The sequence below is a fragment of the Pinus tabuliformis genome, chromosome 5_2, assembly GCF_031772625.1.
Source record: "Pinus tabuliformis cultivar Carrire ecotype Pingquan chromosome 5_2, CPIR1, whole genome shotgun sequence".
Taxonomy (NCBI): domain Eukaryota; kingdom Viridiplantae; phylum Streptophyta; class Pinopsida; order Pinales; family Pinaceae; genus Pinus; species Pinus tabuliformis.
Genome location: NC_142306.1, coordinates 682,516,058 through 682,588,146, shown reverse-complemented (window position 1 = coordinate 682,588,146; position 72,089 = coordinate 682,516,058).

The window sequence follows — 72,089 nt, the reverse complement described above, 5'->3', positions numbered from 1 at the left end:
AACAAACTTTTTCTCAAAAGAGATTTTTTATATTTTGTAAATAAAACACTCAAAACTAATGAAAATGACTAACTTTGAGAGCTACAAATTATAAAAACCTATTTGAAGTCAAAGCCTACTAAAAGTCTTTTTTAAGGATGTTTTACTCAGCTAGATGCAAGCTAAGGACTAATTCATGCAGAATCACAAATCAGTCAAGAACAACGAATTTCGTTTTCTTTTTTAAAATGAAAATCCAAACTCTCAAACACAAGCTTTTCGAAGTTTTGAAATGAGAAAATACAAAGCGGATTCCTCAACAAGGGGAGATTTCATACATGGTCAGACTCATAAGAAGGCTGGTAGACACTAAGGTGATCTGAAGTCCCTATAGCCTCTAAGATCAGAGCCACTACAAAACCAAAATGAAAAACAAACCCAACAAGCAAAACTCCTAGGAATTTCACCTAAAACCCTAACACTAACGAAATCAATCCAAGGAAAGTTTTTGACAGAGTACACGCAGGTCTGGGCAATGGCTAAAACCTATAAACAAATTCTAAACTGATAAAAAAGAGGAAAATTTAAAATTTCTCAAAATTTTGACAGGGTACGCAGGCAGCCTGTTTACACAGGTGCGGTCACGCTCTGTGCACAAAGCAAAAGCGCGTACATGTACGCACTATGCTTAACTCAGAGGGTGCGTACTTCTCCCAAAACTATGAAAAATAAAAACTAACTCAAAATCAACTAAATCACCCAATCCCACAATCATCAAGCCAAAAACAGAAACAAAAAATACAGTTTCTCAGGTCAAAGTATAAAGAAGGAAAACAATCAAGTCCCCAGTGGAGTTGCCATTTTTTCACACGGAATAAGTCGATCTTGCGGACAAGATAGACCTTCCTAGAATCTAAAGAAGACCTAATGACAAACAAACCAACCAAACACTATCTTTCTCTAAATATGCTTTGATAAACAATAGCAAACAAGTGTTTTTAGGGCCTACCTTAGGTCCAACGCAAGCTTGTGGATGCCCTCACTCATTCGATCCAAATGAGCTCCTTTTCGCGAATCTGCAAACACAAACAAGGCAAACAAATTAAATAGCACCTGAAAAGCCAATTGCATAAAACATATTTAACATGAAAGTCAAGGGGTCCATGAAACAAATAACATAAGATACTTGTTGAGAAAAATGAGTTTGATTGTATTAATTCAGAAGAAGAAGAACCTTACAACCTTTGCCTTGACGTTGTACAAGCTCCTCCCAGGGTCCAGCAAGAAGTCTCCTCTACTTTGACAAGTTTCACTCACTCCCCAATGAAACCAAAAAGGTATGTGATCTCTCCTCTTTAGGCTTAACTAGGAAGTCTTGATTTCACCAGCATTTACCCTCAAAAATGTTCAGCTTCTAACCTCCCTAGCAACCAGCCCAATGCCTGTATTTATAGTGCAATGGAGGGAGGTTACTAGGTCCTCCTTCAAAGGGATAACTCCTCTCATCAAGGGATTAGCTCCTTCTCTTTTGGGATGCATGAACCACCTCAGAGCGAACAATCCACGTCAAAATTCCTTCTAGAAACCTCTAGAATTAACCCAAAGTGAGTTTTTTAAGATAAAACTTGCGCCTTTTGACTTTCATAGGGGTCCGCACCTACACCGTTAGGGACAGAGCGGGTAGGTACGCAATTTTTGTACACAGAAGGTGCGGGACCGCAGGTGACCATGAGAGAAAGTGCGGAACCAGAGTTACATTGATTTTTAATGTCTTTCTCTCATTTCCAAAGCTTGATTTGAAGAGCTGAGGTCTGAGACTTGCTTAGGAGGACAGTACAAGTAATTATAGACCCATACTGACTGCAAATAATCATGATGATGATATTTTTGTGTAACACTAGGAGATGAAGCGCCAAAACTATGGACCCCGTTTAGGTAATTGGTACATCAACTTCTTGGGGTTGTAATTTTGACGTGCGATCTTTGTTTGACATGCACAATACCTCGTTAGAAAGATCTATTTGAGGAATACAACTTTCGACTACAACATGAGTCTAAGACTCATGTTCTCATGTTTTCCAAAAAAAAAATTGTTTAGGGCCTCAAAACGGCTCCGAAAGTTCAGGACCCTAAAAACTACAAAAAATAGTAAATTGTGCTACAATTAATGAAACTGAAAAACTTAAAGAAACAGTGGTGGGGGTCCAAGTGGAATAAGTGGGTGGCCACCAATATCCACCTGGATCATTCCTAAGACAAATATTTGGAATAGGTAGGAAGAGATATAGGTTCCTTTTGAGTTTGGGGTTGTTCTGACAAGATTATATAAGAACATTATTTCCAAGTTTAGGACCATTGAGAGTTGGTTGGAAGATTTTAATTGCAATATCAAGTAAGGGTGTTCCTTATCCCATACTGTTTTTGGTATATACATGTGTTTGGAAGAAGCAGGCTGTGTTGGCACCACTGTTATAGGTATAGTCATCATTCTTCTTCTTTATGCTGGTAAGAAGTCCTTACAATCTTGCAAAGAAACATAGAATCCTCCAAGATTTTTGTTCCAAGATGGGTAAGATTGTTAAGCTTGACACAATGAAAATCATGATAAGTAAATCCAAAAATATCACATACGATACTTTCATATATGACAACAACAACTTGTAAGTAATTCCTTCATACAAATATCTTGAAATCAATATCCGTCATAGCCTCTAATGGAATCATAGCATTGAGAAAAGGATAATTGAAGGATGGAAAGCTTATAGGCAAAAAGTACTCTTTGAGGCTCTCATTACCCATGTTATTTTACATGAATGTAAGTTTTGGGGATGCAATATCTCTAGAGAGTGATGGAGGAAGATAGAATAGATAGAAAAGTAGTTTATTAACTATAATTACAAGGTTAAAGGAAATACACACTATAATATCCTCCTCATCGAAGTGAGTCATTTCCGCATTGTAAGCCTACCTATGATTGGGTATCTTATGTATAAGAAGAGGTTGCAACATAGAAAACAAAGATATACTTTTGACTTTTGAGATTTAGGTTGATCACTTCCTTATAATATCTTAGTTTTCATTTTCCCTCTAACTCTTTATCACCCTAAAATTTATCCTTAAATTTTTATGTAATAATATTTTTAATATTATCATATTGCAAAATGATCTCCCCCTTTATCCCCCAATCGGATATAACCTCTCCACTCTAACCTCTGCCTCAGTAGTGTTAATTTTGGCTCGTGCAGTTAGGGAAGTATTTTTCCAATAGAGAGTTGTAGAGGCCTCGACATTTCTTCCAAACCTCAATCAGGGCTATGTGTGGTGACCATGATCACAACTAAAGCTTGCACCAGAGCATGCCATCTTAAATGATAAGGCATGAAGATAGGGAAGTTGGCGACAACAATTGAGAAGGGTGTGCCACTGAACAACCAGGGTCACACAAAAGACCAAAGGTAACAAACAAAGATAGTGAAAGGGGAGAAGGAATGATGGGTTGAGTGGGAGAGTAACTAAGGAAAGAAAACAAAGATGTGCAGAGAAATGGGGATGCACTAACTTTGCAACCAGAGAAGGCTCCACAAAAAAGACATAAACCAAAATCAGATGCGTTGTGTAAGGCAAGAGTAGTAAACTTACTCATCACAAAAAGAAATTTGAGTGGCAAGTCAAAGATCTAGGGCTCTTATAACTGGCGAGCTCGATGGCCCTATTCATTGCTATCATGTTTGAATCATGAAAGAATGTTGCTCTGCAATAATGGCTCGTAACATAAGGAAACAATAACCAAATTGGCTCAAACACAAACTAGAAACCATCATCACTTTTCACTGTATGTAAGCTACAAAGATGTCATGGAAGCACCAAGTGTTTAATCATCGTTAAGAGAGACCAAGTTAGACTCCCCTCATCACGCATTCTGTCTGGAACATTCTTCCTTCGCCTCCAGTTATTATGCTCAATGCTTGGCCTCATTCACCAACCTTCCTTCAACTCTACAACTATTAACTCCCCTGTGCCTCCTACACATTTCCTCGCTTCCAATTTCACCACCATGATTCGAGAGCAGGGGAGAGTTCACTACAGTGGTCGCGGAAGGGGAAAAGGTCGTCTACCTACTAATATTGTTGCCAACGATGACATAACTCTATATGACAAGTACATTCTAGCTCCCATTCAACATCAAGTTAACGAAATGGAATCCCGAGAGATAAGCCAAGGAAGGAATGCGCAATGGGTGCTCTATAATCTCCTGACCTTCCATATTCTTACCAGGGAGCGTGATCGAGCCAATGCTGCCAATTGGATAGCCAAATTTTTTTCTTATTCTAGCCACATCCTCTCCTCCCTCTATCGCCTCTCTCGTGACCTTAACATTGCATATCCGCCAAACATACCTTCCTTTCCATCCCTCGGTCCTTCCACCTCTACCTCTGTTCCTTTGAGCTCCTCGTCACCTTCCACCGTCTATGTGCATGAAGGTTGCTCGTCACCGACCCGTAGATCATAGGACACCTTGTCTCATCCTGCAGGTGCCCAATATATTGCCTTTATGCTCTCCAATCCTCGCCTAAGTTAGTATGGATGCTTCATCTTCGTAAAACAACCTGTACATGGTCCTCTCGACACTGGAGACACTATCACAGCCGACCCTTCCAGTGATGAATGAGCTTTGCGACAACAGGTCAACGCCCCTCCTAGTCCATGTGGCACTAATTAAGCACACTAAGGTTCTATTCTGCATGGATTACTTTGATGTTTGTTTTCACAAGGATGATGGTTGAATGACAATTATTTTTCCAATTCTATTTTTCTCAAGCGATGTAATAGTTTCAAATGGTGTATATTTGAATGGTTATTTTGGTTTCCCCACTCAAGGGTAGATAACCTCCTTTTATGGCACCTAATGGGTGATGGTCCCCCAATTTTTCTCCATGTACTTTATATATTTTCACCTATTAATATAAGGTTATCTATTTGCAAAAAATAAAAATAAAAATAAAAAAATCCTTTAATAATGAATAAAATGCCCTGTTAAAATAACATTTTAAAACTCTAGACAGATAAAAATCTAATAGATTATAATAATATTATGGTCAAATATGAAATGCTACATATTTAAACATGAGTTTAACGATATAAATATATATAGGCGTAGTCTAACTTATAGACGAAATGACCCTTTTCACGACATTTTTTCTGGTTAATTTTAATCAAAATCCAATAGAGATTTAAAAAAATTGAGTTTAAGTTGTTTAGTTTGCATAATTCGAGTGCTCAATGGGTTTATGAGATCCCCTTGTTTGTGGGACAAGGGAAATCAATTTATGCATTCAAAAATGTATTTTAAACAACAACAAATCTTGAAATTGTATTACCGAATTTTGGTGAATTCCAGTGAAAAGAACTATTTTGTCTATTATTATTATCCAATTTTAAGGTCATGGCCAAGCCAAACACCAAATTATTGTATGGAGATCCCCTTGTTTGTGGGACAAGGTAAATCCATTTATGCATTCAAAAATGTATTTTAAACAACAAGAAATCTTGAAATTGTATTACCGAATTTTGGTGAATTTCGATGAAAAAAACTATTTTGTCTATTATTATTATCCAATTTTAAGGTCACGACCAAGCCAAACACCAAATTGGTGTATGAGACCCCCTTGTTTGTGGGACAAGGGAAATCCATTTATGCATTCAAAAATGTATTTTAAACAACAAAAAAAATGTTGAAATTGTATTACCGAATTTTGGTGAATTCCGGTGAAAAAAACTATTTTGTCTATTATTATTATCCAATTTTAAGGTCTCGACCAAGCCAAACACCAAATTGATGTATGAGACCCCCTTGTTTGTGGGACAAGGGAAATCCATTTATGCATTCAAAAATGTATTTTAAATAACAAAAAATCTTGAAATTGTATTACCAAATTTTGGTGAATTCCGGTTAAAAAACTATTTTGTCTATTATTATTATCCAATTTTAACGTCACGGCAAAGCCAGACACCAACTCGGTATATGCGACTCCCTTGTTTGTGGGATAAGGGACCCACCTCTTGAGACTCCCTTGTTTGTGGGACAAGGGACCCACACAATGATTTTGACTCCTAAAAAATCTTGAAATTGTATTACCGAATTTTGGTGAATTCCGATGAAAAGAACTATTTTGTCTATTATTATTATCCAAATTTAAGGTCACGGCGAAGCCAAACACTAAATTGGTGTATGAAACCCCCTTGTTTGTGGGACAAGGGAAATCCATTTATGCATTCAAAAATGTATTTTAAACAACAAAAAATCTTGAAATTGTATTACCGAATTTTGGCGAATTCCGGTGAAAAAACTATTTTGTCTATTATTATTATCCAATTTTAAGGTCACGGCCAAGCCAAACACCAAATTGGTGTATGAGACCCCCTTGTTTGTGGGACAAGGGAAATCCATTTATGCATTCAAAAATGTATTTTAAACAACAAAAAATCTTGAAATTGTATTATCGAATTTTGGTGAATTCCGTTGAAAAAAACTATTTTGTCTATTATTATTATCCAATTTTAATCTCACGGCCAAGCCAGACACCAACTTGGTATATGCGACTCCCTTGTTTGTGGGATAAGGGACCCACCTCTTGAGACTCCCTTGTTTGTGGGACAAGGGACCCGCACAACGATTTTGACTCCTAAGCCAAGGAAGGCATCATACTCTACCCCCTCTAGTTTTGAATATATGACCTCTTAAGAGGAAACACGTGCTCTTAACCATTGAGCCCACTCAAACTATAAATTAGACTACACCTCTATATATATATATATATATAAATTAAATAAATCTCAAAATCATTATCAAATTATATATATATATATATATATATATATATATATATATATATATATATATATATATATATATATATATATATATATATATATATTGCATGAAACTGCTTGCTTTGTTCGGTGGGCAGGAGAATAATGATAGCCGGGCGTAACCATAACTCTAGCTCCCGCGTAAAGTTTATCCACTTTGTTTGTGAAGCTTATTCACTTCAGCAAACGAACCAACAGCAGCCATGATATACCATTTTTTTTTAATTTCAGTGAATGAACTTGATTTTACCCAATTAATTAAATAAAGTATAATCCATTGTTGAATTGAGGCTTGATCCATAACAATTATAAGAAGAATTTCAGCGTAAATCACATGTAGAAAATCTTTGTCGACGCGTTTTGAACCAACTAGTGTGGTTCATCGTCAGGACAAGTTGAGGAGTCAAAGCATGGCTGCATAATAAATAGGGAGTGCAGATCTTCCCAATGGCTAGGTTGACTAGGTTGACCATCAACGACTATCTAAAAAATGGCTAGATAATATTATAATGTTAAACAGTCAAACAGTAATAAAAATAATATTATAGTTATAGTAATTAAATTTCTTTAATCAATTAAATATATTATAATATATTATATATTCGAATGTAATTCCATTTTATTTTATTCATATATTATTCTTTGGTTATTAATATATTTAATTCATTTTTAATTTATTTATTTAAGTCACAAGGGATAAGTAAAGGGGGGTTTAGAAAAATCTTTCATTGGTTATTAAATTAATTTATTTAATTCCCTAGGGATGAGAATGTTATTCTATTTTAATTTTATTATATATTATTCTATGGTTATTAAATTAACTTATTTAATTAATTATTTATATCACTAGGGATAAGTAAAGGGGTTTTCTAATAATATTGATTTAATGGAATTAATAAACTATTATTGAATATTGGTTAAATTTTTATTTATTTATTTATATAATTTTATTTTATGTTATTTTATTTAGTTATTTATTTATTTATTTATTTTTTGGTAAAGGTAAAAGCTTAATAAAAAATACCAAAAAAGCCATCTAATAGTACAAGCCAGGAAAAATAAATAGAATGAGCGACCAATTTTTAAGAACAAGAAGGTCAAGAACAGGACCATTAGTAAAACACTGAGCCAAAGGAGAAACCCTAGGAGGAAGGAAAAGACAAGGCTCAAACGAGAAGGATCCGGGAAATTCAGGGGAAACCGCGAAAGCTCGAAAAGGTTAAAAAAAGAGGGGCGGGGGGGAGGGAAAAAGGAAGGCAAGACTAAGAAGAAAGGACAGGGATCCGGTAGCGACTGATCTTCTAGCCATCATCTCTATTGAGATTGATAGGCCTTTTTTCAATTTCAATAGCTTCCCTGAATTTACAGTGATGGAACAACGCAACCTTGGCAATAACCTTGGCCTCCTCTATACAAACCTGATGCGTGGTCTTTTCTGCATGCTTTGCTAACATTGAGGACTTGGTTCTCCCATGTCTTAGGTCAGCTGCATGTTCGTTGATCATTTGATGGATGGAGCGCCTTGTTTCGCCGATATAGGGGGTCCCACAAGAACAAGGGATCAAGTAGACACCCTTCATGTCTTTAGGGTCAATGGGATCTTTCACCGATCGGAGGGATTTACGAATGGTGTTGAGGGGCCTAAAGGTTGAGGGAATATTATACTTCTTAAGGATACGAGAAATCTTGTCCATGGTTCCCTGGACATAGGGAAGATGGATACCTAGAAGGCGTTCTTTAGGTTCTTTTTTTATTAACGAATTTTTAGAGGCTTTAAGGAGAGCTTTTTGACCTAGGCGCCTACTATAGCCATTCTCCACAAAGACATTAACGAGATGGGATTTCTCCTTATCGAAGCTCTCACTATCAGAAATTCTAAGGGCACGAGTAGCGAGGGTGTTAAGAACACCCAACTTTTGAGCAAGAAAATGATGGGAATCGGCATGAAGATACTGCTCAGTCTGCATTTTCTTTCGGAACATTGAGTGGGAGAGTGAACTGTCCTTATTTTTAGATATAAGAATATCTAGGAAAGGGAGGCAACCATTGACCTCTTTTTCCATGGTGAACTTAATGGCAGAGGACTGACAGTTGAGGAAATTGAAGAAGAGATCCAACTCCTCTTGGCCATGGGACCAGATGACATTAGTTTCATCTACATACCTTTTCCAAAGCTTGGGTAGGAGACGGGCCGAAGCTAAAGCTTTGGCTTCGAAATCTTCCATAAAAAGATTTGCAACAATAGGGGATAGGGGTGAGCCCATGGCCACACCACAGGTCTGTTCAAAGAACTCACCCTCGAAATAGAAAAAGGTGGAAGTGAGGCATATCTCAACCAAATGCGCGATATCGGGATCTGTTAGGCGATAGATCACTTCCAAGGCCTCCTTTATAGGGATACAAGTAGAAAGGGAGACCACATCAAAGCTGACGAGAATGTCTTCAGGGTTAAGTTTAATGTCCTAAAGCTCTTTAATGAAGGTAGAGTCTTTCACGAAGGACTCTGTATGACCAACTAGGGGCTTAAGCTTAAGGGCAAGGAACTTAGCTAGAAGGTAGGTCGAACCCCCAATGGTGTTGACAATAGGCCTTTGAGGGGCCACTTCTTTGTGAATCTTTGGCAACCCATAGATCCTAGGAATAATGGGATTGCTCTCAATGAGTTTATGGCAAAGGGAACTCAAAGAACTACTGGACTTGATGGTGAGAGCCACTGCCCTAGAAATTTTCTTTAGAGGGTTCTTGGGCAGTGGCTCTGTGAGTTCTAGGGCGGTGGCCAAGGACCCTCTAAAGAAAATGTCTAGGGCAGTGGCTCTCACCATCAATTCCAATAGCTCTATGAGTTCCCTTTGCCATAAACTCATTGAGAGCAGTCCCATTACTCCTAGGATCTATGGGTTGCCAAAGATTCACAAAGAAGGGGCCCCTCTAAGGCCTATCGTCAACACCATTGGTGGTCCGACCTACCTTCTAGCTAAGTTCCTTGCCCTTAAGCTTAAGCCCCTAGTTGGCTGCACAGAGTCCTTCGTGAAAGACTCTGCATCCTTCATTAAAGAGCTTAAGGACATTAAACTTAACCCTGAAGACATTCTCGTCAGCTTTGATGTGGTCTCCCTTTATACTTGTATCCCTATAAAGGAGGCCTTGGAAGTGATCTATCGCCTAACAGATCCCGATACCGCGCATCTGGTTGAGATATGCCTCACTTCCACTTTTTTCTGTTTCGAGGGTGAGTTCTTTGAACAGACCTGTGGTGTGGCCATGGGCTCACCCCTATCCCCTATTGTTGCAAATCTTTTTATGGAATATTTCGAAGCCAAAGCTTTAGCCTCGGCCCGTTTCCTACCCAAGATTTGGAAAAGGTATGTAGATGACACTAATGTCATCTGATCCCATGGCCAAGAGGAGTTGGATCTCTTCTTCAATCACCTCAACTGTCAGTCCTCTGCCATTAAGTTCACCATGGAAAAAGAGGTCAATGGTTGCCTCCCTTTCCTGGATATTCCTATATCTAAAAATAAGGACGGTTCACTCTCCCACTGAGTGTTCCGAAAGAAAACCCATACTGAGCAGTATCTTCATGTTGATTCCCATCATTTCCCTGCTCAAAAGTTGGGTGTTGTTAACACCCTCGCTACTCGTGCCCTTAGGATTTCTGATAGTGAGAGTTTCGATAAGGAGAAATCCCATCTCCTTAATGTCTTTGTGGAGAATGGCTATAGTAGGCGCCTAGGTCAAAAAGCTTTCCTTAAAGCCTCTAAAAATTCGTTAATTAAAAAAGAACCTAAAGAACGCCTGCTAGGTGTCCATCTTCCCTATGTCCAGGGAACCACAGACAAGATTGCTCGTATCCTTAAGAAGTATAATATTCTCTCAACCTTTAGGCCCCTCAACACCATTCGTAAATCCCTCCGATCGGTGAAAGATCCCATTGACCCTAAAGACATGAAGGGTGTCTACTTGATCCCTTATTCTTGTGGGACCCCCTATATCGGGGAAACATGGCGCTCCATCCATCAAAGGATCAACGAACATGCAGCTGACCTAAGACATGGGAGAACCAAGTCTTCAGCGTTAGCAAAGCATGCAGAAAATACCAAGCATCGGGTTTGTATATAGGAGACCAAGGTTATTGCCAAGGTTGCGCTGTTCCATCACCGTAAATTCAGGGAAGCTATTGAAATTGAAAGAAGGCCTATCAATCTCAATAGAGATGACGGCTGGAAGATCAGTAGCTGCTGGATCCTTGCCCTTTCTTCTTAGTCTTGCCTTCCTTTCCCCACACCCCCCCCCCTATTTTTTTAACCTTTTTGAGCTTTCGAGGTTTCCCCTAAATTTCCCGGATCCTTCTCGTTTGAGCCTTGTCTTTTCCTTCCTCCTAGGGTTTCTCCTTTGGCTCAGTGTTTTACTAATGGTCTTGTTCTTGACCTTCTTGTTCTTAAAAATTGGTCGCTCATTCTATTTATTTTTCCTGGCTTGTACTATTAGATGGCTTTTTTGGTATTTTTTATTAAGATTTTACCTTTACCAAAAAAAATAAAACTAAATAAATAAATGAATAAATAACTAACTAAATAAAATAAAATAAAATAAAATTATATAAATAAATAAATAAATAAAAATTTAACCAATATTCAATAACAGTTTATTAATTCCATTAAACCAATATTATTAGAAAACCGCTTTACTTTTCCCTAGTGATATAAATAATTAATTAAATAAGTTAATTTAATAACCATAGAATAATATATAATAAAATTAAAATAGAATAACATTCTCGTCCCTAGGGAATTAAATAAATTAATTTAATAACCAATGAAAGATTTTTCTAAACCCCCTTTACTTATCCCTTGTGACTTAAATGAATAAATTAAAAATGAATTAAATATATTAATAACCAAAGAATAATATATGAATAAAATAAAATGGAATTACATTCGAATATATAATATATTATAATATATATAATTGATTAAAGAAATTTAATTACTATAATTATAATATTATTTTTATTACTGTTTGACTGTTTAACATTATAATATTATCTAGCCATTTTTTAGATAGTCGTTGATGGTAAATCTAGTCAACCTAGCCGTTGGGAAGATCTGCTCTCCCTATTTATTATGCAACCATGATCTGACTCCTCAACTTGTCCTGACGATGAACCACACTAGTTGGTTCGAAACGCGTAGACAGATTTTCTACATGTGATTTACGCCGAAATTCTTCTTATAAAAGTATAATCCATTAATAAACTCATGATTTTTTTTAATTACAGACCTAGATTGGATTCCCATCTAATTCAACAACTTCTCCCGCTCAGTTCGAAAAATTGCTATGTGAAAATAATAATAATTAATGACTAAGGTAACATATAATTATATTAACACATTATTATATTATTATAGGTGTGTATGTGATTTTATAGGGGAGTAGTTTTTAGGTGTGATGTTTTAGATTTATAATATATTTTTGGTTGGAATGCAATAAATTTATGGTCAAATCTTGATTTGTATTGTTTAAATTAGTTTTTCGACTGTATATATGAATTAAACACTCCCAAAAACTTTGAGACACTTCCATTATAAAGAGTTCACAAGTCAGACTTGTGATTTCAATAAATCTTTGTTAGATTCTAAATAAATTAATAAAAAAATACACCAAAAAACTTTTCAAAAAATCACACTTAAAAACTACTCTCTTTATAACCATCAAAATTCATAAATACAATTTAACTCCTCGCAAATATTAATTAAATAATAAATATGCAGCACTTCACTTCCTTTTCTTGTGACAAAGTCAAATGGCATCTTTAACCTAACTAGCCTTAACTCTAGTTAGTAACTGAAATCATTTTATTTCTGGCGTGATACGAGCCGTGAATGGCGGATCTGTCGCAAAAATAAAATATTCGTTAATCTGCACGTGGAAAAGAGCAGTGGTCGTTGAATCTGACAGAACAGAGTTGATGATGACAGGGACGGCGGCGGCGGGCCCACCTGTCAGAGCGGTTAGAACTCTCTGTGATAACTGCCCTTTTGTCTATCCGGCGTAAGAGGCGTGATTACCGGACTCCCGCGGATTTTATTCAAATATCAAAAATTAATTGGCCCGCTCTTTTTTTTGGGAAGTATTCACCCACGTAACTTCTTAACCGAGCCACGTGTCAAAGATAAAAATTGTGTTATGAGTTAAGCTTTTATTTTGGTGATAATATTTGGTAGGGTAGTTTGTTCTCCTATCTAATATTGAGATTAAAAGATATGATAAAGTTCTATGAAAATGTTACTGTCATGAAGGGTGGTTGGAAAAAAATTGTTGTAATTAATATGAAGTTAGTTTATTTTTTATTTTTTTTGCTATATATATTGGTGGTTTCGAGAGTTGTTTGGATAAAATAAATTGTTGCAGCCTAATTCTAGTTGGCATAGTCATCATCCTTCTTGTTTACACTAATGGTATTGTCCTTATAACAAGGAGTCACTATGATCTCAACAATCAACTAACTATTCTCTAGGATGTTTGCTCAAGTAAAAGTATAAGTGTTAATATGGACAAAACAAAGGTTATGATAATTGAATCCAAAAAGATCCCTTAGGCTAGTTAAATGCACGATAATACAAGTTTGGAGGAAATAACTTCCTACAAATATTTCAAAGTCAATCTTCATCACAAGCTTAACTAGAAATATAGCACTGAGAAGAGGATAAATAGAGAATGGCGCACTTATTAGGGACTTGAAAACAATGGTAAATCAATAGACCTTTGGATATGGGATAAAAAGAAACTCCTTTTTGTAACTCTTGTGAGTCATATTATTTTATGTGGTTGTGAAGTTTGGGGGAGAAAGATAAAGAAATTTTAAAAAGGTCTAATAACTTATAATCTAAAAAATAATGACACTATCCACTATCTTATCCTCATAAAAGTGATATTTCCCCCATCCAAAGCATGACTATGACTATGACTAGGTACATAATGTGCAAGAACAACTTTGTAAGATTGCTTCAAGCTCTAATCAAAATTATCCATCTCAAGTGGAGTTGGCATAAAGATGCCAAATCTTGGCTAAATTATTGGAGAATTAAGGAAGAGATCACTTTGTAAAATAACAATAATGTTAAAAATATTATTATATCAAAATTTAAAGAGAAAATGTGTTGTAATAAAGAATTAGAGGATACAATACTTAAATTACTATAAATAGGTTATCAACCTTAACATGGAACGACAAAACTATCTATATGTTTTGATCATCATAAAAAAGAAAAATCAACGCGCTAAAATAAGAACAAATGGAACTAGACAACATCTCTGGAATCCTGACTGCTCATCTACTCACTTTCAATAAGAGATGCCATATAAAGGAGCTTCAAAAGAAAAAACTAAAAATTCTGGAGCAGAAGGAAGCTTTTTGGAGATCAAAGAGTAGGGCTATCTGGCTTTAGGAGGGGGACAAGAACACAAAATTCTTCCACAAGTCTGCGAACTCCAGACGTGAAAAAAACTCTATATGGAGAATAAGTGATGGAAAAGGGGGCTTCCTATACTCTCAACAGGACATCTCAAACAAGGCTGTGAGATATTTTGAAAATCAGTACAAGAGAGCCGGGGATTGCAGGATTCAGAACATTATATGGGGCATTGATTTATTCCCTCAAATGTTTGATGATGAACTAAATGAACGCCTTTTTCCAGCCAGTAACTGAGAAAGAACTATTAGAAACAATGAAATCTTTCAAGAGGGATAAGTGTCCAGGCCCTGATGGCTAGACGATTGAATTCTTCATCCACTTTTTTGATCTTATCAAATTTGATTTTCTAAGGATGGTAGAAGGATCCAAAATATCAGGTAGCATACATCATATAACTTCCTCCACTCATATAGCTCTCATTCCAAAAAAAGGGGAAGCAGAATCCTTTCAAGATTTTAGTTCGATATCCCTCTGTAACATTTCTTTCAAAATCATTTCAAAAATTATTGCGGAAAGAATTAAAGGAACTCTATCAAGGTTCTTAACAAAGGATCAACACGGTTTTTTAAAGGGAAGAAATATACTGGACGCAGTTGCAAACACACAAGAAAGTCTGTTTGCCATGCATACTAAAAAAAGTGAAGCTGTTATTTTCAAAATCGACCTCCACAAGGCATACGATTGCCTGGATTGGGGTTTCATTAGGTGCTTACTCGCAAAGATTGGATTGAGAGCCAATATGATAAACTGGATCATGGCATGTGTTGAGAAGGTGAACTATGCTATCATTATAAATGGGATTCCATCTTCTTACTTTCTAGCTGCCAGAGGTCTTCGCCAAGGTTGCCCCCTGTCTCCTCTTTTGTTTATCTTGGCAATGAATTCTCTAAGCCTCCACATCAATAAGGCAGTGAGTGAAAACAGGTGTCGCCCATTGAAAATATGCAGAAACAACTACATCTCTCATAACTTATTTGTAGATGATATTCTTATTTTTGGAATGTTGTGCAAACTCACCTGGTTAAGCTTATATGACATCCTAAAAAACTTTCAAAAGGCCACAGGACTGCAAATAAACAAATCAAAGTCAGTGATCTTCCATAATGATGTCAATTTGGAAACAGTAGAATGCTTATCCTCACTGTTTGGGATAGAGGTGCAGTCCATCAAGCATGGAATAAAATACTTAGGTTTCCAGTTAAAAGCGAAGGGATATTCTAAAATGGACTGGCAATGGATACTAGATAGGTACTATAAAAAGATATCAGTATGGGAATACAAATGCCTATCATTGGCAGGAAGAGTGATCTTGGCTCAATCAGTTCTAACACAACTTGCAGTATATTGGGCTCATTTATTTTTTCTTCCTGCAAGTATCATTCAAAAAATGAATAAGTTAACTGCGAATTTTATATAGGGTGGCCAATCAGAAAAAAGAAAATTTCATATATCCAAATTATCTGATATCTCTTTACCAAAGAACCTTGGTGGATGGGGCCTTCTGGACTTGCGGACTTTCGGAAGGGCACTCTTATGTAAGTCATTGTGGAGAGGGATTTATGGAGAGGGTCCATGGAGCAACACAATTAAAAGAAATATATGGGCAGTAAGGATATCTCACACTGGTACAGGATGGGAAGGATTGGTTCCACATATGGGTCAGCAATATGGTTGAGTTTTCGCAAGATAGAAGGTTTTCTGAAGAATTTAGCATGGTGCTTCCAGTCTGGTAGCAAGATCCTCATCGGAATAGATCATTTTTTAAGCAAACAGGAGGAAATCATTGTGCCTAAAGCACTGCTAAATTTTTTCCATAGGAAAGGTTCTCTCTATTGAGACAAACTGATTTCAGATTGGCAGGGCCCGTCCCCTCTATGGAAAGAGGCAGACAATATGGAGATGCCAGATACTTTAGCCCAAAAGTGGAGAAACATCAGAGATTGCCTAAGGAACTGTGGCATATACCGCTCTTCGGAAACTGATTTTCTTATTTGGAAGGATTCAAAAGGTATTAACCTGGTTCGTGTAAAGGACATTTATCAAAATATGATTGGTTTAAAGTGTGCTACTCCCAGTCCTATATTCCCAACAGTTTTTTGGAAATCTGGATGTCCTTCCAAAATGATTTACTTTTCATGGTTGGCCTTTCACAACAAAAATTTATCATGGGAAAACTTGAAAAAGAGGAGATGGCATGGACCAAGTATCTGTTTAATATGCAAATCTGCTGGGGAAAGTAACTGTCACATGTTTTTAAATTGTTAGAGAACTCAGCAATTATGGCAAACTCTGGAAAATCTTTATGAAATCCCACATATTTCTCATGCTTCTACAAAAGAAGCTTTTTTTTGGTGGAGCGGGCAGAAGGAATCCTGGAGGCCGATAGTTATTATCACTCTCTAGAGCATATGGAGATGGAGAAACAATGTTATCTTCAATGACAGGAAAGAGCCTTTCATGGAAATTTTACCTAATATCGTAGCTCTCTATGAATTTTTACCGGAAAAGACTCACAAGCAAAAAAAGGATGATCTTAAAGAGCATGCACAGGCTCACACAATGTTTCCAAGAGCGTATTTCAACGGAGCTGCGTAGAATGGTTCCTGTGGTTGTGGAGTACAGATCATAGTGAATGAAAATGTACAATATCTCATATATTGGAATGGGGGAATGAGATCCAATAGCAAAGCTGAGGCGATGGCTCTTGCAGGCCTTCTAAATTTTTGTTTTTTCCTTAGCATTCAGGTTGTCTCAATTTTCGGAGATTCCAAAGTCATGGTGGATTATGTATCAGGAAAAAATAATATCTACAAGCCTCACCTTGTAGGCTGGATGGACAGAATCAGGTTTTTTTGGTAGAGGATGGAAGGATGCACCATTCACCATATCAATAGATCATAGAACCAGCAAGCAGACATTTTATCAAAGGAGGGTCTTCTATCGGAACCAGGTTTTTGGTATATGAAGGTAAAGTCTGAAGGGGAAATTTTCTCTATCCAGGTATTTTCCCTTTCGGTTTCTTAACTTCAAAATTTTGCTGAAACTCAGGTATGCATTGTCTTTTTGTTCCCTTCTTTGTCTCTTTTCCCTTCCAAATATTTTGTCCATGTATGGTTGAAGTATAAATTAAATCTTCTATATAGTGCTTCTTCCCCTCTGAAAATCTAAATTCTCCTATTTTTCTCTCTATGAGCATTGTAAATTTTTTTATTTCTGTATCTTGCTGACAGCGTTTTGGACTGTCTTTTTTTCCTTCAAAATCTTATCTTTCTGCTGGGATTATGCTTCCCATCTCTTCTAGATACTTCTGGCACAGACCTATAAATTGGCCATATGCAGATTTACATGTCAATGTACTGATTTGTTTCATTATATATCTTATATAATACAATTATGCTTTTTTCGCCCTGGGAAAAATTCTCGTGAACTTCATAGTGAAACATGACATTGGACAATCCCTAAAAATTCATGGATTAAAAGAATGTGTCATCTTCCTAAAGCTAAGAGGGTTGTTTATGAAAATAATTTTTTTCTTAAAATATTTTGTATACACTCACATTAAATAACATTTTCAAAATATTTGTTACATGATTGACCTTCCCAACTTTTAAACTCAAAATTATGGTGACTTGGGAGCACTTACATTTTCTACTTTTCTTCTTAGGCATATTTTTTTGGTTAATCATGTTCGAGATCTGACATTGATTTCTTAAAATGGTAAGTTTGAGTTATATAATTTGTGCAATCCTACTGTTTACCATTTATACATTCAAAAACACATTTTAAATAATGAAAATTTACAATCTCATGTTTCAATTAAATAACATTTTCAAAATATTTTTTACATGATTTACCTTTCCAATTTTTAAACTCAAAATTATGGTGACTTGGGAGCACTTACATTTTCTACTTTTCTTCTTAGGCATATTTTTTTGGTTGATCATGTTCGTTGATTTCTTAAAATGGTAAGTTTGAGTTATATAATTTATGTAATCATGACTGTTTACCATTTATACATTCAAAAACACATTTTTCTCATGTTTCAAAAAAAATTCTGATGATTTGGTACATTACCATCATCGCTATTTTTCTTTAGTTATTTTTAACAAGGTTATTTTTTTTGGGTAAAAATATAAATCTAGGTTGTTTGTGTGAAAGGTATGCTTATCCTCATTGATATCATGAGATTCGTTAGGGTTGTGCCATCATGTTTCATGCGTAGTCTAACGAGGAGTTGCTCAGAAAGTTACGGAAATTCTAGTCATATTTAGAAAAAATCTGGTAAGCATTTTTGTACATTCAAGTTATAGTCGTTAAACTTCAAAATTTTAGGTGTCCTAGACATTTTTGATGGTGCTGAATCCATTTCCACCATCAAAAATACAATTCAAACACTGCCTCTACAATATTTTTTGAATTTTTTTTGTTCGGATTCCGACCACTTTTAACCGTCCGGGCAATTCCTCCACCTCATTAAATGACTCCCATGTTTCATGAGATTATGGTAGTGATTATGGCAGTTTGAGAAAAGACTAGAAGGGGGGGCACACTTAAATTATTGGGATACTCACAACCTATATTTAATTCATATTACCAACGTAATAAAGGTAATGGATTGATGTAATTTTTCCAACTTTATAAGTGATTTTGACAGATTCTAAAGTTCAAGTTGAGAATAAATATAACTTTATGTTAATAAATGATTTTGACAACTTTTCAATTCAATTTATTTGAGAATAAATATACATTTATATTAGGGCGAGCGACTACTTTCCATCAATATCATTCACGGGACTGCACGCGACTAGACTTGTGAACCATGTGGTCATCATATGCACCCCCTCCCTATCAATCAATGAAAGAATGGAAGTGTGACTTCATTGATTCCTTTTAATTAATGATATTTATAATGAATGATTTTGTAATGTTTATTGCGCTTTTATATGGTTTTATTTTTTATTTTTTAAATTGATTATAGAAGTTGTTTCGAGTAAAATTTCATAAATAATTTTTTTATCAGTTAAACTTTAAGCTGTTTTAAGTAAAATTTCATAAATCATTTTTTTTATTATTGAAATTTTAACTTTCAACATAGTTTTATTAAATTAAAATCAATTTTATTTAGAAAAACTAAGTGATAAAATAATCCTATCTTAGGTAAAATCAATAATTTTTTTATAAAATCAAAACAAAGTTATTGGAAAAACACATCACCATCTAAAGATTATTAACAAAAACTTTTTATGTAAAATCAATAAAATTTCTATAAATTGGAAAACACTACATAAGTTTTACAAAGATTATTACCAGAAATTTCACAATTTTTAAAATGCAGATTATTACCAAAAAAAATTCACACCTTTGAAACATTTTAAAGAGGAAAGGAAAGTAAGCCACAAATATTAAAAGGAAAAGGTAAAGGAAAGTGAGTAGGGAATATGGAAAAACAATGCTAGATTATTTTAAGAGATTATTTTTTTGTAAAATTATAATTAATATTTATTTTTTAATCAGTGCCCACGGGCTTTGGATTGATGATGAATGGGTGCGCTGTTAAGGCACTCCTTGCGATAGGTCACCGGTTCAAATCCCCCGTGGGTACTTAGGTTAGTCTTAACTAGAAAAAAAAAAAAAATTATTTATTTTTTAATCGCAAAGAATTATGAGTGTATAATAATTTAATTTAATATTAAAAATATTTATTTATATTTACATTAACATTAAATAATTTTATATAATGTTTATTTAGATTTACAAATTGGTTTAAGTCAACTTATATACATGAAAAGACTTTATTAAAAACTTTATGGTTGCAAACAGAGACTTACATGTTTATTGATGAACATAGATGTAATATAATGATGAAAAGGATAGTAAACTCCACTCTATGTTGTAGGTCGTTTGATTAGATGGTAACCTCGTAAACATAATGGACATTGGAGAGAGGCACCTATGATAATAGTCACTAGAATAATGTTCCAAAATGATAAACAATCTTATGCATTAAGCTTGTCGAGAATGATAATGGGATTAGAGGAGTCAATAGTATGTGGTCAAAGCAACAATCATTGTGAATTCACGGTGGATAGCAATAAAACCATGGTGTGTTGCAAATCCATATTAGTTTTTGAGATTCATAAATTGAGAAGAGTAGAGAGATTGGTGTTAAACAAAAGGGGAAAAACTCAATAGAGTAAGGGAAAGAGGCAAAAGGGAGGGGGTCCTCAATATGAAAATATAATATTTTTAAGGCAAAGGTCATTGTAACATCTTACCAAACTTACCACTTAAAGTCTATGAGAAGAGAGGTGGAATCTATGTAAAATAAGGTTTAAGTTGCAATGAAGAGCCATTGTAAACTCTATGGTGGATGAGTAAATTGGGAAAATTATTTCTAACATTGGTTACTCCAAGGGTGGGGAATCAAAATACATCAAAACCTCGAATCTTTCCTAGCATGTTAAGGAACTTATAACATGTGGTATTGGAAGTAAAGAAGGAAGGGGTAATATTATTTCTACAAAAACTAGATCAACTAGACAATAAATATGATGCTCTTATAAATAAACATCTAAGGTTATAATCTCGAGGGTTAGCTCAATTAGTCACTAAAACACCTCATTGATGGGAGGTCACGAGGTCAATTCTCCTCAACGCCCTCGTGGTTAGGCCCTACTAATAAGCTGACGAGACGTGATCCATTTGGGTGGATCTTCCTAGATATTTAATCGAAAAAAAAACCTAATCAGTATGAAGCAACAGCAAACTAATCAACATTTTGGAGTCTTTCAACCCCCAAAATTGTAGAGCCTCAACTGCATTTAATTTTATGAAGTTAATGTTATCACCCCAAGAAACTCTCCTAGGTTGTATCTCAAAGATGCTCGAGAACATTACAAACTCAACAAAAAGAATGCTGGAAATAGGTGGATGAATGGAAGGAATGATGCATATTCAAGCCAGATAACCACTTCTACTGTGCTTAACCCCAAACATGGGTGAACACCCCCAGACTACAAGGCTTTAGACCACCAATTACTCACAGTTTGAGGATTAAGTGAACATGGAGAAAACTGACCACACCAGCAGATACACAAGACCATGTGATGGCCGATTGCAACCAGTAAAGAGGTCTACAAATCTATTTCCTAATGCACAGACATGATGACAGCTCTCTGGCATTAAAATAACAGAAACCTGCATACACATTCAATGATACATACTATATTCTAACACACAGGTGGGATGACAGCCCCTCTAATGCTAAACATCAAGAGCACATGAAAAATGCATAATCGGCACAGCCTGGAACAAAGAAGAAGTGGAAAGTGAGCAATTAACAACAAAAGAAGCTTGCATTAGCTGAAAATGAATACCAGACGCTGCAGGTATCACAATAGTCTCTAGAAGTTGAACCTTACATCAAAATAACATTCATCAACCCTCATTACATCTGTGTTCTGGGTATATATAGAGTTTGATTACAAAATTGCTGTACTGTTCTATGCGTGGAGGGGTCATAATTGGCCACCAGCCACATTAACTATCTAAAATGGGCCTCTGCTACGATCTGCTGCTTTAATGAATGAATTTGACATTCTCTGCTGTTCAGCGGTCCTTCTCTGAGCAGGTGGAATGTTGTATGAATGAAAGCTCCATAACTGCTGAATGAATTCAACTGCTCGAGGCATGTCCTTTCCTTATTAGGCCATACTGTCCCTTGAATGCAGTCATTGAAGAGAAAATGTGCCAAACATTGATAGATTGCCATTTTTGTCCTTCGAGAGCATGGTATAGGCTGTGGGCGTAGGCAACATGGAGGAAGATCCACCGTTGGATAGCGTGGATTGACGGCGGAGAGCACTTTGCAATGGCTATCGAGAGGAAGCGGGAACAACAAATGCTAGCCGTTGGATGAAATAGACAGACGACTGAGATCATTTGATAGGAAGAATTGGGAGATGGACGATCAGGATAGATGAGGGCCGTCGGATCTTATACAGGCAGATTCGACGGTGATAGGGAGCAGAAGATGCGCGGGAGATAACACGCGGGGATGGCAGTTTTGGGGGTGGGCGATATTCCCCGCACCGCTTTAGAGCTTGCGGCGGTTTCCGTATAAACCCACGCGATCCCACTCAAGGCGCGACATGTGGCTTCCACGACGGGCGGGAAACCGCTTTGCCCGCGCGCGAACGAGTGGGCAACTCGCGCGATTGGATGATCAGATGGCGAGGAAAACAAACGATGTTTAACGCGCAGGAAAAAGACTATGGTGGCGGGAAAAAGCATACGGTCAGGTGATTTTGGTTATATGACGATTCAAAATTAGTGCTTGGGGGCCGAAAGAACATGGAATTTCACAACAATTTAGAGGTGAAATATAGGAAAACAAATGCAACGGGGGTTATGGGAGTACACAAACATGGAGGAACAAGAGAAGAACAATTGAGGCACATCCTTTTTTGAGAGAAAACGACCTGATCGGGCCTGTATTTGATCTTCAACTGTTGAAAGTGATATCAGAGCTAACACTAGCTCCTTCTGGGGATGAGATCCTCCTTGTGAGGTCTCAAGAACCTGCAGATCAATGCCTTCCTGATGAAAAGCAAATAAACAAAATTCCTAGTGTTCCATTGGGCATGGAGTCTACTGAACCTACACTAAGACTGATAAAACAACACATTTACAATTTTAAGGCCCAAAAGACCTTAAACAACATAAACTTTCAAAAACCACCCATTAACTGGGCCATCAAAAACTGCCTCTCCTCCCATGCTTTTCAGTATGAAGGTGTTGTTCCCTTGGATCTGAGAAATGATAAAAGGCCTTGTCCAAAAAGCATCAAACTTCCCATGATTGCCTTTCTTTTCCTTTAGTGCATCCCACTTCAAAACCAAGTCTCCAACCTAAAAATTATCGGTCTTTGTCCTTCTGTCAAAAGCATCCTTGATCTTTTTCTGATGTGCTGCAGCCCTTTCAATCAGCTGTTCTCTAATTTGATGTACCTCTGCTAAATTAGTGATCCTGTTTGCCATGTCTTCTTCCTCATTCTGCTCTTCTTGAAGGAACTTTGCCACAGTGAGAGTTAACTAAATTGGGAATACAACCTCAGTGCCATATACCAGCTTGAAAGGAAAATTCCTTGTGGATCTCTTAATGGTCACTCTGTTAGCCCACAGTGCATACTTGAGCTTAGAATCCCAATTCTTTTTATTGTCTTCCAGCAGCTTCTTAATTATCCTTATCAGGCTTTTATTTGAAGATTCTACTAGACCATTGCCTTGGGAATAATATGAGGTGGAATGAACCAGTTTAATACCCATTGAATCACACATTTCCACCAATTCTTTTGCCCTGAAGGCTGCTGCATTGTCTGTGACTAATTTATGTGGACAACCAAATCTGGTAAAGATATTCTCTATCAAAAAATTCATGACCACCTTATGATCAGCCTTCCTAGTAAGGATTGCTTCAATCCACTTAGTAAAATAATTAGTGGCTACTAATATCCATCTGTGCTGGCCACTGGAATGTGGATTGATCTCTCCAATGAAATCCAAGCCCCACTGCTGAAAAGGTCCTTTTGCATGTATTGGTTTTAAGGGTAGGGACTTCAATTGCTGTTTTCCTTCAAATCTTTGGCACCTGTCACAAGATTTAACAAATGAAAATACATTAGAAAATAAAGTGGGCCAATAGTACCCATCTCTGAGGATCTTATGGGCTGTAGTCTTCCAATAATGGTGCCCTCCACACATGTTGGAATGAAGCTGCTGCATGAATTCTATTGACTGTTCTTTATTCAGACACCTCAACAACAATCCAGATGGATCCCTCCAATAGAGCAGATTTTTATTAATGCAATATTTAGCTGCTCTAAGCTTGATAGTTCTGGCTTGATTTTGAGTAAGTCCTGAAGGGATTTCTAGCTTCAAAAAGAAATTAATTATTGTAGAATACCAATCACAAGAAGCTAGATTTTTTGCCATCGACTGCTTTCTCTCTGGTTCAGATGCTTCCTCCTTTTCATCTGTTTGACCACTTTCTGCAATTGTGCATAGGAAATCAATATCCAATGATCTACAATTTTCTTCAGCCAATAACTTGGCAAGACCCTGACCTCTGACCAGCTTGGTGGGCTTTAATTCTATATTAAATTCAATCATCTTTGCATTCCATTTAGCCCTTCTTCCATCAGCATCAGGTTGTGTTAAGACATCTTTTATTGCAGCAGAGGGTACAAATGTAATTATCTTGGAATGCAAGATATAAACTCTGAAAGCTTTCAAGGATTTGATAAGAGCATATGCTTGTGTTTTCAATAATGTCATACCTCATTTCAGGATCCCTTAAGTTTTTGCTGAAAAATGCCACCGGGTGCTTTGAACCTTCTTCATCTGCTTGCAATAAAACTGCTGCAATGGTGTCTTCAGAGGCAAATGAGAATACATGGAACTCCTTGCTGTAATCTGGGCTGCTTAGAGTGGGAGCTTCCATAATAGCTTTCTTAATGGACTCAAATGATTTTCTTGCGGCATCAGTCCATCTGACCTCTGGCCCTTTCTTCAACATGGAGGTAACATGCTTCACCAATTCTACAAAATTTGGTATAAACCTCCTCACAAAATTTATTTTGCCCAGAAAGGACTGGATATCTTTCTTTGATCTCGGGACAGACAAAGTTTATATTGATCTGACTCTTTCTGGGTCAATTCAGACACCTGCAACAGAAACAATATGTCCTAACAACTTGCCTTCTTCTAAAGAAAATTGTGATTTTTTAGGATTGATTGAAATCCCAAACCTTCTGCACTTTAGGAACACTTTTTTCAAATGCTGCAAATGGTTTTGGTGGCTGCTGGAGTATACTGTTATGTCACCAAGGTGATAAGGACAAATTTATCCTTGTCTCCCACAAATTCTATATCCATAGCTATCTGAAAGGTAGCTCCAGCATTCATCAGCCCAAAAGGCATCTTGGCATACATAAAAGTGCCCCAAGGAGTGGTGAATGCAGTCTTCTCTTGTTCATTTGGATGCATAGCAATCTGATTAAAGCCTGAAAATCCATCCAGGAAAGACATCACTTTGGCTCCTGAGACCTACTGCAGCAAATGCTCCATCTTGGGTAAGGGATAATTGTCTTTCTTAGAGCATTTATTTAAGTTTCTGAAATCAACACACAGTCTGACTTCTCCACTTTTCTTCCTCACCACTACTAGGTTGACTACCCACATGGAATATCTAAGAGGGACTAAAATCTTGGCAGCCAACAAATTTTTAATTTCTTTTTCAATCAGAGAAAGATGTATAGGATTTATCGGTCTCAACTTCTGTTTGAAAGGGATAATATCTTTTTCCAGAGGGATTTTATGCTGGATTATCTTTTTATCATACGTTTTCAGATCACTATACTCCCATGCAAACACATCAGCAAATTGCTTCATTAATTTGCAGTATTCAACACTTAGGTCAGCAGATAGATGAGAGGACAAATTTATGTATCTAGGCTGACCCGGACTCCCTATATCATGCTTACAAACTGCAGATTGGTCTTCTTTCTGGGCAGCCTTGTAAGGCACATCGTTTTGGTCAAACAATCTTTCTAGAGGAATCAAACCCTTGGGAATATGATTGCTGGGAAGCTGGACAATGCTATCTTTGCCAATTTTATTTCTAAGCTGGGATTGAGGACTTTCTTGCAAGGCTTCATTCTCTTGGTCAATTTTCATTTCAGAAAACTCATCAATGACTTGCAGAAACCTATTTATCTCATCATCATCATCAAAGACTTTCTAATGCTGGACATTGTTAGGCAAGGAGGGTCTATATTTCATTTGGACTTCATAAACTAGTCTGGGAGGCATGGGAGGGATAAACAGACTAGCAGACACAGCAAGGGAATCAACAAGCTGATTTTTGGCTCTAGGGATATATGAAATACATAAATAATCAAAAGAATCTCTAATTCTCCATGCCTCATCTCTGTACGCTTTCAACCTTGGGTGCTTTGCCTGAAATGTTTTATTTACTTGTTGAATAATCTAATCAGCATCTCCAAACACCTTTATGTTCTTGATTCCTTTGTCTTTTGCTACATTAAGGCTCAATAACAGAGCCTCATACTCTGCTATATTGTTTGTGACTGGAAAAGCCAGTTTAAAAGATAGCTGTGTGCTTTCTTGTTCTGGAGATATCAACACCACCCCTGCTCCTGTAGTCTCTCTGGAACATGCCCCATCAAAGAGAATCTCCCAAACCCGACTTCCTTGCTCTTCTTTTGCCTGAACTGTTTGTTTCCTGATCTGTATTGCGGCCTTCTGAGATTATTCTATTTGGAGGATACATGCTCCAAAATCAGTGTCCATAGCATATATGGGATGATTAGTAGGATTCTTCTCATCACTGATGATATATGCCAATTGTGCTTCTCTGTACAATCTCCTGCTTTCTCCTCCAAAGATTGGGACAGTGACATAAGATAGATCATTTTGTAAAGTCCCACCTAGTCTCTTAATCCATCCTCTGGATAGCAGCATGCCAAACTTGGGAGGGACATCTGCTACCACAATATCCATCATCATACTCTTCATAGGTAGCTGAGTTAGGGTAATGGATAGATCTTTAATCAATCCTAGGCATTTCACTCTCCTTGAATCAAAAGAGAATAAATCATGATATGGTCTAGTGATATCAAGGCCCAACTCTTCCATGACAGCTTAAGGCATCAAATTGTGGCTGGCCTCTATGTCTAGCAGGAAATTGTGGAGGATTTTGTCATGAATGGTCAAGGAGACATAAAATGATGGAGAATTATTATCAGCAGGTTCAATCATAGGGCTAAGTACAACAACAGGTTTATCATCTTGCAAATTGACAGAGTCAGTGGAGGTTCGTGTGGTTTCCAGCTCAAGAGCTTCAAGGATAGGCTTTCTAAGCACTTCACTCTTTACCAACTCTACCAGAGGCACAAATATTTTAAATTTCTGAACTTCTGACTCTAAGCTAAAAGAGGAAGGTAACTTATCAGTACCTCTTACCTCTTGAACTGGAGATTTGAGGATGATTGGATCATCTGTTGATCTTCTCTGCTTGCTATTTTGTGACTCTGTTTGGACAGCAACTCTTTGGGCAGGATTCTCCTTGAAAATTTTTGCATTTGACCTCAGATTGTGTCTTTGCTATTCACCAGTCTGAAAAATAGCCTCTCTGTCCCACTCCTGACTGACTTGTTTTTGTAGCAAAGATTCTTCATATGCAGCCAATGTCAAAAAGGCAGCACTGCCTTTATCTTCCATGCAGTGGATTTCATCCTCATCTTCAAACTGTTCCTCCTCCATGACTATATTTTGCAAGGGAGCTTTAACTTTCTGTTCTTCATTTGGTTCCTTTCCCCTTTGAATGATTTGTAATTGCTCATTTGCTTTTCTGAATGGATTTGGATTTCTTGGAGAAAATGTGTTTTGCTGCCTTGTCTTTCTTGAACTCTGCTCAACCTTCAGCTTAGATATCTCAGCTGCCAATGACTCTATCATCTTAGTCATTTTGTCTAATTTGGGTTCTGAAGATGAAGCAGAGGAATTAGAAGCCTGACCTCTCTGCCTTCTTCTATCAGTATGAATTTTTAGCTTTTCTGCAGCCATAATATTAGACTCTACTTCTAGGGCTGCATCCTGCATGTCTGCCAGAGTAGCACATCTTCCTTCTCTCAATAATAAGCAGAAATCAGAGTCAAAAGCATTGGCATAAGTGAGTTTGGTAGAGGTGGGGGTAGGATTTACCTCAGCTGGTATCTTACTATACATACGGTTAAATATTTTGTTAAAATCAGGAAATGATTCCCCATTTTCCCTCTTCAAGTTACCAAACTCAGTATGATAATATAACAGATCTTTTTTATCTCCCCAGTGCTTCAAAAATGCATCATCTACGACTTCAATATCAGAAATAGATCTAGGGGATAGTTCTCTGAACCACTTTCTAGCCTCTCCATCAAGGCTCTGGACAAAAACTTTCATCCACGCATCATTTTCACTTATATCTAAGTTATCAACATAACCATAAAAAGCTTCAAGGCGTTCTTCTGTTGTTACTCCTTCTGTGCCAGTGAAATTGGGCATATATTTATGATATTCTCCTGCAGGCATGGCATTTAAAGGAACTGGCAAGACTAGAGGTCCATACCTGGCAGCTACAAGTCTTTCTATCTTCGTAGGCGCTTGCTGGCCTGCGATGATTGGGGTATGTGGAAGGACACTGGCAGATTGAGCAGTATGAAACAATGAAATGGATGACAGAGACAACGGGACGTTCTGGACTGTATGGGAAACTTTCTTTGGACTGAGATTCAAAGGGGAACTAGATGGACAAGGGGTTGTATTAATCTCTGAAGGAATTACTTTATTAACAGTGCTGGGATCTAAATCTTCAAACTGTATATCTTCAGCTATAACTTTATATTTCATAGATACATGAGATTTATTAGGCTTACCTGATCCTGATGCCCCTTTCGGTGATGTTTTCTTCAGTTTAATAATCCTCTCAGGGTCAGGCACTGGTTCAGCTGGTGATTTTTGAGGTTTTCTTCGAGTATGTCTCACAAACTAAGCCAGAACTTCAATGTGGAGTCGCCAAAGGTTTGTCTTCCTCCAGTGAAGTCACCAGATAGATGATTACAACTAGAAATGTGCCCAGACCTTGTCTATCATCAAAATCTGGAACTGTGTCATTCTCCCAGGGAAGCTGAGCCTCAATCTCCTCTCCCCGGCAACGGTGCCAATTAATGTTATCACCCCAAGAAACTCTCCTAGGTTGTATCTCAGAGATGCTCGGGAACATTACAAACTCAACAAAAATGTTGGAAATAGGTGGATGAATGGAAGGAATGATGCATATTCAAGCCAGATAACCACTTCTATTGTGCTTAACCCCAGACATGGGTTAACACCCCCAGACTACAAGGCTTTAGACCACCAATTACTCATAGTTTGAGAATTAAGTGAACATGGAGAAAATTGACCACACCAGTAGATACACAAGACCATGTGATGGCCAGTTGCAACCAGTAAAGAGGTCTGCAAATCTATTTCCTAATGCACAGACAGGATGATAGCTCTCTGGCATTAAAATAATAGAAACCTACATACACATTCAATGATACATACTAGATTCTAACACAGAGGTGGGATGAAAGCCCCTCTAATGCTAAACATCAAGAGCACGTGAAAAATTCATAACAGGCATAGCCTGCAACAAAGAAGAAGTGGAAAGTGAGCAATTAACAGCAAGAGAAGCTTGCATTAGCTAAAAATGAAGACCAGACACTGCAGGTATCACAATAGTCACAGTCTCCAGAAGTTGAACCTTACATCAAAATAACATTCACCAAACCTCATTACATCTGTGTTCTGGGTATATATAGAGTTTGATTACAAAATTGCTCTACTGTTCTATGCGTGGAGGGGTCATAATTGGCCACCAACCACATTACCTATCTAAAATGGGCCTCTGCTACGATCTGCTGCTTTAATGAATGAATTTGACATTCTCTGCTGTTCAGCGGTCCTTCTCTGAGCAGGTGGAATGTTGTATGAATGAAAGCTCCATAACTGCTGAATGAATTCAATTGCTTGAGGCATGTCCTTTCCTTCTTAGGCCATACTGTCCCTTGAATGTGGTCGTTGAAGAGTAAATGTGCCAAACACTGATAGATTTCCATTTATGTCCTTCGGGAGCATGGTACAGGCTGTGGGCGTAGGCAGCATGGAGGAAGATCCACCATTGGATAACATGGATCGACGATAGAGAGTGCTTTGCAATGGCTATCGAGAGGAAGCGGGAACAACAAATGCTAGCTGTTGGATGAAACAGACGGACGACTGAGATGATTTGATAGGAGGAATCGGGAGATGGACGATCGGGATAGACGAGGGCCATCGGATCTTATACGGGTAGATCTGACGGTGATCAGGAGCAGAAGATGCGCGGGAGATAACACCCGGGGACAACGGTTTTGGGGGCGGGTGGTATTCCCCACACCGCTTTAGAGCTTGCGGCAGTTTCCGTATAAACCCGCGCAATCCCACTCAAGGCGCGACACGTGGCTTCCGCGATGGGCAGGAAACCACTTTCCCCGCGTGCTAACAAGTGGGCAACTCGTGCAATTGGGAGGAGTGACTACTGTCCGATCACGCGACGGACAGTCGGATGGTGGGGAAAACAAATGATGTTTAATGTACGGGAAAAAGACTGTGGTGGCGGGAAAAAGCATACGGTCAAGTGATTTTGGTTATATGATGATTCAAAATTAGCGCTCGGGGGCCGAAAGAACATGGAATTTCATAGCAATTTAGAGGTGAAATATAGGAAAACAAATGTAGCGAGGGCTATGGGAGTACACAAATATGGAGGAACAAGAGAAGAACAACTGAGGCACATCCTTTTTTGAGAGAAAACGGCTTGATCAGGCCTATATTTGATCTTCAACTGTTGAAAGTGATAGCAGAGCTAACAGTTAAGATTCCTCTTAAGAACATCTAGGCAAATTAGATTCTATGTGTCTACAATGCAAAAGAGGTCATATACATACACTTTGGAAAGAGATAAATTATGAGACAACCTTCATACACGTTCGAATGATCTAATACAATTATAGACAACATGTTTTCTATGCAAGATTAATGGTTGTTAGAATTGGTTAAATTCAGACCGTACCTTCAAAAAAGTAAATAAATAACAAGAATTTCAAGTTACTTAAAAATATGTGTTCAAAGGTTGAGTGAAGTTTCTTTTGGATTGTATCTTCCCTTCAAAAATAATTTGCTGCCACCTTTGGTTAAGCTTATTTTAACTCACTAAACAACTAGAAATAATTCAGTGCAAACCTCTCCTCGCAGTGTTCTCTCCTTTTCCTTCATAGGTCCCCTCCCCTTTTATGCCTCTTCAAAGTAGTTGGGAAGTTGAACCACTTTGGAAGTTAGTTATAGTTTAATTTCTAATCAAGTGTTGATTAGAATACGAGGATAGGGTTTCTAAAGGAAAAATTAAATTAAATTAACTTTTTAAATATTATGTTTTGACTTCCTAGTAGGTGGGACCCTCCTATCCTTTAAGTAAACCATTTCACTTCCCAAATTAATTCATTTTCTCAAAATATTAATTTGAAATAATCATTGAGCATGCATATAAAAGTAGAATACAAAAAAAAAACATGTTGATATAAGCCATGTTGTATGAAGTATTACATCCCCATCCTTCTAATATGTAAACAAAATAATATTGTTCATAAGTATCCATGAATATCCATGCAGAAGTAAGAGAAGAAATGTGCCTATCCACCATCATCAAACATAAAATGACAAACTAGAACAACCTTGTGCTTCCCATGATTCTCCGTGTACCTCTAAGCGTTAACCATCACCCTTAATAATCAACAAAAGGCATGCATATATATATATATATATATATATATATATATATATATATATATATATATATATATATATATATATATATATATATATAATCAAAACATATGGAATGTGTCATAAAACCCAAATAAAAGTGTTATCTCACAATATTAGTGTTGTCCACCCATCCATGCATATAATATCACGCAATCAAAAATTGTACTTCTGCTGAAAATCCAAAGACAAATAGAAATAATATGATGTTGAGCAAATAGCAAAACTGAGAGTATAGTCTATCCACAAACAAAAATTAGATATGAAAATATAAACAAAATGTCACTTAGGCCCATGTGATGTAGTCTTTGTTTTCGGTGCGCTTTCATCTTGTTGTTCATGTTGACTGTGATGGGGATGAGAAGTCACATAATGAGATGAGCCATAAGAGGAATCCGATTTCATGACTTGGGAATTTTGCTTCTCAAGGCTGGTAGCAGGTAGAGGGGGATGGATAATAAGCTTGGAATATTGAGTTATTGGTTGAAGAGTGGGAAAAATGTGTGAGGTGACAAATTTCAACTGTTGTGATACATGTGCTTCAGGAGGGGTGGAGGGGGAGGTAAAGAGGTTGTTGGCCATCCCTGGATAGATTGTAGAGGTTGTGGTTAAATAATATTCTTCCAATCATCTTTGGTAGGGACTAAAAGTTGGGATGAAACATGAGGAGCCATTGGAATGCCAATGTTGGACTTGTTGTGAATATATGGTTGTGGGTGTTGGGCAACATGCTAACCAGTCAAGTGTACAACATTAATTTGCAGTAGACATCTTAACTCTTTTGAGTCTCCATCTAATCGTACAAAAGCTTCGGGCCTCCTATTTCTTCGTATTTCGAGCCCTCTGTCTCTATTGTTTCTTCCCCTTCCTTGGTTGTTAAAATAAAAAAAGCTCATGATGAAAAGGAAACATCATGTTATTTGCAAATCATGACAAGATTAAATACTAAAACATTAATAGATCTAATATTACATGAGTTTTAAATAACATGCATTTGGAATTATTTTTTTGCAAGTTAAGGGATAAACGTTTAGTGCATTATCATAACAAATATATGCTCAATAAATAGATCATGTTTGCAAGTTTGGTATATCATGATGATAAATCACTGATAAAATATGTATCTGATCTAATTGATAGGAGAAAGACTAGGCTTGAAAGAGAATTTGTTTTTCTTTAACCAAAGTATCATGGCTTTGAAGGGCGTATGAAGATTATGTAGATTGTCGCCCAAAAGTTGGGTTGGCAAGCATAAAATTTATAAATGAAATCTTTAAGCAACAACATAATCATTCATATATATTTTATTACAAGGGCTATCCAATTGTCATTTCCAGGGCGTAGACCTAGAGAAGCATATATGTAAATATCTAGGGCTTATACGAGAGAAAAGTGTTGGGTTTGACCAACTAACTGAGTATATGTAATTTTCTTTACCTAGAGCAAATAAAGTCATGGATAACGACCAAAATTTTGTCTTGTAGCAAAATTAAATGAGGTGGTTCGAAAGACCATCTTATTACGCAAGTTCACAAACACACACACACACACACACAGATATATATATATATATATATATATATATATGTTAGAACCACACTTTGTTTAGGGCCGAGGAGAAGAGAAAATAACACAGTGCCCTTTGACTGAATGAAGCACTTTTGTGCTCGAGACCCTAAAGTCTCAAGAGATTCTGCTTTGATACATGCATTTTAATCATGCTACAATGGATGTCTTGTGACAACATTGTATGCACTATGGATTTTTTTACTCATGTAGCAAGAAATGAATAGGGTGCCCAAATTCAGTGTTTAATGGATAACCCATCACTATGAAAAGAAAGCAGATTGTGGGTCTAAAAAGATGACGATGATAGGCCTAGGTTGTATGAAACCTTCTTGGAGACTCTGAGATAAAAAGAGAGTAGGGTCTCTTGATGCGTTAATGATGGTGCATGGGTCTGTATATATATTCATTTTTATAGGGGCCCCATAATAAAACACAAATGCATATGTGATAAGAAAGGCAACATGCCCAACTCTTGGGATAGTAATCGTAAACATAAGTTCCTTGAGCTTGATAACATTCGAGGACAAATTATATGCATGAAAACCTGGTGGATTATGGCAAATATTTTTATTGCAAGCTTAACAAAATGAATGCAAGGCAACAACGAAATTCATCCATAACCTTGGAGAGCATATATCGATTTGGTGGCCTTTGAAAATAATGGAGTGCTTTTGTGCCCAAGACCTAGGGTCTCAAAGGCTCGCATTGTAAAATATATGGCACAATTATGTGATATTGGACAAGTCTTATAACAAGAGAAGGCTGAAAACAATTTTTTTCTACCTACTGGAGGGGGTACCTGAATTTAGAATCCATAGAATGGTGTTGGCTTTGAGAAAAGTGAGGACCTTAAAACAACAAAGATGAGCCCCTGACTCTTATAGTGCCCTTACATTATTATTGTTATGCAGGCTTTGATTATATTGTGACCCCTTAGACTCCTATATATACCAAGGAGGTCTTATCATTTGAATCATCCAAGAATTGTTCATTTCTGTAATGTAAAGGAGGTTTCCCCCATGAAGAGGATAATTTTTAAGTCGTTGATCTATCTTTTCTATGAGTTGGTTACATAACATTCGGTATTAGAGCAAAGAATCATAGGGAAATAAGGAAAGATAATCAACTCTAATGGCATGAAAAAGATTCTAAAGAAATAACGAGGCATAATTGCACAATTATTCTCACTAGAGGTTTAAACATCAAAATCATCTATTTCTCCATATCTCCAAAAAGTCTTGGACAATCATTCCAAGGTATTTGAGACTTCCAAATGCCTCCCACCTATATGTGATCATGATCATGCTATTCATTTGACTCCAAGAAGTGTTCCTCCTAACATCAAACCTTACAAATATCCCTATGCCCAAAAGAGTGAAATTGAACGTATGGTTGCCAAAATTCTAGAGGTTGGTATAATTGAACCTAGTCAAAGTTCTTTCTCTGCGCAAGTAGTATTGGTGCACAAGAAGGATGGATCATGGAGTATGTGTCCGGATTATAGGGAGCTCAATAAGCTCACTATTAAAGATAAATTTCCCATTCCTATCATTGATGAATTACATGGATACATTTACTTCACTAAGTTGGATCTTTGTTCAGGATATCATCAAATTAAAATGAAGGCTGAAGACATTTCGAAAACAACATTCAGAACTCATGAGGGTCATTATGAATTTTTAGTCATGCCTTTTGGCCTTACTAATGCACCTTCGACATTTCAAGGTTTGATGAATTCCATTTTCAAACCCTTCCCTAGAAAATTTGCGTTAGTGTTTTTTGATGATATACTAATCTACAACAAGTCTTGGAAGGATCACGTTCAACATGTTGACAGGGTGCTCAAATTATTAGAGGAGTGTAGGTTTCAACCCCATACAAAAATTACCTGCATACGAATTCTAAAACACAGAAAATAAACAATGCGAGAGCATAACACATAAAACACATATACACAGAGATTTTCCCTTGGATCCCAAAATCGGGACTACCAGCTTGATTTTTCATTATGTTCCTTTCAATGTTATAATACATATTTATACATGCCAAAGCATCCAATACCATGGACCGAAAACCATTGCGTCCAATACCATGGACCGAAAACGATCGCATCCAAAAACATGTGCGAAAATCATGCACAAAACCATAGGTGGGTCCGCCCATCCTAACATAGGGTCCAAAACCAAAATTTTCCAGGTTGCTGCCTTGGACCCCACAAAGTGGGGCTATGGGTACACCTCAAACCCCCAGTGACCCCCCTGCCACACAATCGGCACAATGAAGGGGGGCTCTGGCCCCCCTCTAACCCCTCGGTTAACTACGTGGGCTAGTCGTGGAAAGAATATAACACAACCAAACATTCTCCCACTTGTTGTTTTCTTTCCACAGGGGGCCACAAGAGAGCTTAGTCATTTTTCCAACCCTGAAATGCCCATTGTCTCTTTACACCAAGAGAACTTCTCAGAGCTCACAGATTTTGTCAATGCATCTGCAGTATTCTTCAAAGTGTCCACCTTTACCAGCAACACCTTTTTGTCTTCTATCATATCCCTCACAAAGTGATACTGAACATCAATGTGCTTTGTCTTTGAATGATATGCGGGGTTCTTTGCCAAGAAAATTGCACTTTGGCTGTCATAGTCTATCCTTATAGCTCCTTGTACTAACCCCATACTTGAACACAATCTCTGCAACCAAACTGCTTCCTTGCTTGCATGAGTGGCTGCCATGTATTCTGCCTCTGTAGTTGATAGTGCCACTATAGATTGTTTCTTACTCATCCAACTGACTGCACCTCCAAATAGGTTAAACACATACCCACTTGTAGATCTTCTTTGATCCAGATCTCCAGCCTAGTCTGCATCAACAAAGCCACAAATATTCAACATTCTGTCGAATCCTGATCTTCCTTGATAGCACGAACCATAATCACTAGTGCCACGCAAATACCTAAAAACCTGCTTCATTGTTGTCCAGTGCTCCTTCCCTGGTTTTGACATAAACCTGCTCAATATTCCCATTGCATGTGGAACACGGGACATGTCCTCTTCCTCTTCTTGTGTCTTGGGACACTGTTCAACAGATAACCTCACACCTACAGGAATAGGAACATTCACTGGTTTACTATCCTGCATATTAAACCTCTGCAGTATTTTCTCGACATACTTCCTTTGGTTTAACCAGAGCTTCCTATTTGCCCGATCTCTTTTAGTTTCCATGCCCAGAATATAGTTTGTAGCACCAAGATCTTTCATGTCGAATTTGGAGGACAATTGGGTCTTCAAATCCTGGATAATTTCTTTGTCATTTCCAACCAGCAACATATCATTCACATACAAGACCAGATAAATAACATAGTCACCAATTAATTTAAAATACACACAGTGATCTGCTTTGCTTCTGGTGAAGCCAAGTCCCCGTATAAATGTATCAAATTTCTGATACCACATCCTTGGTGACTATTTTAACCCATACAAAGACTTCTTTAACTTGCATACCAGTTCTTTCTTACCCTTCACCGCAAAGCCTTCAGGTTGCTTCATGTATATTTCCTCTTCTAGATCCCTATGAAGAAATGTTGTCTTCACACCCATCTGTTCTACCTCAAAATCAAAAGTAGCAGTAACAGATAAAAGTAATCTAATAGAAGTTACCTTGGCAACAGGAGAAAAAATATCACCAAAATCAATTCCCGGTACCTGGGAATAACTTTTTGCTAGCAACCAAGCTTTGTATTTCTCCACCTTTCCTTATGCATTTGTCTTCTTCTTGAACACCCATTTGCTACCAATGGGTTTCCTTCCAGCTGACAACTCCACCATATCCCAAGCCTCATTTTTGTGCAAAGATGCCATTTTATCAACCATGGCCTATTTCCAGAGTTTGCCATCCTCTGAATCTACTGCTTCCTTCACAGTTCTGGGATCATCATCAGTAATAGATAAAGCAAAATTTGAACAGAAAGCAGATGGACTATACCTTTCTGGCTGCCTTCTTTCTCGAACTGATCTTCTCACACTCGGAGTTTGTGGCTCTTCATCTTCTGATTCCTACTCTGCTGTAGAGTATGATTCTTCCCCCTTAAGCTCAAACTCTATCTGCTCAGGTTCCTTTGGTTGGACTTCTTCTTTAATAACATCTTTTACCTCTCTGAACACCACATCTCGGCTGTACACAACCTTCCGTGTGACTGGGTTCCAAAGCTTATAACCCTTTAAACCATCCTTATACCCAATAAAGATGCACTTTTTAGATTTACTATCCAACTTGGTTCGTTCTCCTTTGGAACATGTACATATGCATCACATCCAAATACCCTCAGATGTGAAAGAGAGGGTTTCTTACCAATCCATACCTCTTGTGGAGTCTTATCCTCCAACGTTGATGAAGGTGACCTGTTGACTAGGTAAACCACCTCTACCCAGAATTCATGTCCTAACCTGGCACCACTGAGCATGCTTCTTGCCCTTTCCATCAACGTCTTATTCATTCTTTCTGTAACTCCATTTTGTTGTGGTGTATGTGGAGTAGTCTTTTGTCGTGCTATACCAAACTTCTTACAGAATTCTTCAAATTCCTTGCTGCAAAACTCTCCACCATTATATGTCCTCAGCACCTTTATCTTCTTCTCTGTCTGATTTTCCATGAGAGCCTTAAATTCTTTAAACTTGTCAAAGGCTTCATATTTCTTCTTAAGGAAATATATCCATGTATTCCTTGAGAAGTCATCTATAAATGATACATAGTACACATACTTACCCAGTGATGGAACCTTCACAGGTCCAAACACATCACTGTGCACAAGTTCTAATATCTGTTTCGCCCTCTTACTACCAGAGGGGAAACTCACCCGATTCTGCTTCCCATATACACAATTTTCACAAAAATCAAAATCCAGAGAGCTATTATTCATACCTTCTACCATACCTTTACCATGAAGTATTCGAAGGCCCTTCTCTCCAATATGTCCAAGCCTTTGATTCCACAACATGGTATTCTCTCCAGAGACCACTAGATTTTCTGCTCCACTTTCAGGAACCACAGGACTATTGCAACCATCAATAACAATGCTACCTTGCAACTTGTACAGAGTTCCAATTCGAACTCCCTGCATCAATACCAGTGCTTCTCGAACCATTTTGCAGGTATCCTTCTCGAACACTGTTTTTACACCTGCATCATCCATCTTGCTTATAGAAATCAGATTTCTGGCCAATGCAAGAATATGCAGAACACCCAGAAGTGTTCTAACCCTTCCACCTTGCAACTTCAACTTTAATTTTCCGCGACCAATGATTCTAGCCTTCCTATCATCCCCTAAGAAGACATCACCACCATCGTATTTCTCATACTCGCAGAACCACTCTCTATGGGGAGTGAAGTGAAAGGATGCACCTGAGTCAATCAACCATGCCTCATGATCTGCATGTGTACTTGAAGAAGCCAAGTACACATCCCCACCTTCATCTGAGGTGGTTTTTGCCTCTGCAGAAGGAGCATCATCAGATCCCTTTCCTTTATCAGGAGCTTTAGATTTATAGTCGCTTTTGTAGTTCCCTTCCTTTTCGCATTTCCAGCACACCACCTTTACAGGTTCTCCTAGAGATTTAGATCTCCCACTCGATGACTTATTTTTGTTTCTGTTCTGAGACCGTCCTCATACAAACAAGGCATCACCATTCTATCTCTCCATATTTTTCTGTCTCATCTCCCCCGTCAGTAAGGATGAGACTGTTTCATAAAACTGTAAGGTAGTTGCATTGCTACCTATTGGAATAACCAGACTATCCCACGAATCTGGTAGAGAACACAACAAACTAATGCACTTATCTTCATCTAAATTTTTAATATCAATAGATGCTAACTGACTTACCACAATATTAAATGCGTTCAGATGCTCTGTCATCGAGTCTCCATCTTTCATCCTCAGGCTATACAGCTTTTTCTACAGGAACAATTTATTCACCAAAGACATAGATTGGTAGAAAGTCCCTAACTTGTCCCACAAAGCCTTCACCATAGCTTCCCTTGATACATTCAACAATAATGAATATGAGACACACAATCATATTGTGCTCTTTGCCTTCCTATCCAACTTCTTCCATTCTTCATCGGACACTCTCGTTGGTTTAGTACCCAGATCTACTGCGATCCACTGATCTTTATCCACCAAAAAATCCTCCATCTTGAGTTTCCACAACTCAAAACTCTGACCATTAAATATCTCGATCTCTATCTTTCCACTGCTCACCATTTTCTTTCACCACCATAATCGATCTCGTAGATCTCCCACTGAACAGGGTCTACCATAGGCCCGAGCGAAACCCCTCAGCAAAAAAGGCATCCCCTTGAAGCCAAAACTGCTTTGATACCAAATGTAGGTTTTAACCCCATACAGAAATTACCTGCATACGAATTCTAAAACACAGAAAATAAACAATGTGAGATCATAACACATAAAACACATATAAATAGAGATTTTCCCCTGGATCCCAAAACCGGGACTACCAGCTTGGTTTTTCATTATGTTCCTTTCAATGTTATAATACATATTTATACATGTTGAAGCATCCAATACCATGGACCGAAAACCATCACGTCCAAAAACATGTGCGAAAATCATGGACAAAACCATAGGTGGGTCCGCCCATCCTAACATAGGGTCCAAAACCAAAATTTTCCGGGGCGCTGCCTCAGACCCCATAAAGTGGGGTTACAGGTACACCTCAAATCCCTAGTGACCCCCCCACCACACAATCAACACAATGAAGGGGGGCAACCCCTCGGTTAACTACATGGGCTAGTCGTGGAAAGAATATAACACAACCCAACAAGGAGAAACAATTATATGTAAAAACCTCCAAATGTTTCTTTGGAGTATAGGAGGTGGAATATTTGAGTCATATTGTATCTCATGAGGGTGTTAAGGTAGACCCTAGCAAAAGTAAATCCATTAGGGAATGGAAAATCCAAGTTGGCACAAAAAGAGAAACATGGTTAAGCCCCCGGATTCGGGCACAAGGGGCCAATAAGGCTCCAATGTAGTCTAACACAATGCCGAAATTTGAACCTTACCTGGGATGGGTAAGGAGTCTCACCCGAGGCATGTCGCAACCTAAGTTAGATGAGGGTTGGAATTTGATACCAGGGAAGCCATATCAAAATATAGAGAGAAAGGAACAATAGATTAACATTCAAAGCAACTAGATCACAATAGTTTATGCATGCTATAACAAAGAGACTACCTAAATAGGTGCATATAAAAAAAATTGAATAACCATAATAACACACAGTTAACACACTATGATCCCATAACAATATTCTTCATTACTATCAAAATAGGCACATTACATCAGGCTCATGGCCCATTCCTCAGTATCATAACTATTACAAATGGGATACAAAACTCATACAAAGATAATCACGAAACTATTCTCATAGCTCTGCAACACAGGATGAGTGGGATCACAGAGAACACAACATAACCAACCAACTCCTTTCTGTTGGTTATGGAATCCCCCCAAGGCATGTTTTGGGGCTTAAAGCCCAAGTTTTGACCAAGTCTTTTGTAAAAGCTCCGCGAATTATGGGCGCGGAGCACGAAGCTATAATAGAGTCACATGGTTGTCCACCCTCGTTTTTGTAATGTAATGTCGGCTTGATAGACCTACCCATGGTCCGCAGACCATGGGATTGTATAAATAGAGCGAGGCTCTAAGTGTATAGATAGCGAATATAGAGAGGAAGCATGATGAGTCTAAGTGATTGAGTCGAAGTGTAAAGTGTGTCCTTGGGTCGTAGAGTAGGAGAAGGCTCTGCAGCTGAGTGCGCAGAGGCCTAGTAGTCCGTAGCTGAGTGCGCAGACCCCTGCAGTTGAGTGCGTAGGACAAGTCGAGTCTATAATCATTGGAAGAATTAATAAAGATAAGTTTACCATATTATTGTGTATCTTTCCTTGTTTTAATGTATGATTGGGTTTAAATTGCAAGTGTACTGTTTATTTGCTGGTGAACTCTTATGAATGTGTTGTATAAATAAATATAACGTAAGACATCCATTTCCGCGAAGATAATTGACTAGGCATAGGAAGATAAGTAAGATTTCACTTGTGACTTAGGGGAATAGCGCAGAGCATTGCTCCATCATAGCAGAAGCTCCACAGCCCCTAGTTAGGGTTGCATGAAGGCAAGTATATCAGGGCGCGAAGGCCTGGGAAGTGCGCGAAGAAACCTGCATGAAGGGACTAATAGTTGGACCAGTTAAACCTCTTAGACATCTCAGGGATGCGGAAACCTGGTTCCGACACTCCCCCCATACTACTTCGGGTGAGACCTCAGTCTGCGCTTTGCGGACTGTTGCCAAAAGGGCCAGTAGTACAGGGATTTGTTTGGCTAATTAACTTTGAACTTGGGTCAGGCCCCAACAAGCCAACACTTTCTGGTTCTCCTCTCTTCCTTTTATATTCTTCTTCCTTTTCCTGCATGACAAATTGAACTGTTAGTTCCTTTTCACTTACTTGATTGTCTTCATCCTTGGCTTCTCTTACTCTTTCCTTGCTCAGTTGTCTCTGCTTCTTCCTGCTACTCCTCCGCAACTTCCAGTCTTCTACCAGTCTCTTGTCTTTACTCAGATGTTAGGTCTGTAACTTTCCAATGACCGTTTCCACCACTTTTCACTGGCCTCTTTCTCTAAAAAAGATCACAAAAACGAAGGCCCCAACAGGCCCTGACCACAGTTCATTGATTCATCCCTGAGTCAATCTTCCCTTGGTGTCATCGGTGCTATTGACGTTTCTGCTGGTGCTGTTGCGGGTGCTTCTGCTAGTGCTTATTCTTTTGTGAAGTGGAAGGTGGAATCTCTTTCGTGATTTAGGTCTATTGGGTAACTGAGTTTATTGATTGCATCCTTAAATCTTTGCACCAAGTCCCATGTGGTCTCTCCCTCTTGCTGCTTTTTCACCCACAAATCCAACAACCCTTGCTGATCAGTTTGGGTAAGTTTGAATTCTTGTACAAATTCTCTTTTAACACCATCCATAGTTGGGTTCTGGTGTAACTTTGACCCTTTTATGAACTACCTCAAGGCCCTTTCCCTGAGAGTGGTTTGAAATTAAATTAGCTTCACATTATCAGGCATCTAGCGGGCTCTCCAGATGGCCTCACATAGATACCAATGTTGTTCTATGTCTTTGTTCCCCTTGCCGAAGAACTCAAGATACCTTGTGAATGATCCTGCCATTATTTATTGAGTCTTTGCTAAAAGCACAAATCCATGTGATCTCAGTTGTATAGATCCTTGAAAGTCCATATTATTGCTACTATTTCCACCGCTACTAGTACTAGCTTTATAATTAACATGCACACTATGAACTCTTATAGTTTTGATCAACTTAGAAAGGAATTTGTCAAGATTTTTGTAGAGTACTAGGGGAAGGTTGTGGTAGACACTACCTAAGGTTTGGTGGGTTGGGTGGGGGAGGTGGATCGTTGATTATTTTGGACACACCATCTTTAGCAAACAATCTCCGTATAAAAAAATACATGTCATCCTCTAGGCATTCCTCTGAACTGACATGTCCTTTTCCATCCAACCTCTCCCTCTCCACTAGTGAGGGAGGGTCCCTATCACCTTTTGAACCCACAACAGTTGCGATCGTCTCTATTCCCTCTATCGATCTTTCTCCCATCTTGTCTCCTTCCTTTGGACATCTAAACACTGCTCCTACTTGGTGAAATCCCTCTTGTTTCCTTTTAATTATTTGCATGACCCTTTCCTACCATCACTCTGCTATCTGTGCTCTCCTTTGCACTCTTATATCCCTAGCCTTTCATGAATCATATACGTCCATCCTCCTAAGAGCCTCAATTTCTCCGCTTGGTAACATCCCTCCCTTTAGGTCCTTCCCCTAGTACTAGGTGTCTATGTTTCCATGCTTGGAATTTGGAATACTAGTAAGCCCTCTTCCACCATTAAGACCTTGATCCAAAGGGTTACTTCTTTTAGCAACTTCCCTCGCAACCCTTCTCGGAACACAACTTCAACCTTTGAAAAGGACTGATGGATTTCTACTGCAAACTCGATAATATACCCTTCTAGTGTGGTCTATACCTAGAAATCTACTGCCCTCATCAGGTCCGTGTGAAGACAATGTAGTGCAGTGAGATATTCTTGAGTCTAGTTGTGACAAGACAAATTTTTTCCACTGGACCTCCCTTTCACCTGCGATATCCACAACCAGTTGTAAAGTTCTTCTAGAAATTTTCATCAAATTATCTCGTACTGATTACTCGCTGGATCTGAATATAAGATTTCATCCTTCAATTTAGCAACAGTTTGGTGACGGAGTTGAGCTTGCTGAGAATCAAACTGGTCCACTTGCTCATCCCACCAGTTTCATAGTCATTTCTTAAAGATCCTCGATACCATAGTCCAAACCCTCTTTTTGAATTTTAGGTATTGTTGAAGGCTCGAAATGTCTACCTCAACATCGGGGAAAACCACCTGGTCGGGACCTTAGAGTAGATCCTTTTCCTTTTCTAATGGTGGCTTTGACTGGAAATTATGGGATCATTTTCCCTTGATATAAATTATAAAAATGGATGGAGTATATAGGTGTAAGGCTATAAGGTAATTAAAAATGAAAATAAATAATATTTAAACTAAATATCTATCCCGAGAAATCTTATTTGTATATGTGATTTAGAAGGATCTCACAAGCAACATGACAATATAGATTATTAAGTTATTAATAGTTTAAAGTAGATAATGACAACTAATTTAATTAAATTAGTTGATGAAATAATTACACATATAAGATTTCATTGTTTATGAATATAATATATGATTTCAATCACACATACCAATAGTGAAAAATATACAATTGCTTGAAACACATATATGATAAATGTAATCAAATAACCATCCAACTCTTAAGTAAAGTAATAATAGACAAATAGTAGTACCCAATATATCGTAACTCTTCTCATGAGAAAATAATACCGGTTCATCTTTTTATTAAGAGGAACTTAAGTTACAATAGTGAAAACAAAATCCTTCTTTCCAAAATTCAGAACCCCTTCTCCATACAAATGAATGGGGATTTATAGTTTCAAAATTAAATGAAAATATAGTAAAGTGGAGTAAAAGCATGAAGTGGTTTTAACAAACAACACTTAAAATAAAACAATGAGACAATGTAAGAATTTGTTGTAACAACTTGAATAAGCATGTGAAGAGGATTGCCTTGCCATACAATGTCACAGTTCGTAAATATTTGTCACGGGCTTCAATTCCAGTGGAGACTTTGGATGAATCCACATTTGACTGGTAAAATCGGCATCCCTCAATGTTGGAAGCATGTGAGTGGTTGTGTTGGATAAGCATATGAGCATTAGCCATTGGCTATGAGGCTTTACTTATAAATCCCAATGGAATTCTAAGTCAATCTTAGATAACTTCTCAATTGTATCAACCCTTTTCTTGGACAATTCCTGCCACATTTTGGTTAGCAGTTTGATATATGGTAGAGTTCCTCAAGGCAGTATGAAATAACGTTTGTCTGAAACAAATCATCGCTAATGGTTTCAATGAGGTCATGGGAGATATCCATTACAATGAATATTGTTGTCTCTGCATGCTTAAGGCAAATCTCCCAATCCCTAAAGACTATTTCTTTGTGATATTCCTCTATTAAAGGGAAATCAAATAATCTCCCCTTAGCATTGTCTTGCCATGTTATGAAACCTGAAATACTTTCCTCACTATCATCCAAGTATGTTTTGAGGTCAGATAATTGGCCCACTAAGGAACTGGTTGTGTGACACAAATCATGAATGATGGCTAACTTTTGATAGAATACAACCTACTGATGCGAAAGGAGAGTATTTAATTCTCTTTCTTCCTTTTTGAGCTCTGCTAATTCAAGATTAACTTTCAGTTGTTCAATCTTGTTTTGTAGTTCTTGAACTTGAGCATCTCGAACCCGCAATTCAGAGTCATGTTGAACTTTAAGGGCATTGAAACTATTATGGAGTTCAACAATTTGTTCTTGCCTTTGATTGGAAACCTTTTTCTTCTCACCCTCGAGATTTTACTGCATAATTTTGTCCTCCTTTTCCTTCAAAATTTGTTGTATTTTAGTGGCTGTGTCCATAGTCGCAAAAGCATATGCTCCTGTGAACTGAGTGAGTCTTCCTAGTTCCTCCACAAGAGTGGATAATGAAACTTTCCATACTACTTCAAAAGAGGTGTTTCCAGGGACTAAAGCCCAGGACTAGTCAATATTTCTTTTCTTTCTTTGCCTTTTAACAATGGCCTTATGTTCAGGACTATAGAATATGTCAAGGGGAGGAATCTCTTCAACCCTTAATATGACCTCAGAGGTCGAGAATGTTGGTATAATTTCCATGTCTTCAGTCTCCATAGGATTATTAGAGGGCTTTATTGCAATCAGAGTCTTATCTACAGTTCTGGAAGTGTTTAAAACCTTTTCTTGCGAGGGAGTCAACAAAAACTCAGGTTCCTTTCCTTTCAAAACCTAGCTACATTGTTCCCATATCACCTCCAACTTAGAACTTGGAAAATAACCATTAATTTGAGTAGAAGAAGAAGCCATTGTTTCTTTTGGTCCAGGGGCATCAGTAACCTGTGTAGAAGTAACAATTGTAACATTTTCTTGAGTTTTTCTTTCCAGAGAAATATTTATTGAGTCTAAAGGTAAACAAGATAACCTTGCTTCCATATATTGGGAAAATTGAGTGATTTCTTGTGGAGTTAGATTCTCTGCAATATGTTTGGAAACCATTGAATAGGTGGTAGCTTTTTCAAATAAGTCATCAAACTGATTTGGTTCATGAGAGAATCACCTGATGCTTGACTATGTAGTGACCTTCTTGATAGTTCCATGAGGATCATATTGTCTGTTAGGGATGGTAGGAAGATTAGACTCTAAGATAGAGTTAATCTCACCAATTGCATGTTTGAAATTATCTAATGTATACATACCACAACGAAAAGGAAATATAGGCCATACTTTTTTGTTAGATTCTTTCAATACTTTAGAAATTCCATTACTTATGATTTGGTATGCTATCTCTCAAGCCAACAGTTTTTTGGGAAGATACAGGGGTAAGACACGAGGATTAGAAAGACTACCAAATACTTGAATGTAGGTAAACAACTCCTCACCAAACCAATTCCCAATCCTCAGAAAGTATGTCTCTATTTCTAGGGAAACCCTAGGAGCTCTCTTATTAAATATAATTTGATGAATAGGTAGCATAACACCCTAGCAGATTATATGGAAATGAGGATGATACTTAGAGTCCCAAAGGATATTATGGTATATATGAATAGGAGTCGGGTCCTCTAAGGTCCATTTCCAACCCATGGAGGTGAAATCCGTAGTGAAGCATAGGGTGTCCATTACATATGCACTCATATAGAAAGGAGGAATTATATTTTCTGAAACTGTATGCTTCTTCCTAAAATTCAGAATGTGAGTGGCTAAGTTATCAGATAATATATTTCCCCAGTCTAATATATATCCTTCTGAGGCAACATCAATTAGCGGGTTCCATTGATCCAAGAATTTCAGAGAATTAGGATAAGAAAAGAGGCTACATACCATGGCAAAAATTTGGCAATAAGGACCAACGAGTAAGTCTACTGAATATATGCCCTTTTCCTCACGCTTATGCTTGTTGGGGTCTCTCCATTCCTTGATAGGTTTTGATGCATGATCAATGTTGCTCATGCATTTATCCACAAACTGTTTGTCATATTTGCACTAAGGTGGTGGAAAATGGTACATTGCAATGAAATCATTGCCAATGAAAGATCCTATGAATGTATCATTATTTGTCATGAATTTACTGTCTACAATCTTGGGTCGAGAAGCAATTCTGTGTAAAAATTAATTTTCAACATCATTGTAGGTGGTATTAGAAACTAGAGTAGAATCATCAACTATAACTATTCTTTGGGTAACCCTTGGTACTTCATCTTTGAATAACCGATAGATAGATTCTTAGGAGGCACTCTTAGCATCTAAAGAATAGGCCATGTCGGAAAATAACCCTGGCATATCAAGATTTTCAGCTGATGGAGCAGCCCACTGCTATTAAGTAATTGGTTTCCTTTTTGCCTTAGTTGCCTTAGAAATTTCTTATGAATTGTACTTATCGGGACTAGCATGTAATGAAAAAATACACAAGACTAAATGAAAATTCCTTCACTAGAAAAGGCTTTAGCCTAAATAATGATTTTTCATAAAGATTTATATCTTAAAGGGAAAATCATGATGAAATCAAGCTGAAATGAATAAGGTTGTTTAGAACTTCGAAACCCATAAATTCACCACTTTCAGATATTAAATAAAAATGTGAATTCATGTGGGTCTTGCACACGTCAACATATCAGAAGAATTTTATCAGAGAAATCACTTGGATGCACATTAAAAATTATGATATTTGAGACTCCTCATATGTCATGTTTTAAAGATATAACGACTATAAGTGGAGGCAGGAAGACATATCAGAAGTTTTATATCGGAAAATGAAATATCGGGGATTTAAAGATTGAACATCCAATATGAAAAGTCCCGATATGGGTAGAGGCAGGAATATCATAAGTTTGAGATATCGTAGGGGAGCAACATGGGACAACATTGGACATATTGGATATCGGAAGTGGAAGCTAATCAGAAATATTGCAATATCGAGAGTAAGGTATAGTGGAAGTGTTGAGTATCGGAAGTTTAAGATATCGGGAGTTTTTAAGATGGCGTAGTTTAAAAAGTTACGATGTTTGGGATTTCCGATATGCCAAGTGGCAGTTTGTGGGACTGATAGTTCTTTAAAGTATTTATTTTAAAAGGAAGCGCCCCCTTAACTTTGTGTTACATATCAGGAATGTTTGATCAGAGAATGATTTTATCGTAACTTTCCTATAAGGAATGTTACGATATTATGATGATCTGATAGAAATCATCCAATAATGCATTATTTAAATAACAAAGGTGTATTGGATTTTCTTATTAATCATAACATTTGTAAGTTTGGACCTCCGATATTTGGGTTCCGATTATAGAAACTTTCAAGTGAGAGGATTTTTTTAATTGAAAATTGCCTTATCTTTATTAAAAACTAAAGGGTTTATTAAAATTAAAGAAGGGTCCCCATGATTTATTATATAACTAAAATAAACTTAATGGGGGTTGTTGAGTAGTACAACAATTGGCGACATACTGGGTGAAACAATTATATGTGTAAAAATAAATGAAATTTTAATTACTAAAGAAAAAGACTTAGAAAGGTGAAAATATTTGAAATTTAGATTGATAAACATTAGTATGAATAAAAGAACTCATTGATTTGTAATTTTTTCACAACTTGTTATTGATGAAAATCTTCATTATCTTTGTCAGTCATTTAATTAGCTGTAAAGATAAAGTAGAGACGTATAGAAGCTTAGTGTTTTAGATAGACTTATTTGTCATTGGTAGAACCATTGCTACCTGCAGGCATCCATAACCTCGACAGGGTTACCATTTAACCAAAATTCACTAGTATCCCATCCACCTAAATTAGCATTTTTAGGGGTATTAATTTTTCTTTTTAAGCTGCCTGAAAGTCATTGTCCTATCTTGGTGACTAGAAAATGACAATGCCATTAACAAGTTATAAGGATATTGAACAACCATCTCGTGATGAGACCACTTGTCTTATAGTTATACAACCATAAGCCATTATCCTGGTTTGGTGACCAATGATGATAATGTCAACATCATTAGTTTCCCATGATCATGGTAAGTCAGCTCATGATGAGACCTCTTATCTTTCAAGTTTTTTATATTTTTGAATTACACTCTAAAAAATGTAAAATTAGTGGATGGGGAGGTAAATTCACTCCTTAAGAGTCATGGATGACAATTGAAGTCAAAAGATGCTAAAACTTCAAAATAGTCTTCACTTTTTAAAGAAAACTTTTCATGACCAATCATAGGACAACAAGATCTTTTAAAGTTTCAAGTTATGAAATATTTACAACTTAATGGATATAAAGATTTTAGAGATTGTAATAGATGCAATACTAAACTTCAATGTTATAATTTTCTTTCTAACACTTCTCCTTTAATTAGTCAAACTTCATGTAAATGATGAGAGATCCCAATATGAATTCAAAAGTGTATTACCTAACATCACTAAGGCTAAAGACATTGATATGTACATATGATTATTTTCATATTTACAATAGGACAAGTATCTTTAATAAAAATATTTTTTCAAAACTAGCCCATTAACGGGAAGAGCATCCCTCCTTCCTTGTAAATCTTAAAGGATAAAGGTTGGTGGGCCTAGTTTCCCAATGATCTGAAATGGGCCTAGCTGCAATTTTTGAAAGTTTGTGTGGTTGCCTTTTTCTTCATGGGTCTTATCCCATTTCAGAACTAAGTCACCAATATGAAAGTTTTATTATTAACTAAACCTGCATTAAACAAGGACTTTAACAATTGCTGGTGGTGGGTATGAACTTGTTTGGCTTTATCTCTCCCTTCTTCTAACTTAAGAATTTGAGACATCCTTAATTGTAAAGCAGAAGACGATTTTTCTTCAATAGATTTCACTAGGGTTATTGAAGGAAGAGATATATTAGGAGGTGGGATAACTTCTTTTCCATACACTAAGTGAAAGGGAGAAGTGTCTGTAGAGACCTTATGAGTGATTTTGTCAGCACATAAAGCAGAAATTAGAGATTTGTGCCAATTTTTTTGATTTTGGTCCACTATTCGTTTGATTATCCTGATGAGGATTTTATTAGTAGATTTTGCTAAGCCATTTCCTTGAGGATAATAGTTTGCAGAATATTTGAGTTTGAAACCTCTTTTGAGAGAAAATTCAGTTATGGTATTTCCAGAAAAATAAGATGCATTATCAAACATAAGGGCATAAGAAAGGCCAAACCTGGTAATAATAAATTGATCAATAAATTCAATAATTTTTTCAGAATTGGCCACCTTCAGAGGTATTTCTTCGACCCATTTGGTCAAATAATTCATGGTAGTTAAGATGTATTTATGTTTTTTAGAAGAGTCAGGAAAAATCTCACCTATGATGTCCAGTCCCCATTTCTCAAAGGGTTTCTCAATGTTAACTGGTTGCAAAGGCAAGGTTAGTTTCTTTTCTCTCCCTGAAGCAGTTTGGTAGAATTTGCATTTCCTGACATAAGCATGGGTGTCTTTGAATAGATTCAGCCAATAGTAACCAATATGCCAAATCTTATGAGTAGTAGTGTCCCCGCTATAGTGTCCATAAGCTGGTCCATCGTGTAGCTCCTGCAAAACTTTCTCTGCTTCAATTTTTTCTAGACATCTTAATAAAACAACATCATTAGAGAAATCATTGACAAGTTGGTACTAATTAGGTTTAACTCTCTAAACTCTTTTTCTTTTGTAATTTAGTTCTAATGGGCATAACCATTTTTAAAATAAAATATTAAATCAGAATATTGAGATCTAGTGTCAACATGGCATACCTCCGTAAGTTGAACATTGTTACCTGAATATTCATAAGCCTAGGTGTCATAAGCTCTAGTAATTAATCTGCAAAAACCTTGACCCCTTACTATTTTACTTTATTTTATCTCTAGGTCATATTCTTGCAGGGAAGTAACCCAATTAACCCTCTTCTCTCCTAATTCCTTCTCGATAAGCAATTGTCTAACTGCAGGGAAAGGAACAATTAATTTTGTATGTGATTTTAAGAGGAAATGTCTAAAATGATTTATTGACTTAAAAAATGCAAAGGCTTGTTTCTCAACCTATGAATAGTTTATCTCAACTCCTTTTAAATTGGAACTAAAGAAGGAAATAGGAGCCTCAACTTGTTGTTCATCGTGTTGTGTCAATACTACTACATATTATTGCTCGGAAGAAAAAGTGTAAAGAACAAATTATTTAGAAAAATTGGGAGTTGATAACAAAGGGGCATCTATGATTTCTTGTTTTATTGATTCAAATGCTTTTATTTCAGTTTGTCCCAATTTGAAAACTGATTTCCTTTTTATCATAGTTTGTAAGGGAGACAATTTGTGAAAAATATGGGACAATCTGTTTGACAAAATTAATCTACCCAAGAAAGGATTGCATGGAATTTTTGTTGTGTGGTAAGGGGATTTTAGAAATCACCTTAATTCTCTCTGGATCTATGCAAATTCTGTGTTTGGACACAATAAATCCTAGAAGCTTACTTTTTCTAAGGGAAAAAATGACTTTTTAGGATTTAAGGAGATTCCAAATTTTTTACATCTTTCAAAGATTTGTTTTAAGTCATGGAGATGATTACTTATCTTTTTTTGAATAAATTGTAATGTCATCTAAGTACACTACAACTATTTTATTGATCAAATCTCTGAAGGAAATGTCCATGGCTCTCTAAAAAGTGGCTCTAACATTAATCAGTCCAAAAGGAATTTTTTGATAAGCATATGTTCCCCACTTGGTTCTAAATGTGGTTTCTAATCTATCTTCTAGATGTACAAGGATCAAATTATAACCTCAAAAACCATCTAAGAAATACATTAGCTCAGAACCAGAAACAGAGTGTAAATTTGTTCCATTGGAGGCAAAGGAAAGTTATCCTTTTAACATGCCTTATTTAAATTTCTAAAATCTATACAAATACGAATATCTCCATTCTTTTTCTTAACTGGCACAAGATTCGAGACCCACTTGGAATGTTTGATCAGGAATATGATTTTGGATTTGAGGAGCTTATTTAATTCGGTCTTAATATTGGCTTCCAAGTTAGGATGAATCTTCCTAAGCTTTTGTTGAATTGGATTTACATTTGGGAGCATATGTATGGTGTATTGAATGATAGAGGTGTCATAAGTTTTAAGATCGTCACAATTCCAAGCAAAGACATCCTTGTATCTTTTCAACAGATGAATGAAGGAAAATTTCTCATCTGGTGTGAGTCCAAGGCCTAAATTGATGTTCTGAGGCTTATGATTGGATCCTAAGTTACCAATTTGAATCTCAAAGTAAATCTCTGAAGCTTGCAATTGGTAACCCTTGTAAACCTACTTTTTCAGATCATATAAATACTCCAATTTCACTACAAGTTTAGGAAAAGAATTTTCCCTAGAAGATTTATTTAGCTTCTTATCATGCTTATGTTCATCAATGATCTGGTTAGAGTAATACCCTTCGGATGTTAGAAAACTTAGGATGTTAGTGTCATCGTTAAAAACACACCAATTAGTTATGTTGTCTCGAATGGAGGGGTGAAAAATTAATTCAATCGAAAATCTATCGGGACTAAAATCTTCAGGTGGAATGAGATTGGAAGCAACGTTAGCTAGGAGATCAACACTAGAATTCTGTAATCTTGGGATGGGAGCTATATTGAATGCAGTGAAATGGGAAGTTAGATCTTGGATCAAAGATTGGTAATGCTTGAGGTGACTAGAAACACAATGAATGTTGTTTCTAACTTGTTTTATTACAATTTATGAGTCACCAAAAAATTTAAGATATTTGACATCAATACTAATGGATTTTTGTAAGCCTTGTACCAATGCTTCATATTCAACAATGTTGTTGGTACAATTGAATTCCAATCTGCAAACTGGTGGGCTCCAGTATTGCAAAAATAACGCTGCAACTCCTAGGGCTCCCTTCTTTACTTTTATCAACCCGGTAGTTCATAACAAACTTGGAAGCGACGATGCTATATGCACAAGTACTAGCTCTTGCCGCCGCTGTCACTTGATCAGCTGGCACAAGTTCGATAGGAGCTCAAGCCAACTTCTATGAGTTCTCAGAAGAAGCTTTTAATCATGATGGAAGAAATCTAATCTCAACAGGGCTATTCTACTTGCAGAAAGAAGATGAAAGCTGAAAGGAAACGCAAACCCTAACAAACCCTAGTTTTACCCATTAACCCTATTAGTGCAAGTAAAAGGATGAATGCTACAAAAATGGATTCCATTGAATTCTAGAAAGGTAAAATGCATATGACTAAGCTACTTCTGAAGAGAAATATGAAGAAAACATCTTTTTGCATTTTTTGAGTAATTTGTCAGAATTATTTTGCATGTGCTTTAACTGTTTTTGGCTGTGTAGAGGTTTATTGGCAAAAGGAAATGGAGTAGGTGCATGCAGGAGGTTGGGAAGGTTAGAAGAGGGCCTACGGGGTCCCTAGCACCTTTCCAGAGAGTTTCACAGTGATAGGATTTCGAGAAACCGCTTTCGTGAGCTTCTACAGGAAGTTTGCAGGGGTTCTATAGGATGTACTATAGCTTCTACAGGATGTTTCTACAGGATGTTCCGAAAGGGAATTTTGAAGGGCTGATGGAGAAAAAAAGGTGAAGAAGTGGGTATGGAGGTTGGATGATAATGTGGAGGGGTCCAGGACCTGGCGAATGAAGTGGGTGAGTGATAAGGATGGCTGGATTTGTTCAAGGAGGGGTAGAGTAATGTTGCACAAAAATATGGAAATTAGGTCAAAGTGAGGGAACGTAGCAAATGTGGGGCAAGAGCCAGAGTTAGAGGATGGAGCAGGCAGTATTGATGGAGTAGGGGTAGGAAAAGAGGTATCACAGGTGCTCTGCAAGTTATTTTCCAAACTATTCAAACAAAGACTCGAAAAACCAAAGACCTAGCTGCTTTAACCTAATCTGAGCTAAATATCAGCAAAGAAAATGAACAGAAGTTTATTAGCAACAAAATCATGTGAAATAGCTATGCAAACTAAGCAATCATGGACCTGAGCATGTAACTGCAACTGGTATCAAATTCCACAAATGAGAATATAACACTAACAATTGGATGACAAAGTAAAGACAATATTTTTGGTGGCGGCAAGGACGCCTTGGTCCTAGCTCATGGTCCCACGGAGGGAGAGGTGAGATCAAGGGTGCTTGATAGCCTTTTTCTGAAGATATTCTCTGTTATCAACCTATCAAACCAATCTAAACATGAAAAGCATTTTTAATCATCAACAATGACCTAGGTAACCAAGCAATCTACTTAACTGAAATTATTTGATAAAGACATTAAAAACACATAACAGTACACAAAGGAAGCCTTGGCGCTTGGGTTGGGCCCAACCCCAAGAGCTACAGGCTCCTAATAAAAATCTTAGAACTGGTGCCAAATGAAACTGCTTTCCATTACTCAAAAATAACCATGTCACAAAAAAGTTGTACAGCAGAAGCTACAAAAGGAGCTGAGAAACTAGTAGCACTATAGTGCAGAATACAACTATTCAAAAGGTAACCTACGAAGGCTGGAAGCCTTCCTATTTATTCACCATGAGGACCTCCAATAGTCCTCCTTGATTCGAGGGGCTTAGCTTCCCAAACTGTTAGTACTCAATCACTTCATAAAAGTTGCTCGACTGTCCTTGGGAATCATCATTGGTGGGCTGCTGAACTCCGAGCTGATGGTGGAGAACTCGAGGAAGAGGACATTTAGTGCAGGAGGCACCCTTCCTATGAATCCTTAGCCTTGTCCCCTTGCATTCGGCTGTCAAATGGCTCATAAATGCTTAACCTTGGTCTAAAAGTTGTCCAAAAATCTGCAATAAACACGTATTAGTCCTCATGGTCAAGTGACTATCCTCATTCGTTCAATCAACATAAATATACTCAAAAGCGTGCATAAACTATGGTGGATTAATGGAGAACAATAGGCAAAATGAGCCCAATAAGTTACCCATTTTTGGGGCTCATCACAAACAAGCATATTTTTTTCTCCATCAGGGTTTACTTCGATGCAACCAGCTCCCACACCATCATTAGATTTCAATCCACCAAACTAAAGAGTCCAAAACAAACTATCATGCTTATTTACAAGATTTTCTATAATATTGCTACATTTAGATGAATCTATTTGAGAGAAAAATTCAATATGAGATGAAACAGAATCAACTGAAAAGGGAAAGTTTTGTGCTAGAAAATTGCCAAAGAAGGATTCAAAAGGATAATTTCCAAGAATGTTGTTTGTAAATATTATTGGTTCATTTTCCTCAACAAAATCAGTCACTGACTATTTCATATGTTTTTCCTTATAAACAAGAATTTGATTGGGTTTTCCATTGTAGGGAAGTCACATGTGTGACCAATCAGTGGCTAAGTAACCATGTAGTTTTTTCAGACCAGTCTCTACTTAAAATAAGACCATAGAATTCAGGAATGTTAGTAACTAATATATATATATATATATATATATATATATATATATATATTATTTGACAAACCTTCAAATTGGAAGATAATCTAATCAAAACATAAATAATTTCTCCTAAAAATTTGACTTTTTGTTTGGTCTAATTGAACAATATGAACAATAGATTTCTGAGGTGAAATATTCAATTTGAGACAAACTGAATAAGGCATGACATTGGATGATGTGCCAGAATCCACTAAACAGTTGTGAACATTCGTATTAAAAAATTCAAAAGTCAACAAAAGAGGAGGAGTGTGGGAATTTGATCTATATCAAATTAAAACAACATCCCAATTTGATATATCCCAATTTGTAATTGATCCAAAAGGCAAGGAAAAATACCAAGACCTTGCAGATCCTTCAAATGTATAAGGAAAAACTCTGCAAACACAATCTTCTTCAGAAACTCCATTCATAATAATTGCCAACATATAATTGTGAAGGTGTTCCTTTATAGGGAGACCACCATCAAGGTTAAACTTGGGTAGCCATCTTTTTGGTTGTTTTGGAAGAGGATGTAATGGAGGAGTCATATGAACTACCCTAGGGTTGTTCCATGGTCTATTTTCCATTCTGGGAGGACTGGGAACAGAGGAAGTTGTGGATGATGTGGAGGTTGTAGGAGATTGAGCACTTGAAGAGGTTGCTCCTGTAGTGCTACTGATTATAATAGGGCCAGTTGATTATGACTAATGAATGTGGATGGAAGTGATTAAAGGAAAATAAGAGGAAGGTAAAGGCGTAGTGGAAGAAGCGGGAAAAACAAAAGGAGTATGAGGTGGAGAGGGTGATGTGATATCACTAGTAGAAGAGAGAGTTTCTGTAGTAGTTTTATTTTTCTGGTGAGTGGGTAATGGAAACTAAAAAGGTTTGACTCCAAGTTTTTCACTCTGGGATCTATCTAATACACCAGAAGATTGTAAAGATGAAGTAATGCTTCCTTCCAATAAATCGATTTGAAATTTTTTTTCTCCAAAAATGGAAATTCCTTCCAATATTTGAATCAAATTCTGGACTTTAGGGAGCTTTGTAGGTACTGGTGTAGAAGTTTGGCCAAATGACTTTGGAAGTGTGCTAGGAGATTTGGTGGTTTTTTGAACAACTCTAGATCTAGGGTTAGGAGATTTGGAATGGTATCTTGAAGTTGGTGGTGATTTTGAGGGAGACTGACTCTTAGAATGACCTTTTAATTTGGGATTGGACCTTGTTGCCATTCATAGTTTGATGGCCCTCCTTCTAGCGCCAAAAATGTTGAAGGATCGAAATGTTTGTCTAAACATTGAGAAAAACCACCAGGTTAGGACCTTAGAGTAGATCCTTTTTTGTTTGGAATGGTGGCTCCAACTGGAAATTATGGGACTAGTTTCCCTTGATATAAATTATGAAAATGGATGGAGTATATAGGTGTAAGGCTATGAGGTAATTAAAACTGAAAATAAAGAATATTTAAACTAAATATCTATCCTAGGAAAGCTTATTTGTATATGTGATTTAGAAGGATCTCACAAGAAACATGACAATATAGATTATCAAGTTATTATGAGGTTAAAGCAGATAATGATAACTAATTTAATTAAATAGTTAATTAAATTAGTTGATGAATTCATTACACATATAAGATTTCATTGTTTATGCATATAATATATGATTTCATTCACACATATCAATATTGAAAAATGTGGAGGCTCGATATGGCTTTGACGGCGTTCGGTAAGATAAACCACGAAGGGCTAGGATAGCCGCAGACCGCAGCTGCAGGACCACAGGCTGGAGCAGATTTCGGGAGATAGGGTTTCGAGCGGTCGACAGATCGACGCCATCGACGGGAGGCTGCAGTCACTGTCCGGCATGGAGAGTCAACGGGAAACGGACCTCGTGGATTATTCCGAGGATCCGTTGGAAGGTCAGTTCATTTTTCTTAACCCTAATTCTGCTCCCCGGGTTTCGCTCCACCGCCTTCCGAAGTCCCAGGTGCACAGGATTACTTGCCGGTGGTTTCCTTGCCGGATCCCTCATCATCGTCTATAGGCCTGGAGGCACCGCCTCTCTCACCCGGCACAGCATTTCTCCTTGCCTCTCAATCGCCTGATTCATTAGCATTGGACCAGATCCCATCCCCGCCGCCTGATCCCCAGCCTGTTCAAGAGGCCCCGAGGGCAAATGTGACTAAGCCGCTCCCGGATAATGGGGCAAAACCCTCAGGAGCCTTCGGTACTCCGGTCATCAACCTAAAACCCTCTGGGCCCCCATCGTCCGGGGACACAAACCCGCTCGCTGAACATCCCTCGGCTCCCCGCACCAAGAAGCAGAAATCGAAGTGTGTTAGGGCAACTTCGAAAGACATCACTGTCTTCTACGACAACTCTCCGGGTTTTGAGGAAACGATGGTCATGGCGCGCACAGTGTTGGTAGGGCATGTGCGGGGGCGTTCATACACGGTGGACAGACTGACGCGCTGGGTGAAAGAAATCTGGGGAGTCCTTCTCACACAGGTGCCGGAGGTACAGGTTCTCCCACGAGGGTGGTTCTCCCTCCATTTTGCAAATGAAGAGCACACGAACGCAGTACTCGAAAGATACTGGCATATAGAAACAACACCTGTGCTACTAAAGAGATGGAGCCCGTTATTCGATCCCGAGCGCGAGCAAATAGCAGCAGGGCCTTTATGGGTACGATTACCGGGGCTTCCTTTACAATACTGGAGCGAAGAATCCTTCATCAAGATCGGCAATGCATTAGGAACATACTTGGATCATGATCGATCCTACATCGACTCTCGGAAGAAAACTGTGGCCCGAATTCTGGTGCATCTGGATACCAGAGAAGGATTGGAGGAAAGAATTACTCTTCAATGGGGAAGGCTCAGGCGTACACAGATTCTGGATTACGAAGGAGTACCCTTTCGATGCAACCGGTGCCATCAAGTGGGTCATCTCTACAAGGATTGCCCATTGATCAAGCGCCCGGACAGCTCACCGAAAATCTCCCCCATTGCACCCAGAAGGACCTCTCCATTCATTTCACAACCGTCGCAAGGATTCACTGTATCCCAAGGAGCACAGGAGTGCCCAGAGATGATCAGAAAGGACGCGCCATCGCCTCCGATGACTCGGGCTCGGGCAGCTGCAGCAGCCGCACAAGCCTCGGGTACAAATTCTATCTCTCCCTCTATCTCAAATGCACAATCATCTGAATATGTTTCTTCATTATCATGCTCCATGGCACACTGCATCATTCCCACGCCCCCCTTGATTCCTTCCATGGCTCCCCCCTCCTTGCCTCTCTCTTTGTCTCTGCCTTCGTCGCCCCCCGCTGAGACCACTGTAAGAAAAATCCCCCCCCACCCATATTCTCTCCGCCCCCGGACCTCACAACCGGATCCTACCGAACCACAGATTGGGCTGGGCATTGTTCCTTTGAGTGCGGGCTCCTCCACCACCAGGGGGAGGAAATCTGATCTAAACAAGGCTATCAGACGAGCGGGAGCTGAAGTCGCATCAGGCCGACAATCCACCATTGATGGGGTCCTTAGAGCAACAAACCCCCCGAAGAGGGGTCCTCCATGAAGTGCCTCTCGTTTAACTGCAGGGGTTTGGCTAGTCCCCCCAAAAAACTAGCCCTCAAACGAATTTTTGAGGTCGAATCCCCGGATGTCATTCTCCTTCAAGAAACCCTAGGTCCTGCTGAGTCCATCTCCCACTCCCTGAGTATTATTTCGCCCAGATGGAAATACATTGCTATGGATGCCAATGGTAGATCGGGTGGACTGGCGATTGGATACAATCCAAAATCCATCAGACTGGACTCTTCCTGGGGGGGACTTGGATTTATGGGGGCTGACATCTTCTCTTTGGACCTGGGTCTCTCCCTCCGCATCATCAATACATACGGTCCAAGCCATCAGAGGGAAAGCTTTTGGAGAAAGCTTCTCAGCAGGAGTCTGATGTCACTGGATCGCATCATTCTAGGGGGTGATCTGAATTTCTCCTTAGGGTTTCGTGAGTCATGGGGATCCCAGGCGCAAGTGGACTCCATCTCAGCCTTTATGAGAAGCATTCTGGAGCAGCATGATCTTATTGACATTCCCATGCAGAACCCCCTCCCAACATGGAGAAACAGGAGGGTTGGGACAGCGGCCCTGGCTCGCAGACTTGACCGATTTTTGATGAAAGGCCCGCTGATCCACCAATTACACTACTACAAACAGTGGGTGGGATCCGGGGGCATTTCTGACCACTCTCCAATCTTAATGGAGATCAAGGGTCCCCTCCCAAAGCCAAAAGCTCCTTTTAAGTTCAATCATCTATGGCTTCTGGACCCAAGCTTCTCCAAAATAGTCTCGGACTACTGGCATTCTCATCCCATTGACAGAGAATCATCGATGGCAAGGGGTTTTGTCAAAAATCTGACTGAGCTCAAACACATCGTGATTGAGTGGGCTAAGGCAAAAAAGGCAAGGGAGGAGGAGCAGCTCATTATGGTGGAAGAAGATCTAAAATCCCTCCTGGATGAGAGAAGCCTAGGGTTTACCTCCGAGGAAAACAAGCTTCGACTTGTGGAACTGGAGAAGCAAAAGCAAAATATACTCAAGCTCAGAGAGGAATCACTTAGGTTGAGGAGCAGGGCTCTGTGGCTAAAAGCGGGAGATGAAAACTCAAGATTCTTTCATAACTTCGCAAAAGGAAGGAAAGTGGCAAACACCATTTGGAACCTCCCAATCCCGGAAGGAGGAGTGGCGGACACCTTTAACAAACTCTCTCAGCTTGGTACAGCACATTTCAGAGGGATCTTCAAGAGTCCTGCTGGCACCAATCTAGCTGAAATTATCAATGTGGCCACTCACTTTCCCAGGTTTGTAAACAATGAAGACACTGACGCTCTTACTGATCCTGTCTCCATGGAAGAACTAGAAAGTACTATCAAGTGGTTTCAGAAGGAAAAGAGCCCGGGACCTGACGGATGGACCATAGAGTTCTACATTGCATTCTTTGATATCTTAGGAGGAGATATCCTGAAGGTGGTCGAGGAGAGTAGAACCTCGGGACAGATCTATCATGCTATAAACTCCACCTTCATTGCTCTCATCCCCAAATCGGACTCCCCTTCATCTTTTGACGACTTCAGACCCATCTCCCTGTGCAATGTCCTCTACAAAATCATATCAAAAATCATCGCCAACCGGATCAGGCCCATTCTATCCAAGCATATTGCTCCCCAACAATTTGCATTCTTGGAAGACAGGCAAATCCACGAAGCCATTGGATCTGCCCAGGAAGCCATTCACTCCATATGGACCAAGCGCCTTAAAAGCATTCTCCTTAAGATCGACCTATCTAAGGCTTTTGACCGGGTTAGTTGGCTCTATATCAAGATGATTCTCATCCATCTGGGCTTTCCTCACTCCCTCATCAATTGGATCATGGCATGCATTACATCCCCCACCTACAGCATCCTGATTAATGGAGCAGCCTCTCATTTCTTCCACTCTGAGAGAGGGCTTCGACAAGGCTGCCCTCTATCACCTCTCCTTTTCCTCCTGGTTATGGAAGCTTTAAGCCGCCTGATTATCTCTGCTAAAAGGGAAGGCACTATCAGGGGCCTTAAAATATCAGAGGAATGCTTTCTTACTCATCTGTTGTTCGTTGATGATGTCCTCATCCTCCTCGATGGCAGCATACAAGACACCTCGACATTCAATAGGATCCTAAAGCTATTTGCTCATGCCACAGGGATGGAGATCAACCGGGCAAAGTCTTCTATTACATTGGTGGGCACCTCTGTCAATGAATCCTACTCTGCTAGCCAAGCTTTCCCCTTCTCCACTCAGCCCCTGGACAGAGGGTTAAAATACCTTGGTTTCTGGCTAAAACCCACCTCCCAGAAGATTGCGGACTGGGTCTGGCTGATCACCAAAGTGGAAAAAAGGATAACATGCTGGTGCTACAGATATCTATCCAGAGCAGGTAGACTAACACTGATCAAATCTGTTCTGGAAGCCACGCCAGTCTTCTGGATGGCTCTCGCATGGATACCTCGGAACATCCTTTCAAAACTCCAGCATCTCTGCTCCAGATACTTATGGGCAGGCAACAAAGATAAGCGCACATTTGCATGGATCGGATGGAACAAGATTGCCCTGCCCAAGAAATGGGGTGGCTGGGGACTAAAGGATCTCCCCTACTTTGCCAGGGCTCTGGCAGCCAAAATGGGCTGGGCTCTGCTAACCTCTCATAGCTTATGGACAAACATAACCTATCATAAGTACATTTGGCCCCTTAACATTATGGATTGGGCTAGGCTTCCAGAGTGGAACAAAACTGGCATATCTTCTATATGGAAAGCTCTTTTACACTCTCTCCCGCTGATCAGGAACAACTTAGTTTGGAGAATTAGAAATGGAAGCAGAGCCCGTATTGGATTAGACCCCTGGAGCGGCAGTGGGGGGAGACACCTGCTTCCACAAGCTCTGGTGGAATTTCTTTCAGCCCATGGCATCAGGGTTATTGCACAGATAGCGGATCAAGAGCAATCTGACATCTTCCATCAGGCTTGGAAGACTGCCATACACCTCAACCTCCCGCAGAGATGGCACACTGCTTGGCGCGAATACTGTGCGGCCCTGATGGAGTCCCATATTCGAATTATAGAGGGATCGGACGAGCTTATTTGGCACCAGGCGGACAGCGGGATATATACACCTAAGGAGGGATACATCCAACTAATCAAGCAGAGGAAACCTGAAGTATTAGATAGATGGTGGCAGAACATTTGGAAGCTATCTGCCTCCCCTCGATCGAAACTCTTCACATGGTGTGTACTCAGGAACAGAGTACCCACGGGAGATCACCTCATGCGAAGAGCCCAATTCGGACCGACGAGATGTGTTCTATGCAAAGCTGAAAGTGAATCCACTGAGCACCTATTCCTGCGTTGTAATTCAGTACAGCTCGTTTGGAACAATATAAAACCGCTTATTCATTACACAGGGGAATGGAGAGGTACTGATCTTATCAACGCATGGGTAGAATGGGACAAAAACCACAAAGGCACGAAGGCCGCAAACCTGCCCATCATTGTAAATTGGTCCATATGGAAAGCAAGGAACCAAATGATATTCGAAGAGAAGGCCATACACTGGCCTCTTATTGAAGCAGGCATTATCTATGCTTTCAACGAGCTGCCGGAACCGCCTCCTCCAAAAACCCGCAGGCCAAATCCTCCCCCCATCATCGATCAGGGTACTCCTTGGGCATACTTCGACGGAGCAGCCAATGTTCAAAGCAGCGGGGGTGGTTTCATCCTGCACCTATCTGAAAATCACTCCTACCACATTAAAGCCGGATTGGGTGCTGGAACAAATAACTATGCTGAGCTCATAACTCTGCGACACCTGCTTCATTTTGCCTTAAGCCATCACTGCACTAGCATAAATATATTTGGGGATTCACAGATCATCATAAATTGGTTCAATAATATCTCTACATGTCACATGCACACACTCAATGTCATACTTGATGAAGTACTACAGCTTAAAGAGGCATTTAACCACATCACTGTTTCTCATATCTACAGGGAACATAACTAGGATGCTGACAAAATTTCCAAGGACACTGGGAGATATCCGAGATTTTGGATCAATAGGAACAAAAGTTTTATCATCACCCATATATAGACCCGCAATATCCTACTGTGGGTCTACACGCGACTTAACTTATAACAACAGCATGACAGTAGCAGTATATAGGACTGATTTTTGTATAAATCTTTTTGTAACTGAAGGACGCCGTAAGGCATCAAACTCTATTGACTACACAACATAATTACAGCGGTAGAAACAACAACATATACATGCAATTTTTTGTAAAATGTACAGAGATATCTGTGAACAATGGCATATGCGAAATGCATCTACATATGTAATCTTTCATATTAATGAAATGTTACGGATTTTCCCAGTGGAAAAAAAAAATCAATATTGAATAATGTATAATTTCTTGAAACATATATATGATAAATGTATTCAAATAACCATTCAACTCTTAAGAAAAGTAATAATAGACAGAACAGTAATAACCATTCAACTCTGCTCATGATAAAATAATAGTGGTTCATCTTTCTATTAAGAGAAACTTAAGTTTCAATAGTGCAAACAAAAATCTTCTTTCCAAAATTTAGAACCTCTTCTCCATACAAATAAATGGGGATTTATAGCTTAAAAATGAAATGAAAATATAGAAAAGTGGAGTAAATTCATGCAGCGGTTTAACAAATAATTCTTAAAATGAAACAACAAGACAATTATAGAATTTATTGTAACAACTTAAGTAAGCTTGTGAAGAGGATTGCCCTCGCATACGTTGCCGCGGTTCATAAATATATATCATGGGCTTCAATTCAGGTGGAGACTTTGGTTGAATCCGCATTTGATTGGTAAATAAGGCATCTCTCAATGTTGGCATCATTTGAGTGGTTGTGTTGGATAAGCATCTGAGCACTAGCCATTGGCTATGAAGCTTGACTAAGAAATGTCAATGACATTCTAAGTCAGTCTTAGATAATTTCTCAATTGTATCAGCCCTTTTCTTGGACAATTCTTGCCACGTTTTGGTTAGAAGTATGATATCTAGTAGGGTTCCCTTAAGGAAGTCTGAAATAAGGTTCGCCTGAAACAAATTATCGTTGATGGTTTCAATGAGGTCATTGGAGATATCCCTTGCATTGAATATTGTTGTCTCCGCATGCTTAAGGTGAATCTCCCAATACCTAAAGATTATTTCTTTGTGTGATTCCTCTATTCTAGGGAGATCAACTAATCTCCCCTCAGTGTTGTCTTGCCATGTTATGAAACTTGCAATATTTTCCTCAATATCATCAAAGTATGTTTTGAGGTTGGATAATTGGTCCACTAAGGAACTGGCTGTGTGACAAAAATCATGAATGATGGCTAACTTTTGACATAATATGACCTACTGTTGAGCAAGGAGAGTATTTAATTCTCCTGCTTCCTTTTTAAACTCTGCTAATTCAGGATTAACTTTCAGCTATTCAATCTTGTTCTATAATTCCTGAATTTGAGCATCTCAGACTCGCAAATTGGAGTCATGTTGAACTTTAAGGGCATTGAAACTATTTTGAAGTTCAACAAGTTGTTCTTTCCATTGATTGGAAATATTTTTCTTCTCACTCTTAAGATTCTATTCCAACTGCATAATTCTATCCTCCTTTTCCTTCAAAATTTATTGTATCTCAGTGGCTTTGTCCATAGTTGCAGAAGCATATGCTCCTGTCAACTAAGTGAGTCTTCCTAGTTCCTCCACAGGAGTGGATAATGAACCTTTCCATAGTACTTTGAAAGAGGTATTTCCAGGGACTGAATCCTGGAACTGGTTAATCTTTCTTTCATTTATTTTCCTTTTAATAATGACCTTATGTTTAAGACTGTAGAATATGTCAAGCGGAGGAATCTCTTCTACCCTTAATATGACCTTAGAGGTCAGGAATGCTGGTATAATTTCCATGTCTTCGGTCTCCATAGGCTTATCAGAGGCCTTTATTGTAATCAAAGTCTTCTCTACAGTTTCAGAAGTGTCTAAGACCTTTTCTTGCAAGGGAATCTTCAAAACCTCAAGTTCCTTTCCTTTAAAAACCTAGATACATTGTTCCCATATCTCCTCAAGCTTAGAACTTGGAAAATAACCTTCAATATAAGTAGAAGAAGAATCCCCTATCTCTTTTGGTTCAAGGGTATCAATAACCTATGTAGAAGTAACAACTATAACCTTTTCTTGAGTTGTGCTTTCTAGGGAAAGCTTTAGCGAGTCTAAAGGTAAATGAGATAGCCTTGCTTCCCTGTATTGGGAAAATTGAGTGATTTCCTGTGGAGTTAGATGCTCTGCAATCTGTTTGGAAACCATTGAATAGGTGGCAGCTTTTTCAAAGAAGTCATCAAACTGATCTGGTTCATGAGAGAATTTCTTGATGCTTGACTATGCAGTGACCTTCTTGACAGTTCCATGAGGATCATACTGTCTGTTAGGGATGGTAGGAAAATTAAACTCTAAGATAGAGTTAATCTCACCAGCTGCATGTTTGAAATTCTCTAATGTATACATACCACAATGAAAAGGAAAGATAGGCCATACTTTCTTGTTAGATTCTTTCAATAATTTAAAAATTCCATTACCTATGGTTTGGTATGCTATCTCTTTAGCCAACATTTTTTCAAGGACATACAGGGGCAAGACATGGGGATTAGAAAGACTACCAAAGACTCGGATGTAGGTAAACAAATCCTCGCCAAACCAATTCCCAATACTGAGCAAGGTTGTCTCTGCTTTTGGGGAAACCCTAGGATCTCTCTAATTAAAGATAATTTTCTTATTTATTGTAACATTTGTAAGTTTGGACCTTTGATATTTGGGTTCCAATAATAGAAACTTTCAAGTGAGAGGGTTTTTTATTGCAAATTCAAAATTGCCTTATCTTTATTAAAAACTAAAGGGTTTTATTAAAATTAAATAAGGGTCCCCATGATTTATTATATAACTAAAATAAAATTAAATGGGGGTTGTTGAGTAGTACAATAGGTCCCAACAACAAAACCATTTGTTGGCATAGAAATAGAGATAGGGTTAATACCCGGGCACATGGGGACAACAAGGCTCCAATGTACTCCAGCGAAATGCCAAAATTTACACCTTACTCGGGATGGATAAGGAGTCTCACTCGAGATGTACCTTAACCTAAGTTAGATGAGGGTTGGAATCCGAAAACCATATCAAAATATAGAGAGCAATGAACAATAACTTAACATTCAAAGCAACAAGATCACAATAGTCTATGCATTCTATAAAAGAGAGACTACCTAAACAGGTGCATATATAAAAATTTTGAATAACCATAATAACACACAGTGAACACACTATGATCCCATAACAATATTCTTCATTACTATCAAATTAGGCACATTACAAAAGGATCACGACCCGTTCCTTAGTATCAAATCTCTTACAGATGGGAGACAAAAATCATACAATGATAATCACAAAACTGTGCTCATAGCTCCGAAACAAAGGACAAATGGAATTATTGAGAACACAACATAACCAACCAACCCCTTTTTGGTTCTTCTCTATGCTTTTTATCTTCTTCTTTCTTTTTCTGCATGCCAACTTGAACTGCGAGTTCCTTCCCCCGCTCGACTATCTTCATCCTTGGCTGCTCCTGCTCTTTCCTCACTCGGTTGTCTCTGCTTCTTCCCACCACTCCTCCACAACTACCATTCTTTCACCAGTGTCTTGTATTTCCTCAGTTGTCAACTTCACAACTTCCCAACATCCATTTCCACCACTTGTCACTAGCCTCTTTCTCTGCAAAATATCACAAAACGAAGGCCCCAACAATCCCCACAATCGTAAATCATCTTCGAGGATTTCTCGTGTTGACAGGGTATTATCACAAGTTTTTAAATAATTATGGGAGAATAGAAGTGCCTCTAACAACACTACTGAAGAAAGCTTCATTTTCTTGGACTCCAGAAGTGACTAAGGCCTTTGAACATCTTAAAGAGGCAATTGGCCAAGCATCGGTCTTAGCTACACCTAAATTCAAAATAAAATTTATTGTGGAATGTGATGCCACAAGAAATGGAATTAGTGTTTTTTTAATGCAAGAAGGAAGACCCATTGCTTTCGAAAATCATTCAATCAAATGAAATTATCTACACAAACCTGTTTATGAGAAGGAAATTTTGGCAACTCTACATGCACCAAAGCAATGGAGACCTTACCTAATGGGAAGAGACTTCAAGGTAAAAATGGATCATGATTGTCTTAAATACCTTTCGGAACAAAGATTATCTTCAAAAGAGCAACAAAATGGGTCACAAATATGTTGGGTTATGACTTTGAAATCATCTACAAAAAGGGAAACAAAATGTTGTTGCAAATGCACTCTCAAGAAAGAATAAGGATGTGGAAACATTTCTTTTTTCCATTTCTATTATCTAACTTGATTGGATAGCCGAAGAAAGGGATGAATGGAAGAATGACGAAGAGGTGTGGGAACTCATTAAAAAATTGAAGCAAGATCCTAGTACATATGATACATTTATCTGGAAAAATGATTCATTATGGTACAAAGATCAATTATGTCTTTGTAAGAATTCCCAACTCAAGAAAAGTATTCTTTTTGAATTGCACACCTCCCCCTTAGGAGGGCAGTAAGGATTTTTGAAAAATTACCACAAGGTCAAGAAGGAAATTTTATGGGATGGACTTAAATGTCATATTCAGTAGTTTGTGTCATAATGTTTTGTTTGCCAACAAAATAAAGTTGAGACAATTAAGACCTCGGGTCTATTACAACCTTTAGCCATTCCAAGTCAACGTTGGGAGGAGGTATCAATGGATTTTATCAAAAGTTTACCAAGTCTAAAGGAAAGAATGTCATCTTGATGGTAGTTGATAGACTTACCAAGTATACACACTTTTTGCATTATCTCATCCTTTCAATTTCAATATTATTTCTACTGAATTTATGGAAACAATTCAAAAGCTACATGGAAACCCAAAGATTATTGTAGGTGACAAAGATCCCATTTTCACTGGGAAGTTTTGGACGAAATTATTTTCTTGTCTTGGTCTCATAACTCATCTTATCATCCTCAATCTAACGGGAAAATTGAGATAGTGTACAAATATTTGGAAGGATATCTTTGTTGCTTTGTATCAGATAAACAAATGCAATGGGTCAACTGGTTACCTCTAGCTAAATGGTGGTATAACACTTCCTTCCATACTGCAGCTAAAAATAACCCTATTTATGGCACTTTATGGATTTCCTCCACTATCCATCACATCATAGTAAGAGAAAATGACAAGATTCAAGTAGTGCAAGATCACATCAAGCACCAACAACAGGTTCTCCAACTTTGAAAGGATAACCTCAATCTAGTGCAAAATTGAATGAAACAACAGGCATATCAACATCGCAGTGAAATAAGTTTTGATGTAGGCGATTTCGTATTTTATGACTACAAACATACAAGTAAATGTCTCTCAATCAACCTAAGAATGATAATAGAGTATCACCGAAGTACTATTGTCCTTACAAGGTGTTGCAAAATATTGGTACTATGGCATACAAATTGGAGCCACCTGCATCTTCCCGATTACATCGATTTTTCCATGTTTCATGCTTAAAGAAGGTTATCAGTGACAAGCTCCCACTTCAAACAATGTTGCCAAAAATTGAAGAACAAGGAAAAATGATATTTGAGCCTGAAGTAGTCACGGAAACAAGAACCCCACAACTATGGAATCAATTAATTTTAGAATATCTTGTTAAGTGGAAGAACTTACCCGCTGAAGATTCCACATGGGAGGATGAGAATTTTATAAAGAAGCATCTAGAAATACTTAAGCATTGAGGAAAACATTTTTTTGAAGGAGAGGGGCATGTTAGGTTCCTGTAATAATAGTGTATTCCCCTTATTATTATTAGTGTATCCCCCTATTGTTATTGTTGTTCCCATGTATCCCCCATGTTGTTACTATTGTGCTCCATAGAGTTGTGCCCTTACATTATTATTGTTATGTAGGCTATGATTATATTGTGACCCCTTAGACTCCTAGATATACCAAGGAGGTCTTCTCATTTGAATCATCCAATAGCTATTCATATATGTAATGTAAAGGAGGTTTCCCCATTGAAGAGGATAATTTTTAAGTCGTTGATCTATCTTTTCTGTGAGCTGGTTGCATAATAGATTCCACTTGGAATGGAGTCCTAGGAAATCCTGCTTAATAAAAAAATGATCATCTCATTTTCATTTGATTTTCTTGGGCATTCAGAGTTAGTCAAAGTTGAATGATCCAATTTCTAAGAACACTTCCCTATTGTAAAACAACCAAGTTAAAATGAAACAAGATTAGTCATATGAGAAGATTCTATTGCTAATGTATGTGAATGATCAAAGGTTTTGAGCAATAAAGAATAGCACACAAGCTACCAAGAAGCCCCTTATTTCATATAATACGATAACAAGCATAAGATAAGTAAGAATAAATACTATACTAGAGAATAGTCCAAAAACTATAATTCTTATGCCCAAAACCACCAAGAGCTTTGGGAGAGGAGAAAAAAATCTACAACCAAAGAAATCTCTGCAAGAGTATAAGAACTATCTCATATTGGTCTATTTAATAACATACATAGGTAGATTATAATTCCCAAAAACAACTCCTTGCTTGAATACAATATTTCTATTATAATTTTTTCCATGGCTTTTGCCCTTCTAATTTCTATGGGTTTTCATCCACATTAAGTGACCTTTGATATTATTGGTGGATTTTTTGGCCTCATTACAACTTGTCATAATCTCAATTTCATGCGAACATGAAACTAAGTAAATTATGAAAAAAAGAAATTACAATATTTCCACATATGAGAGGACTCATCGAAAAATCTAACATGACTGCATATGATCCTACCATTGGGTGGTTGTATTCTCTTTCTATTCACATACTTTCAACCCTTTTAATTTGGTCTCATGCATCTACACTTAGTAATAGATGTTATGTCATCTTCCCGCTTTTTGTTTAGTCAAAGTGATCTTCATCACCTTTTCCGTGACATATTACTCAGTATGGGACTCTTTGGTTATGTGCTTGGCATCTCTCCTTGGAAGCTTCTTCCTCCATTTAACTCTAAGACGAAGGTTCAATATTTAGAATATCCTTATGTAATCCTCCAATACAGATTATTTGAATCATATCTAATACATCACATCCTTTCAACATTATCTACACATAACAAACTATCATTAGTCATTATACCATTTATTTTTTAAGAAAACTTTATGTAAACATGAATCAAAGATGATTTTCTCACCTATCATGCATAATGAAACTCATAAAACTTAAGTGAATCATTTGGATAGCTTAAAATAATTTTGCCATTGTTTGCAAAGCTTCACAAGCCAACATGAATCCAAGGGTTAATTAAAATGGAAAGATACTTTGTAAAAATATCCACGTCAAACTTTCAACAAGTGGTTTTATTGAATCTTGAAATGAAAAATCAATACATGGTTCATTATGCCAACAAAAATCTTATGAGAGAAAATTTTAACATCAAACCTTTCCAAAATATCACTTGTTAAATTGAAATGTATCCATTGTAATGGTTTTCATTTAAAGGTTTCTTATAAATATCCATTTCAAACTCCTCTTAATTTAAATTATAAATTCATTGGTATTTGTCATCTCTTTCCATTCACACACTTTAATCCCTTTGATTTTGAGTGATTCTGAAATTTAATAATCTAAAAACTTCGTGCATGGTGGATTGATTCAATCAAAGGACAATACAAATGCACATTATGAGATTATTAAGGAATTGTAATTGATCTATTAGAATTTATTGTTTCCAATAAGGAATCGTTCCATCAAAGAAGGGAAGAGATAGAGATGAGTTATACCCAGGGAGTTGTTATTTTCTTGAGAAGAGGAAGATAAAGAAAGAATAGAATATTTCCTTCATTCTAATTACAGTCACTAATAAAGCTTTTCTACCCTCCAAGATTGTTTTGTTATTGTATTTCAAGGCTTTTGTCAAGGTTGTAATGGAAAATCAATCTATATTGTTATAGGCCATTTTTTTGCATCTAGTCAATAGGCCTGCAAACCAGATCTATCATCATCTCGGAACATATTGTCATCATCCTTATACAAATCCCTAAGCATGACCTTTCCAAATAACTGAGTTTCCGGGTCTGACTGCTGAAAATCAGTGCTTTGAAGGCCCAATATACCTTGCCCCTTTATAGATCTGCGTTCAATAGCAGGTTTCTCCTTTCTACACCAACATTGATCAACAATAGCTTACTCCTTGCTAGCAGTGAAATTATTTTAGAAATTCGGGAAATTAAAAAATATCCCGAAGATTCCTTTTCCAAAAGATTCTAGGGGTTGTTTTAGCCATTTACCTTGGATAAGAAGCTCAAGTCCTGTCTGATACTACCTTGGAAACTTCACCACTTATCCCTTGAGCTCATACACCCATCTTAAGTGGATCTCAACCCTACATTGGAAAATGGATAAGAATTCCTAAACTACCATCCCTCTCCTATAAATTTACTACCATGTACAACATTAGGGTTGGATTTTGGAGACTGATCATGCCTCATGTTGCTACCTTGAATCTAAGAGAGTTGTCATCTTCATGCATTAGGGTGACATTGAGGTGTGCTTTGTGACAAGGAAGGACAAGTCAACTTGGGGATATCACTACAACATCTACAACTATTCTTAGTTGTAAACTCTCTCCTATTTATATTAATACAAAGAGTATATTGTGTTCCTATATTTGTTATGTTACATTTACATTCATGTATTTGAATGCTTCACTGATCCATTGAATAAAGTAATTGAATTATGCTACATAGACGTTATCTGTGTTTGGCTTGTTTTGGTTGTATGTGTAGGTTCTAATTATAAC